This window comes from Anolis carolinensis, chromosome 1, assembly GCF_035594765.1.
Source record: "Anolis carolinensis isolate JA03-04 chromosome 1, rAnoCar3.1.pri, whole genome shotgun sequence".
Lineage (NCBI taxonomy): Eukaryota > Metazoa > Chordata > Lepidosauria > Squamata > Dactyloidae > Anolis > Anolis carolinensis.
In genome coordinates, this window is record NC_085841.1 from 83,992,024 (window position 1) to 84,064,112 (window position 72,089).

At 40.7% G+C, this 72,089-nt stretch overlaps 1 protein-coding gene and 1 long non-coding RNA gene across 2 annotated transcripts; both read right to left on the minus strand.

Moving 5' to 3' along the window:
* Positions 1-1,693: 1,693 nt before the first annotated feature.
* LOC134298367 (uncharacterized) lies at positions 1,694-6,991 on the minus strand. Its single transcript, XM_062978282.1, has 2 exons — positions 5,228-6,991; positions 1,694-1,999 (listed from the first exon to the last, which is right to left on the minus strand). Exons 1-2 carry the CDS (start codon positions 6,773-6,775, stop codon positions 1,958-1,960), a joined length of 1,590 nt encoding a protein of 529 aa, XP_062834352.1. The 5' UTR covers positions 6,776-6,991; the 3' UTR covers positions 1,694-1,957.
* Positions 6,992-56,467: 49,476 nt separating this feature from the next.
* LOC107983079 (uncharacterized) lies at positions 56,468-62,752 on the minus strand. Its single transcript, XR_001730529.2, has 3 exons — positions 61,495-62,752; positions 58,671-58,723; positions 56,468-56,746 (listed from the first exon to the last, which is right to left on the minus strand). It is a non-coding gene; the product is annotated as an uncharacterized LOC107983079 (long non-coding RNA).
* Between the last annotated feature and the right edge of the window lie 9,337 nt (positions 62,753-72,089).

Here is a 72,089-nt window from a genome sequence, read left to right on the forward strand (position 1 = left end):
GAATCTTTCTTTGATACCAGCAATAGGAAAAAGCATTCTGTATTATAAATAAGAGCAACTGCCTTGCTTTGTAGGGAAAGGACTTATTGTGGATCTACAGTCTGCTCTGTGCCTTTTGAATCTGCTGCCTGAAGCAGACTAATGGTAGGATAGGTGCTGCTCATTCTTGGCATGACCAGTCGAGCCTCCATGATGCTCAAATTTTAATTAGCACTGACCTGAAGCCTGAAGTGAGTATCAAGGCCACCTAACCACTGCTAGAACATAAAACTCATGGTTTGGACCATCACTATGGTAAGGAAGCAGACAGGGCTAGTGAGAAGGGTGGGGAAGCTTGGGAAATGCAAGATGTATGTATATTGCAAAAGCCATTTTCAGTGCAGGCACTGACAGCAAGGAGAAAGTCCACTTCTGCTTTGCTTCAGGCAGCAAAATGTTTTGCTTCAACAAAATGTTTTGGTTTGGCACTGTGAAGCCTCCCATCCCTAGGCATTGTCTATTCTTCCAGTTGTACTCTCAGGACCCTGCTTTCACGTCTTCTATTTCTAGAGGTGTGCATTTTTTTGTTTGCCTCGTAATTTGGATCAAATTTGTTAAATTTTGTTCTTACGAGGTGATATCCGGGACGAAGACATGGATCATGCCAAAATTTTAAGAATAGACACTTACCCCACACTTTTTTGTTTTAGTTTTGTACATTTTGGAAGGCTTTCAAAGTCAATTTCCTCTTTAGTGCAAGGAAGCAAAGCAAAGTCAAAAAGGCTGCCTTAGTGCCTTGCCTTGCCTTTCCTCTAAATCAATGAAGTCTCAGCATTAGGATTGGGGGGGGGGGGGAGAGCAGTGTTTGCTGGGAACAGCACAGAACTCTGGAAAATGTAGTTTGGGAAGGGAGGAGCTCTATGCCAGAGAATTCAAAAGGCCCTGCCCTAAACTACATTTCCCAGAATTCATCAGCATCAGAATAGCGGAGAGAGAGATTTGTCCTTCCCTAACAGCAGCCAGTGAGAGTTCCAATGACTGGTTGAACCTGCAAAGAGGAGGATTGTTATCTTCTGTCATTGTATAGAAAATAGCTGAATACAGATACGGCTTACTTGGAATAAAATTGAAAGGAGAGAGAGTTGAACCTGAAAAAAATATATGAATGACATCTCCTGGTGGTTTCATGTAAATATCAAACAACATAGAAAATCCAAATTGAGCCCTGAGATGTCACCAGGGCATCTAACAGACATCCCCTCAGCACCACATTTTGAAACTGTGTCCCTGAATTCCATGGCAGAGAGTGGCAACCTAGAAGGATACCATAGTCAATGGTATTGAAAGTCACTGACAGCTCCAGCAGAACCAACAGGGACACACTCCCCCGTCTAAGTGAACAGCCACAGTGTACTGCGGCAATCCCTATTCTATCCCAGCCAGCCACTTTACATGCACACATTGAAACAAGAGATGAAATGGGCCATTTGGTGAGGGAAATTGACTCCTGATAGACCACTGCTGTTCTACCTCCCTGCCCTGCAGGGCTAACATTTTACTCCATGGAAAACCCAGAAGGGCACTGGCCACTCCAGCTTCATCCAGCCAGGTCCCTATAATACTCATCCAGTGGACTTGCTCTTTAATGCCAGGTCCATAATGCCAGGTCCACTGGATGAGTATTATAGGGATGACTGTCAGCTCACCACAGCCGCTCCTGAATGAACACACGAGACTCTCTGTGGTATCACCAGGAACTTTTACTGTAGGAAACATGAACATCAGAAAAGCCAAGAATGGGAGGCTCCGGCCAACCCTCCTTTATATACCCTCCCCCTCATTTGAACAGTCTCTTCCCGCTCAGTAAAACCCCGCGCAAATTCCCCGCCAAGTCCATCAGCCGTTTCTCCTCCGAGTCCTGGGACGCAGGTGTCTTATCAATGTCAGTGACCCTGAAACTCAGAGCCACATCCAGGCTCTAGTAGCAGGGTTCTGACATGGCGTCCTCCTCCCCTTCGTCCTGGAAGGAAAAGATTAAACACAACTATTGTTCTCCGCTGTCCAGAGTTCCTTTATACTTTTTTAACAGGCTGCAATGGAATACCGGGTGTACCTTTCCTAGGTCCTTTGGTAGCCTCAGCTCATAGGTCACTTCGTTTATTCTTTTTGCTACCCTGAATGGCCCTATATAGCGTGGAGCCAATTTCTTGGATGGGAACCCCAATTTCAGGTTTTTTGTGCTCAGCCAAACCAGATCTCCTTCGCCCAATTTGTCCCCCTCTCGGCGCCTACGATCCGCAAAGAGCTTGTACTTCTTTTGTGTTTCCCGCAATGCCTCTACCACGGTTTGCCACCCTTGCTTGATTTTGGCCGGCCATTCCTCGTCGGTCTGGCCCTCCCCTTCCTTCCACTCGGGTAGCCTGGGGAAAGGTGCCACCTCCTGTCCGTATACTATTTCGAATGGGGCACGACCTGTGGCCGAATGTACGGCCCCGTTAAAAGCCATCTCAGCAAACGGAAGAAGGTCCGCCCAATCATCCTGTCTATAATTGGTGTACATCCTTAAGAATTGGCACAGTGTCTGTTGGGTACGTTCGACCCCCCCGTTGGTCGCGGGATGAAAGGCCGAGCTCAGGTTCCTTTCTGCTCCTAACAGCTGTAAGAATTTTCCCCAAAATTTTGCGGTAAATTGGACTCCCCGGTCACTAATTATCTTGTCGGGACACCCATGTAGGCGATATACATGCTTCACATACAAATCAGCAAGTTTTTCAGCTGAAGGGAGTTTTGGCAGAGCCACAAAGTGTGCCTGTTTTGAGAATAGGTCCAATATTGTCCAAATGTATCTGTGGCCTCTGCTGGGGGGTAGTTCGCCTACAAAATCCATGGCTACGCATTCCCATGGCCTCATGGGCTCCACCACCTTCTGCAATAGCCCCTGGGGCTTCCCCGGTGGTGTTTTTCCCTCTGCACATAATTCACACTGCGTGACGTATCCCCTGGCGTCTTTCCTCATTCCGGGCCACCAGCATTGTTTGGCCAACAGTTTAATAGTCCTGGTGGGGCCTAGATGACCCGCACCCTTGTTATCATGGTACTTCCTTAACATTTCTCGTCTTAAACATTCAGGAATATACAATTTCTTATTTACAAACACCAAATCCCCACACAATTCTCCCTTTTCTTTGTTTGTTTGTAACCATTTGTCCATTCCATACGCTCGCTTCAACTCTTCCTCCCATATTTCTCCTCCCCCCGTGGAAATGGCAGTACGTTTGTTTTCTTTGGCCGCTTGTGCTCGAGTTAGTACTGCCAGGCCCCATTGCTTATCAAGAAAAATACTCCCTTCAGATTCCTGAATTCCTCCCCCGTGCTGAGGCATCCGAGAGAGAGCGTCAGCGAGTATATTATGTTTCCCCTGGAAGAATCTGAGTCTGAAATCAAAACGGCTGAAATATTGGGCCCATCTAATTTGCTTCGCTGATAGTTTACGAGGGGATCTTAGATACTGTAAATTTCTATGGTCAGTCCACACCTCAAACGGTGTTCCACTTCCTTCCAGAAAGTGTCTCCAGCACTCTAGTGCTTTTAGAATCGCTAAGGCTTCTCTCTCCCAAATCGGCCAGTTTTTTTCTGTATCGCTAAACTTTTTTGACAGATAGCCACATGGCTTCAGGTTCCCCCCCTCGTCTTTCTGTAGCAGAACTGCCCCATATGCCCGGTCTGACGCATCGCAATGTAATACAAAGGCTTTAGACATATCAGGGTGCTGTAGGACAGGCTCCTCAGTAAAACGCTTTTTAAGGGCTTCGAAAGCTTCCTGGCATTCTATTGTCCAGGTCAGTTTGGCCCCTGGGGCCTTCACTTTGGCTGTTTCTCCCCTACCTTTAGTCTTTAACAAATCCGTTAATGGCAAAGTGAGGCGCGCAAAGTCCTTGATAAATGTTCTATAGAAGTTTGCGAACCCTAGGAAGGATTGCAGCTGCTTCCGTGTTTTGGGGGCTTCCCACCCCCTCACGTCTTCTACCTTCGCAGGGTCCATCGCCACTCCCTGGGAGGAAATCCTATACCCCAGAAAGTCTATCTGGTCTTTATTGAACTCGCACTTGGCAAGCTTCGCATACAGTTTTGCTTCTCTCAACTTTTGCAGGACTTCCCTGACTAGTTCTATGTGTTGCTCCTTAGTCCGAGATACTAACAATATGTCATCTAAAAAAACAAAGACTCCCTTGTACAACAATGGATGCAACACTTCGTTGATTAATTGCATGAACGCGGCGCCTCCGCCGCACAAACCGAAAGGGAGCACACGATAGTTGAATAATCCGAATGCACAGGAGAAGGCCGTCTTCCACCTGTCCTCTGGTTTAATCTGCAATTTATGGTACGCTTCAATTAAGTCCAATTTAGTGAATATCTGTCCCTCCGATAACTGGGCGATCAAGTCCTTCACTAAAGGTAGGGGGTATTTATTTCCAGAACTGATTGCATTCAGGCCCCTGTAGTCAATGCAGAGCCTCAGCGTTTGGTCCTTTTTGCGCCTGAACAACACAGGCGCCCCTAGAGGGGAATTTGAAGGCTCTATGAAACCCCTCGCTAGGTTTTTATCAATGTATTTTCTCAGTTCCTCCTTTTCCCTAGCCGACATTGGGTATATTTTTGCCTTAGGAAGCTCTGCTCCTGGGACTAGCTCTATCTTCACTTCAACTCTCCGCTTCGGTGGGAAACTGTCTGCTTCCTTCTCATCAAATACGTCCACAAAATCCCGATACTCTGGGGGTAATTTATCTGCCAGTTCTGCTATCCTGATAGAGTCTTCCTCCCCCCTTTTCCCCGGCTCCCTTTCCACTTCCTGGCTCCCTCCTTCCAACTTCATCCTGAAGATCATGCTCTTATCCTCCCAGTTGATTTGCGGGTTGGCCTGCCCCAGCCATGGCATGCCTAGTATAACATTATAGCTGGCTATTTGTGATATCACAAATGACACCTTTCCTTCCCAACTCCCTATCTTACACTTTACATCTTCGGCACTGTACTTAGCTAATGATCCCGATGCTGTGGATCCGTCCAACTGCGAAAAAGCTATTGGGGATTCTAGGTTCGTTCTTTCGCATCCCAATCCCTCGGCTAATTCAGGGGAGATGATGTTCCTGGAACATCCACAATCCACAAATGCTTTGCAGGTTGCTTGTTTGCTGCCACTTTCCAGCTGAATGGGGACCACTATCATGGCTTTGTCCTGACTTACCAACCCCCCCGAGTGGTGCCTCATCGGTGGTTCTTCCTCGGCGCGTTTCCCTGCCACGGCTCTTGGTTTGGGCGGGCCTCCGCCTTCCCCTTTTCTCTGCCAGCACTCGGCAGCCCTGTGGCCCAAACGGCCGCACACGAAGCAGCCCCTCCTGCTGGTGCTCACGTTCCCTGTCGGCTCCGTTCTCCTCCCGGCTGGGGTTGATCCCTCCTTCCGGCTCCCCTCTTTCATCTGCGGCCGCTGCTGTAGCCCTCCTCGGTGCCTCCTCGCCTGGGCCAGCGATGTCTCGATGCGCCCCGCCAGCTGAATCCATCCGCGCAGTGTGTCAGGCTCATCACGATGCACCGCCCAGGAGAGGATCTCCCGCCTGAGCCCCTCTTTGAAGAGTTCTATCTTTGTCACTGCAGACCATTCCGGCACCTTTTCAGCGAGGCATTGGAACTCCTCCGCATACTCAGATACCGACCTCTGCCCCTGGGAGACGGTCTTCAACTCCTCCCTCGCCCGGATCTGCTCCAGTGGATCTCGGAAACGGGTCTCCAGGGCCCCCATAAAGCGTCGGAGTGACCCCAGACATGGGTCGCGCCGCGCGTGTAGTTGAACGTACCAGCTGGCCGCTCCCCTCTTCAACACTGCACCAATGGCCCGTACCCGGCTGGATTCCGTTCTAAAAGTGTGGGCATTGTCCTCCATATAGCCCCTCACCGTGGTCAGGAAAAAATCCAGTTCAGAGGACTCTCCCCCAAACTCGATCCTTAGTTCCTCTCGTCTCGGTAGGGGTCCCTGTGGTGGCAATCTCCAATTCTCCGCCCGTCGCAAGCCCCCTTGCGGGCCAGTGGGCCCCGCTGCTGCTTCCCTTTGTCCTGTGCCACGCCCGGCATTCGCCAGGGGCACCAGGGTCTCAGTTGGGAGCGTAGCCGGGATTCTCGGAGGCTTTTCCCCTTCGTCGTCACTCTCCTCCACCCGCGTCAGGCTCGTTTGGATCTTGGGCCGGGCACCGGGCTCCTTTCGCATTTCCCTTCCCTTCGGTGCTGGGAGGTCTGCAAAGCCCTGGCTGCTTCCCATGCTCACGTCCCACATTGAGCTAGCCCGGAGTTCCCTTCCTCGCTCCGGCTCCGCCAAAACCGCCAGGCGCTCCATCGCCCTCGACATCACTGCCAGGGTGGTCTCCATCGCCGACATCCTCTCCTCCAGAAACACCATCTTTTGCGGGCCTGGGGAAGGTGAACCTTCCTCTCCTCCGGTGCTATCTCCCCGCACCACTCCGCGCCTCTGGGTTACCCCATTTGGCTGGGCATAAGCGGTGGATGACGCCAGGGCCGCCAGCTGGTGGAACTCAGCGTCCGTCTCGGGAGTGGCCCTTTCCGACCTTCCTCCTCCGGCGCCCAAGAGCTCTTCATCCTCCACTTGCATGTTACACCTCACCGCTACAGCGGGATGGTGTCCATATTCTTGGCTTAGTGTCAGCTCACCACAGCCGCTCCTGAATGAACACACGAGACTCTCTGTGGTATCACCAGGAACTTTTACTGTAGGAAACATGAACATCAGAAAAGCCAAGAATGGGAGGCTCCGGCCAACCCTCCTTTATATACCCTCCCCCTCATTTGAACAGTCTCTTCCCGCTCAGTAAAACCCCGCGCAAATTCCCCGCCAAGTCCATCAGCCGTTTCTCCTCCGAGTCCTGGGACGCAGGTGTCTTATCAATGTCAGTGACCCTGAAACTCAGAGCCACATCCAGGCTCTAGTAGCAGGGTTCTGACAGATGACATTGTGCAGATGCAATGGTGGTATTGTGCAGATGCAAAGTATTATTTGTGATAGGTGACAGTTTAGGGGCAACCAAAACCCTGTGGCTCTTCCCTGTCTCATGTTGATAGCTCTGAATCCTTATTCTCTCTACTGATTAATGAGGTAATGTTTTCTCCCTTGGCTGCTCCCTCTCCCATGCTCTCTGAATACTCCATAGTAAAGGTAAAGGTTTCCCCTGACGTTCAGTCCAGTCATAACCGACTCTGGGGGTTGGTGCTCATCTCCATTTCTAAGCTGAAGAGCCGGCGTTGTCCATAGACACCTCCAAGGTCATGTGGCCAGCATGACTGCATGGAGCGCCGTTACCTTCCCGCCGTTGATCTACTCACATTCGCATGTTTTCGAACTGCTAGGTTGGTAGGAGCTGGGGCTAACAGCAGTTGCTCATTCCGCTCCCGGGATTTGAATCTTTTGGTCTGCAAGTTCAGCAGCTCAGTGCTTTAACACACTGTGCCACCAGCCCCCCCTCCATACTTACTATTTAATTGGCAGCTGGGCAGTTCAAAGAAAAAGACCAGTTTAAAAGGAGAGAGGAACCTCTCCTCTTTACCCCCAACCAGGGTAAGTGGTTGTTGCCTGCATTTCACCCCAAAGCAGCTCGTACTTTCCTGTCACCCAGGCAGCCCCTTTCAGGCAAAGCTGGGGAGTCTGGAGCAGACAGCACAGTTCTTGAAAAAGAGAGGCCACAGCGAGTGGATAAAAACAGCTACAAATTTCTCTTTTCTAGTTCGGCTCACTGGTGTGCTAAATCCGTCAGCAAATCTGGTGATGTATCCTAAGACTTGTAACTTTTCCAGCTCTGATCTGGAAGGCCACATATTCTTCATCCCTGCCTTGAAAGTAGTGGTGACTAGTGGTATTCATGCCAGTAGGATGAGTGAGTCAGGGTTTTAGTCTGAACTTTAGAGAAGTTTTCCATACTGTCAAAGCTATTCTGGGTATTTTGTATATTGAATAGAAAACGTTAAAGTTCAGAATAAAATGAGCCATCTCTACTTTGCTTTTGAAGAGAAGTGAGAGCTACGACCTCAAAAATTGGCAGCATACACAGGGGCGTTAGGCGAACTACGCCGTTGCAGAAAGCGCCATCCTGTGGGGGGCGCCGTTGAGGAGCCTCTCGAGGCGCCCCAGCTTCTTTTTTTCTTTTTCCCCGCTGGAAGGGGGCACGCCGAGGCCTCGCGCCGCCCTCCGAGGCCTTGCACCGCCCTCCGAGGCCTCGCGCCACCCTCCGCAGCCTCTGGCCGGCCTCCGAGGCCTCTGGCCTCCCTCCACGGCCTGGCACCGCCCTCCTCGCTGGCCTTCTCACTGGCCTCCCACTGGCCTCCGTGGCCTAGCCTGCCTTTGCCTTCTCGAGGCCAGGTCTCCAGGCTGCCTGGACATGTTCCAGAAGCCCACCTATGGCAGGCATCCTCAGAGGTTGTGAGGTCTGTTGAAATCGAGGTAAGTGAGGTTACATATCCGGACCTCAATATATGCTTATTATGTTGTTATGTAATGTTATTTTTAGGATTGGAAACTGCCCTGAGTCCCTTTTGGGAGATAGGGCGGTATATAAATAAATTATTATTATTATTATTATTATTATTATTATTATTATTATTATTATTATTATTACGTCCAGGGTGGGAGAAAGGATGTTTTGGTGCTTAATTTGTAAAATCATAATGTAATTTGATGTTTAATAGGCTTTTCCTTAATCCCTCCTTATTATCAAACATTTTCGCTTATCGAACGCTTTTATTTTTCAGTGATTGGTTTGGGGGGGGGGGCACCAAAATTCTGTTAGCTTACACTTGAAAATTACCTTGGGCTGGCCCTGAGCATACGCCAGTTCCTCTTCAGTTTTGCAATAGAGCCTGCTGACACCCATCTCACAACGTGCATCTACTTCCGATGGGGCTCCACCACAAAAGTGAAGAGGAACTGGTGTATGCCACTGCGGCAGCAACATGGGAGGCTTCCTGTGTTGCATTGGGATTAAAGGGGGAAGCTGGGCAATGGGTTCTCTCTCCCCCCCCCCCCCACTGGGTACTGCCAGATTCGCCATGATCCATTGCAATTCTGTAGCATCTATGATGAGGTCTGTAGTGAGGTTTCAATGGTGGGCTGTGATTCTGGAGACCTGAGTTTATATCTGCACTCAGCCATGGAAACCAACTGTGTGGCTTTGGGCAAGTTACATTCTTAATCTCAGGGGAAGAAAAAGGCAAACCTTTTCTTGCCAAGAAAACTCAGTGATTTTATGTTGGGATCTCTACAAATAAGAAATGACTTGAAGGCACACAACAACATTTATGTTTTTGTTTTAATATAAATCATGAATAAAGCTCTATGGACCGAATTCTTCTGCTTCACTGTTTATGAGTCCTTACAAACTTTGTTGATTGGAAGGAAATGATTTGTTTAAAAGTCATATATGTTTATGACTCTATATATATATATATATATATATATATATATATATATATATATGAGCTTCAGATAGGTGTAGAATCAGACCCTGAATATCTTCCTAAATGTATCCATCTTTCTTTGCTTATCACTGACAGTTGCATGGCAGAGTGTGCCTTGCTAGCTGTTGGGTGGCTATCTGCAATTATTTCTTATAGTGAGTATGCATAAAACTTTCCAATTGCGTTTAATTCAACACAAAACATTTTCTATATTTCATGTCATGGGCTCGAATGAAATGGAGATAGTTCATCAACATTGATATGTGGTATTAAAAGAGCCAAACAGCTCAGGGGTATGAGAGTGCATAAAAATGTTTTGTGTCCTGGCCGGTATATTGCTTTAAATTTTTTTACAATCAGCCCCAATTGTTCATTCTTCCCATGCAGAAGATACTCACATATTCATTTTTAAAAGGGCAAATCAACCATAATTCAGTTTATAAACTGTGGAGCTGGTTGTGAATGTCTGGATGAATATTCATTAGAATCTCTTAATCTGCCATCGACGGTGATTCATTAGGCATATGTAAATATCATTCACTTTAATTGCCCCTAAACTGACTTAACATAATATTGCCATTAGCAAATTATTAGTTATTTGTGTAACTAATGGTACATTATGGTGCACACGTTAAATGGTCAAATATATGATTACAATTATGAAGATGTTTTATGCTAGGTTCTTTCTAAACCGTTTGATGAAATATAAAGGAGCTGAACGGAATGTGGTATGTTAATAGGACAGTTGTTGAACTTTATTATTACTGTTATTCTGCACCTTTGTGCAGGCTGGAAGAGACAGGCCATTTATTGTGGCCAAGTCTTTGATGGGTTACAGATTGCTGTCCCCTTTCTTCCTTTATCAAAGGCTCTGGTGATTTTCGCATGCGTGCTAACTCAGTTTTAACTAATGAACTCAGTCCTCAGTTAATTATTGGTGGAAATAACCTAGGTTTCTGGAATATGACCTTTTAACTGGGTGACCTGAGTGGAAGGTTGGGGCATTGGGGCTAATAGTAGTCATCAACAGCACTTACACCCCAGTCCAAAACATATGGCTTGCATTGATTTCATCCTAATTTTACTTGTAACTGGAATGTTATATGTATATGTAAGTAAATTCTGCATAGAAATAACAGCATTAGGGTTGAATTTAGCCTGCAGTTCCAAAAACTGAAGAAATCAAATCACATGGAAGACAATGTAACCTTCTGATTAATTTTTAAACACTATCCAACACAGGCCCCATCTACACTGACCATAATGCAGTTTCAAACTGGTAATGGAAGAAAGTGATTTTACTGTGCAGATCACTACATAGGAAATTTTGTAACCAGTTTGAGGCTTGGATGGTGATTGCAGAAACCATTGAGCACTGGTATGTATTAAGGGCTTTCTTTCACACATTTTTGTTGGTGTTTATTGTCTGGCATTTGGAAGCTAGCTTTGAACTGCATTAAATGGTTAGTGTAGATGGGGCCACAGTTTTAAAGAGTATGTGGTGTTAACACAGATTAAATAGAAATAGCTCTACAGCCTTAAAAGTGAATTTCCAAAACTACCGACAGTCCCCAAGTTACAAACAAGATAGGTTCTGTAGGTTTGTTCTTAAGTTGAATTTGTATATAAGTTGGAACAGGTGTATTTTTAAATGTAACTCCAACAATATATATAGATATAGATATATGAGCTTTGGATAGCATAAGAAAAGTTAAACACTCCTGTGGTGTTTGTTTTGCTGTCTGTGCCCCTGTTCAGAAGATTTCCCCTCAATTTCTGTCCCTATGATAATTGGATTTTGAAAACTTTTGCTTGTTATGGAAATAAAGATTGGTGATAAAGCTTCAACTGAGAAACCTTTTCCCCATGATAACTCTTTCAGGGGTGTATTTCCCTTCCTGGGGGTAGATTTCTCTCACTTCCTGTGGTCTCACCCCCATTCTTAATTATGAGTCATTGATAAGTCAAATATTTGTTACTCTAGGACTGACCCCTCTTTTCTAATGACAACACCTTTTATTTGCCTCATCCTATTTTGGGCTAATAATCTGGCCAATATGTGTATGGATCTCTTTCTGTACTAAACGGGTTTTCTTGGCAAGATTTGGGGGAGTAGCTTGAGAGTCTCGGAGTCTGAGAAAGTATGACTTTCCGAAGGTCGCCCAGTGGGTTTCCATGGCTGATTGAGGATTTGAACTCTGATTTCCAGAGCTATATACGTTCACCCTACCAATTCAACATGTATGCAGAACACATCATGCGATGTGCAGGGCTTGATGAATCCAAGGCTGGAGTTAAAATTGCTGAAAGAAACATTAACAACCTTAGATGATACTACTTTGATGGCTGAAGGAGGAGGATCTGAGGAGTCTTATCACCAAGGTGAAAGAAGAAAGTGCAAAAGCTGGATTGCAGTTAAACATCAAGAAAACCAAGATTAAGGCAACCAGACTGATTGATAACTGGCGAATAGAGGGAGAAAATGTGGAAACAGTGACAGACCTTATATTTCTAAGTGTGAAGATTACTGCAGACACAGACTGCAGCCAGGAAATCAGAAGAAATTTATTTCTTTGGAGCAGAGCAATGATCAACCTTGATAAAATAGTGAAGAGTAGAGACATCACACTGGTAATGAAGATCCACATACGTAGTTAAAGCAATGGTATTCCCAGTAGTAACCTATGGATGCGAGAGCTGGACCATAAGGAAGGCTGAGCGAAGGAAGATAGATGCTTTTGAAATGGGAGGAAAATTCTGAGAGTGCCTTGGACTGCAAGAAGATCCAGCCAGTGCATACTCCAGGAAATAATGCCCGGCTGCTCACTGGAGGGAAGGATATTAGAGGTAAAGATGAAGTACTTTGGCCACATCATGAGAAGACAGGAAAGTTTGGAGAAGAGAATGATGCTGGGGAAAATGGAAGGAAAAAGGAAGAGGGACTGATTAGGGGCAAGATGGATGGCTGGTATTCTTGAAGTGACTGGCTTGACCTTGAAGGAGCTGGGGGTGGCGATGGCCGACAGGGAGCTCTGGCGTGGGCTGGTCCAGGAGGTCATAAAGAGTCGGAAGTGACTGAACTAATAAACAACAACAAAGTCCAACACTCAAACTACTATACCATACCTGATTTCATAAGATATAATTGTGCCTTTTTTGTGCCTCCACAACGCACACTTTAAAGCAGGCAATTCCCAGAAATCTCAGGCACAGAATCATAGAATCATAGAATAGTAGAGTTGGAAGAGACCTCATGGGCCATCCAGTCCAACCCCCTGCAAGAAGCAGGAAATCGCATTCAAAGCACCCCCGACAAATGGCCACCCAGCCTCTGCTTAAAAACCTCCAAAGAAGGGGCCTCCACCACAGTCCGGGGCAGAGAGTTCCACTGCCGAACAGCTCTCACAGTGAGGAAGTTCTTCCTGATGTTCAGGTGGAATCTCCTTTCCTGTAGTTTGAAGCCATTGTTCTGCAGGGCAGCAGAAAACAAGCTTGCTCCCTCCTCCCTATGACTTCCCCTCACATATTTGTACATGACTATCATGTCTCCTCTCAGCTTTCTCTTCTGCAGGCTAACCATGCCCAGTTCTTTAAGCCGCTTCTCATAGGGCTTGTTCTCCAGACCTTTGATCATTTTAGTTGCCCTCCTCTGGACGCTTTCCAGCTTTTCAACATCTCCCTTCAATTGCGGTGCCCAGAATTGGACAAAGTATTCCAGGTGTGGTCTGACCAAAGCAGAATAAAGGGGTAGCATGACTTCCCTGAATCTAGATGCTATACCCCTATTTATGCAGGCCAGAATCCTGTTGGCTTTTCTAGCAGCCGCATGACATTGTTGGCTCATGCTTAACTTGTTGTCCACGAGGACTCCAAGATCTTTTTCACACGTACTGCTGTGGAGCCAGACGTCCCCCATTCTGTATCTTTGATTTCCATTTTTTCTGCCGAAGTGAAGTATCTTGCATTTGTCCCTGTTGAACTTCGTTTTGTTAGTTTTGGCCATCTCTCTAGTCTGTCAAGATCATTTTGAATTCTGCTCCTGTCTTCTGGAGTGTTGGCTATCCTTCCCAGTTTGGTGTCATCTGCAAACTTGATGATTGTGCCTTCTAACCCTTTGTCTAAGTCGTTAATAAAGATGTTGAACTGGGCCCAGGACGGAACCCTGCAGCACTTCACTCATGACTTCTTTCCAAGATGAAGAAGATGCATTGGTGAGCACCCTTTGGATTTGTCCGCTTAGCCAATTACAGATCCAGCTAACTGTAGTTTTGCCTAGCCCACATTTTACTAGTTTGTTTGCCAGAAGGTCGTGGGGGACTTTGTCGAAGGCCTTACTGAAATCCAGGTATGATACATCAACAGCATTCCGTGTTTCAACCCAACTTGTACCTCTATTAAAAAAGAGATCAGATTAGTCTAGCATGACTTGTTTTTGGTAAATCCGTGTTGGCTATTAGCAATGGCCGCATTTGTTTCTAAATGTTCACAGACCACTTCCTTAATTATCTTTTCAAGAATCTTGCCTGGTATCGACGTGAGGCTGACCGGACAGTAATTGTTTGAGTCGTTCTTTTTTCCCTTCTTGAAGATAGGGACCACATTCGCCCTCCTCCAATCTGCTGGGACTTCTCCTGTTCTCCAAGAACTCTCGAAGATAATTGCCAGTGGTTCTGAAATAACCTCAGCTAGTTCCTTCAATACTCTTGGATGTAACTGATCTGGCCCTGAGGACTTGAATTTGTTTAGAGAGACCAGGTGTTCCTGGACAACTTGTTTCCCTATTTGGGGTTGGATTTCCCCTAATCCTTCATCCATTCCATGTTGCTGAGGTTGAAGACAGCTTTCTTTTTGTGAGAAGACCGAGGCAAAGAAGGCATTAAGTAGTTCTGCCTTTTCCCTGTCCCTTGTCACCATCACCCCATCTTCTCCTCGCAGAGGCCCTATTGCCTCCTTGTTCTTCCTTTTTCTACCAACGTAAGCAAAAAAGCCCTTTTTGTTGTTTTTAATATCCCTGGCAAGCCTGAGCTCATTTTACGCTTTAGCCTTGCAAACCTTTTCCCTACAGGAGTTGGCTATACGTTTGAATTCTTCTTTGGTGATTTCTCCCGTTTTCCACTTCTTGTGCATGTCTCTTTTGAGTCTTAGCCCAGTTAGAAGTTCTTTGGACAAAACCCCGTTATGGATTTCTCCTATAGAGGCAAGACACAAAAGAGAATTGGCCATGGAAAATTGGCTTACTTACCAACAATTACTTTAAAAAAAAAACGATAATCAAGAATTAGTAATCAAATCACAAGAAGAAATGATGTAGGAATTTAAAAAATTAACATGGTTCCAATACTTCCAAATAAAACAATGTTATAAAGAAGATGCAAAAACAGGCTTTAAACAAGAACAAAGTCTATGGGAACTAGTAATGAAGAAGGAGAAAAAAGTTATAAGAACAATATACCAACAACTACTTCAGTGGAACACAGAGAATGGACAGATCAAAAACTGTCAAATAAAATAGGCACAGGATTTTGGACACAATATTAGAATAAATCAGTGGGAAGAAATCTGGAACAAAAAACTAAAATTCTCCACAGCAATTGACATACATGAAAATTGGTACAAAATGCAATTTCGGTGGTACCATGCACCTGTCAAGATTGCAAAATTTAACAAAAGAATGTCCAATAAATGTTAGAAATGCAAAAAGGAAATTGGCACTTTCTTCCATTAATGGTGCACATGTAAAAAAGTTAAAAAGTTCTGGAAAGACATACACAAGATGTCACAAAAAATATTAAAAATCAATTTCGCCTTAACACCAGACATGTACCTGCTTGGCTTAACAAATGTAAAACTAAATGTAAATCAAGACAAAATGTTTTTCCTTATGTGCATGGCGGCAAGACTCGTCTTAGCCAAAGTGTGGAAACTGGAGAAAATACCATCCCCAGATGTTTGGACCTTGAAAATGTTTGACTTAATACAGATGGACTGTTTGACACAGAAACTAAGAAATGCAACAAAAAAAACAGACTGGTCGGGCTTTAAAGAATTTATTCAGAGTAGAGGAACACCACTCATTATAAATCTATCTGATGTATAAACGGTAATAATGGAATAAAAACTGGAACAAACAACAGTTGAAAAATGCAAGGAAAAACAATTACCCTAAAGAGGACAATGGGAAGTCATAGTTTTAACTCACGGGATGTATGTGGGTTCCTTTTTTTGTAACCTATTTTTTTCCTACTTACCTATACCTTCACAACCAATATTTTCCCCCACTTTCGCTGTAATTATCAAAATAATCACAATAAAAACTATTTACAAAAAAGAAAAGGAAAAGAAGTTCTTTGGACATCCATTCTGGCTTCTTCGCACTTGTCTTATTTTTTTTCTTTGTTGGCACTGTTTGCATTTGTGCCTTGAGTATTTCACTTTTTAAAAATCCCATCCATCCTTAACTCCCTTGTCTTTTAATATTGGCGTCCATGGAATGCTGCTCAGTATTTCCTTCATTTTTTGGAAGTCAGCTCTCTTAAAGTCCAGAATGCGTGTTTGACTTGTCTTCGTTTCAGCCTTCCTTCGTATCGCGAACTGCAGGAGCATGGTCACTTGCCCCTAAGGATCCGACCACTTCGACTGTATTGATCAGGTCTTCCACATTTGTTAAGATTAGATCAAGAGTAGCCAATCCCCTTGTTGCCTCTTCTATCTTCTGGACCATAAAATTGTCTGCAAGGCAAGTGAGGAATTTGTTGGACTTTGTACTCTTGGCTGAGTACAAAGCAGATATTGGAATAGTTGAAATCACCCATGACTACTATATCTTTTCTTTGTGTCTGTTTGATCAGCTGTTGACAGAGGCTTCATCAAGTCCTTCATCCTGACTCAGAGTTCTGTAGTAGACACCCACGATGAGATCTTTTTGAGTCCCGGATGTTAGGAATTGTGTGAGTTGAAGTCCAAAACGCCTAGCTAGCCGAAGTTTGCCCATGCCTGTATACGAGTGTCCTTGCTCTAGCTTGTTCATTTGCTATTCTTCTAAATCAGATGTTGAAAATGTTTTAGACTCTGCCTACCAGAGCTCAGCACACTGACTGGGGGTTCTGGGAGTTGTAATCCAAAATTTAGCTTTTCCAGACTGTTGAAAATGATTCTCTTTGCTCATAAATGTGTTTAATTTTGGAGTTTAGATGTAGGCATGCTAAAGGCCAGATGCCGAAGAAATATATGTGATAAAGTAAATAGGGAGGGGAGGAGAAAACAGGAACATATGGCATCCATGATCTAAAGGTGTGTGTGTTGGGGGGTGGGGGGTGGGGGGGTGGAATACTAATATTTTTCTGTGCTAGGAACCAGAAGTCTGTATTAGGTAAACTGGGAGCAGCTGGAGTGTGTTGTTATTTACCTTCAAGTTGATTGCAGTGTGTGGTGCCTCTATTCTAGGGTTTTCTTGACAAGATTGAGTCAGAGGTGGTTTGCCACTGACTTCCTCTTATTGCGATTTTCCCAGACATTGGGCTTCCATGTCTAAGTGAAGCCCAGAAAAGACCTCAAGAGCCATCTAGTCCTACCTACTGTCATGTATGAATAGACTGCTCCAAAGGATGATGGCCTCTCCTTCTTCAGACAGTTTTAAATAGAGGTTGAATGGTTATCTCTCACTAATTCTTGGCACTAACATATGGCACGGGATTGTGCTAAGTGGCCCTTGCAGTCTGTTCTGCCCCTAAGATTGTATGATTCTACTTTTGAGGCACCCTATTCTTTCAAGCAACTTTTATTGTCATGAAGTTCTTTTGCTTCTGGGCCATGATCCTTGAATTGAAATATCCCACCTGAAACGATACTCTGTGAAGCAGCATTGCTCAACAATACTCATTCAACACCTGTTGAATCAGTTTTGACATGGCACTGTGTACTTTTTTCCTCTCAAGTGTGAGTCAGTATCTTGTCCTATCCCCATCGGAGGTGTATTGCAAGAAATTAGTGTGATTTGACCTTAGATCCCAAGCTGATCACATACATCATCAAAATGCAGGAATAGCTATATTGATCCATTGGAGCTGTGTAAAATCCTGACTTACCAGACAGGCAGTACTATTACTGTTGTTGTCCTTGCATGTCCTTGAGTTGTTTCTGATCTACAGTGACCCTAAGGAGAACCTATCACAGGGTTGTTCAGAAAAGGTCTGCAATTGCCTTTTTGAAAGGCTAAGGAAGTATGACTTATCCAAGGTTACCTTGTGTTAGGTCCAGCTAAAATGCCACAAAAGTGAGCAAATTTTTTTGACTTATACAATCAACTTATGAGTGGCAGAAGGAACTCTAAATTATGGTTAGTGCAATTTTGGGTAGTCCCTTTGATGGGTAGGATAGAAATATTTTAAGAAATTAAATAAATAATCAGGGCAAAATGGGTCTTTAATCGATCTCTGTGTTTTTCAGAGTTTGGAGACAGCCTTGGAATGGCTAAAAAAGCTAAATGAAAAATAGATCAGTAAAAGGTACCATTTCCTTCCTATGTCTTTCTATCAATGGCGGGAAGCTTAAAATGGACAGGTACAAAAGGAAGAATGTGAAAAAAAATGTCCCAGACTTTTTTTAGCCAGTTCATCACTTTTCCTGGTAGCAGAGTTGCCAACCCTGACAAATTTACCAAGGAAGGAGATAAAACAATATCCTGCCCCTCTCCAAAAATCCCAGAGGGAATCTGTGTGCTCATGGATAGTAAATCAGAGAAAATCAGCCAAGGCTGAACTGCAATAGTATTCAAAACCCATAATTGCTGTTGATTAGAATTCAGTCAAGAACCGTGCATAATGCCAATAGGTGACCCCCTTTTCCCTGGGTTGCTCTGGCTGTGATTGCGGAGGCCTTGTAACAAATGCCTAATGCCATTTAACGATGGAATGACATATCTCTGATATGCAAATTTTTACAGCACAGCAATTAAGCAGTTTAGGTTTTTACGACAGTGTTTGGGCTCTATACAACAACAAGGGGGGAAAAGGAGGCCAATAAAGGGCCGGTGATGAATGGGCCAATCCCCACTGGAAATATACCATGTAATCTTGCAGTGACAATGCATTATGGATAGCATTGTGATTATTGGTTGTTAATCTCCTTCTTTCCCTCCCTCCCTGCCAGGCTTTCTTCTAGTAACCTTCCCTCCCTTAACTGCCCCCCTCCCACACTCTCCAGCTATAGTTCCACGGATGAAAACGACATGGCTGCCACATTGTTGGGGGCATGAGCCTTGGATACAGATGGGAAAGTTGGGCCATTGCAATCTGCTGCGCACAAGGGCGGCAGTGAAAAGGGGCCTTGCAGCTCTGCAGCGTGTCAGCAGGGGACAGAACCGGGGGCCATATGCCTCTCTTCTTCTCCCTTCTGTCGCCAAGTCTGCTGCCTCGTCCTTCTGTCAGGGGACACTTTAATGATGAACATGTTTTAAACAGTTTTGTTTACCTAGCAGCAGCCTTAATTAGACACCTTAAACCATTTTTTTTAAAAAAAATGTTGGAGTTGTGCCTCTGTGGGTGAAAATCACTGGGGCAGATAATTCCCTTACTTCCAAAGTTGCAGGAGACTCTTTGGTTTCTTTTAATTGTGGAGGAAACTCTTTATTGTCTAAAGAATTCCTTTTGGATTGTACATAAAGAGAGAGATGTTCCGTTCCCCATCCCTCCCCTTTCATTATGCAAGGAATAGTCAAAAGAAGAAGGACAGAAGAATTTCTTTTCAGTCCAGCATGATGAACTGTGTGTTCACTGAATAATATATTCCCACATTTACAGTATGACTATAATTACAAGGTGATTCTGTATTCAGGGTCGTTGGGATGGGGTGTTTCAAGAGCTAGAAACAGCCATTGTTCCACATTTTTTTCTGCTCATTTTTGTCTTGGGTGAATAGAAATTTTTAAATAAAACTTTCGCATTTCTGAATAGATCCTCTTATTTACATCTGCTGTAAGATATAATCAGAAAACAGAAGAAGTTGTCTTATGAACTAGTGTTTATGTGAAATAAAACTTTTTGTTTTTATGATGGCAAAATGCCATTGTTTTTGTTGCCATAAACTAACAGTAACACTCTCCTCCATTTATTGTTTTGTGTATATCAATATTTTTTTCATATTAATTAATATTTGTAAACACTTATAAACATGATGACATAGTTTGCTTCTTTTCCCTTAAACTACATATGACAAATCTATCTAAACAAAGGAAATCCCATAAGCAAACAGGCAAACACTTAGTTTGTGTAATTTCATTGTAGGCTTGAAAAAAAATTATCCTTATATCCCAAGATTATCTGGCTGCCTTTTAAAGATATCACAGCCAAGCAGTGTCAGGAAACTGTAATTTTGTTCATCAAAGAAGCAGACTGTACATTTCGACAGAGAATTATTCCGTCTGTTAAATTACACAACAGACTGTAGTGCAATCACTGAAAGTCTTTAGTTTGCTTTTCATTATTTAGGCCGTTTGTTCACCACTTTAAAATATCAAAACAAAACAATTCAATTTTGGTCTTTCTTCTGGTTAATATTTTGGCTCTCGTCTGCTAGTGCAGGGCCAGTGTGGATATGTATCAGCTGGGATGGGAGAATGTTTGTTAAGTGTGTTTGCTTAATTGCAAAGACATAAAAGGGACAACACACCATTGCATAACTATTCCTGAAAAGAAAGAAAGGGGAGCAAGGCAAGGTGGTAATTCAGGGCTTTAATCGGATGATGTGTGATGGGAAATTTTCCATGACTATATTGTTCCCAGAGAAAACTATCCACTTTTAGAAATGCAATGTTCCAAAAAATGAATTAGTAGCATAATAAATTCATTTCATAAAAGTCAATTTTGAGTTATGGCATTCAATATATTTATAATCAAGTTAGAGTTAATTGTCTGAGCTAACCAAGAATTACACAGATCTAGGCAAACAACTCTTCAGCCATACTAAGATTTGTAAATGAATGATCTTCAGTGTCTTCATTTTTATTTCTTAAAATTAAAATAATGTGAGGGAAGTGTATCAAGTAGACATGGGCAACTGTGGAAGATTAGTGGGTTGAATTACCCCCGTCCAAGTGACCTTGGAGAGCCATATATCTTGCACCTGGTCTTACCAATCCCCCACTCTATGTTTTGGCCCCAAATGTCCTCTAGGTCAGTGGTTCTCAACCTGTGGGTCCCCAGCTGTTTTGGCCTGCACTCCCAGAAATCCGAGCCTTCATCTCCCAGTTAGGATTTCTGGGAAATGAAGGCCAAAACATCTGGGGACCCACATGTTGATAACCACTGCTTTAGAGACATGGGGGCATCACTGGGTCTTCCTTGGTCTTAGAGGGCATTTTAGAGCATTTGGGGACAAATTCTTTTTTTGTCAGATTTTTCAGATTAGGAGGTCTAACAGAGTACCAAATATGATAGAAATGGTACCATGCCTTTGAAGAACATTTTGGAAGCATTTTGGGGTAAAAATAAATGACACCCACCCCCAGGGAGACCTATAACCTATAGGGCTGCATATGCCCCACAGGCTGCTTTTTGCCAACTTTTGCCTTAAAACATTATAAAGTAAAACTCTAAAATCATTTTCAAGTACAGCACTGAATCTATATAATTTTAAAAATTAAACTGTAGTTTAATGAATTTTGCTTCTGTCTTTATGGAGCTTGTGGCATTAACAAGACATAGTACTTTAACTGAAAGCAGAGCTGATTCAAAACGTTTTACTGCCTGAAAAAAGATTACCCCTCCCTTCTTACTCCACTTAGGTATGTGTGTGTCCTCACAATGTTAATTAGCAGGAGCTCAACTTGGTTGGGAAAACACCACTGAGACTGCTAAAATTTAGGAGAGGTCACACCAACATTTTCATGATTAGTGGTGCAGCCCACAAGCACACTGAACAAATACCTCATGGAGTCCACAACCTGGCTTGGCCTAGCTTCCGTTTTGTTTTGTTTTGCAGTACCACCATCCTGTTCTTCTGAAAGCAATTGCTGAGGAGCCAACCAGACAGGACAGTGAGAAACATGGTCAAATTCCAAACTAGTCACAGAGCAAGGTTTGGTTAGGGTAGACTGATGACTCCAATGTCTGTGGTTCAGGAAATCCACTCTGGGATCTAGTTCCTCTCACATAGGCTTTGCTGGGGTCAGCCACAGTCTCCTTGCTGGACAGGGTTGCTATGATTATGAAATAATGGGAAGAGCAGGATATTAATTCCAATTAATGAATAAAAAAAGTAGGGGAAATTGCATTCCAATTTTTATCTTCAAAACAATCCAGTCCAACATTTTTCTTTCTGTGGACTAAATATTAAGCAAGGAGGACAAGCAAAGTTCTAATTGAGGAGCTGGATAGGAGACGCTTGCTACTACATATATTAGAAAAACCAATATTCTCAATGAGCGTTTTGAACCCTGGGAAACTAATTTACTGCTTTCACACATCAGAATTAACTAAACTGTAAACATTTTAAAGACACCTATCAATGCATGCGGTTCGTTCTAATTTTAAAGCAAGAGGCATGATTTGCATCTTTTAGGATGCAATTACATTCTATTCTGCTCCCATGGCTGTATAAATATGCTTTTTTTAAACTTGAGATTCTAGTATAATCTGGCGCTCTGATGAGGCTTTGAGGTACTGTTTTACAATGCCCCATTCCTTCCTAGAGAGGCAAACCCAGAATGTGGTCCTGGGGGACTCCTGTTCAACTCTTTGCTCTTTGTCCTGAGGGATCTACTTTGTCTCCCATTCTATTTATTATATAAATAAAACTGTTGAGAGAGATCATCCAGGTGACACCAAATTCTGCTACACCTTTCTACTCCAATCCAAGGAAAATGTCTTGGATTTAAACTGGTGCTTGTCGTTGGTTTAAATCCATGAAATGAGGGCAAAGAATTGAAATGTAACTCAGAGTGTTGTGAATAACTAGGACTGCAAATAAAAGAATCCATGCCTGGAAAGCACAAGATAAATTGAATGGGACAGGATATAGAAACAATTCACCAGGTTGAAGACAACCCACAGAGGTTTATTCACAAGTACAAGTGGCTGCTTCAAAACATACAAGCATTAAACATACCGAGAAAGCAAGGTGTCATAGAATTTAACAGCTTTTCAAAACTCTCGCTCCCCTTCCTGATTGGCTGAGAGTGGTCTAGTCTGGATCTATGCCCTGAATGGCTGATGTCGCTGACATTGCCGCCTTCAGGCAGGGATTCCCTCAGCCAATCATCTGATGGGACATGCCCTGGAAGGGGACATCCTTTGTGAAGACAAAGTTAAAGAAATGATCATGAGCCTTTGATTAGCTCATAGTCCAGTTCTGTATAAACAATGGTGTAAGTCTCTTGAGACAAAAGGTGATGATCTTGGTACTCAAGAGTTGGGCCATCAACGAAGAAGTTGAACAAATGTACATAGTCTGAGCCCCTGATTCTGGAGTCAGCAATCTCTCAGCTTCAAGTGGGTCATTTAACTAGGCAAGTATTTTCTGACTGATCTGACCCAGCACAGGAAACTATCTCTGCATATACAAACAATGGATTATGGTCACTGTCTGGGAAACAGCCAGAGGGATTTGCCCAACCTTCCTGCTTAGAAAATGTTGCAGTAGAGCCTGTGAGTAACGTTAAAAACAGTAGTATGGGTGCCAGAAGGGGAAAAAGGGTTACTCGGGAGCAGGAATCTGATGATGAGCAACAGAGAAAGAGAATTCGGGACATACTTACAGCACCTACAGATGAAGAGTCGTTTGAGGGATTCTCTGGGGATGATGGGTCAATGAGTGAAGGAGAAGGAGGAGACATCATGGACTGGACTAAGATAAGAGAAGTGCAAGCTATTTGTGAGAAATCAACAACTAGTGATACCTTTATGGGGTTCTCTGGGAGTGAAGACTGGCAATCAGGGGATCCAACTGATTCTTGGGGGGATCTAAGTCTTGACAGGAGGTGGAGGAATTGGAGGGAGATTCAAAGGAATTCACAGCTGGGAGCAGCTGTGGGGGATGGTGATGGGGCGGTGGTCAGTTCATCCTCTGATGATGGTTTGTAGATAAAAGTGGGTTCGGGGTGAGGGTCTTTGCAGAAGGCAAGGTGTTGATGTGCGTTCGTGTGCTGGGTATTGGGAAAGTTTCTTGTAGTCTTGCTGCTGCCTGTTTCATGTTCAGTGTTGGACTCGGATCTGCAGTTTGGACCTGAACCGGTTTGGCTGGAGACGCTGCTTCTGCAGACACTGGAGCAACGCTGCTTTGGATTCCTCCTGCCTCGACCTTGGACTTCGGCTGATGACACTTCTCTTCTTGCAACTCCCTCTGTTAATCATTTGTGTACTGTGCCTTTTTGTTTTGCCTTAGAGCACTTTGTTTGACTTGTTGCTTTTTGCATCCAGTTGATCTGGATTACATTTCTGTTTACCCTTTTGAACCAGGTCTGATTTGGGTTTTTGAGTTTTTGACCAGTGGAACTGCATTTAAGTATCCCTGCATCATTTTCCTTTTGTTTCAATAAACTCTGTTTTGAAGACACTTTTAAGTCTGGCCCTTTAAGGCGTCTGTGATTCCAATAGAAAATTTCTTAGTAGGGTTAGAAAAAGGTGAATGTCTCTGGGCTACATCTTGCTACTGTTTATAAGGACGTTTATACATTTTATATAAAGGAAATAAATACAGTATGCAAAAAGATACAGGTTAGGCAGAAAATCATGAAAATAGATACATTTTATTAAAGGGTTAAAACTATAATGTCTTTGTGGAGAGGGAGCTGCCGCTGGTCCATTCTCAATCCTCAATGCTTCAAAATAGCAAAAGTTCAAAAAAAAAGTATTTTAAAATAATAAAAATTAATATATTTCTTGCAAAGCCCTTGGTGGACTATAGATCTTTTTTGGGGATCATCATGGCTCGACAACATGAGACGATAGAAGTGCTCCTGGTCAATCAAAAGGCAGACCAGGGAATAGGTACTTTGTGCTGAGCAGGGTTACATTCTCCCTGAAGATACAGATTTCCCATTTGGCGGGTTCCTGGACTCAGGCTTCAGTGGTGACCAGGAGTGCTTTTGTACATTTAAAACATGTGCACCAACTATGCCTGTTCCTTAGAGTCTGGATCTGGCCATGGTTGTACATGCCTTTGAAAAGTGGTTGGAAATTTTAGTTAGTACAAAGAACTGGAACTAGTATATGAATGGAGGAAGGTTACAGGGATCATAATGCTCCCCCATTAAAACATCTCCATTGGATGCCAGTTTGTTTCCCTGGCCCAATTGAAAGTACTGATTGAGCTATACAGTCTTATAAGGGTCAGATCCAGGCAATTTGACAGACCAGATCTCCCTACATGTGCTAACCCTTGCCCTGGGATCACCAGGAGGGGCCCTTTTCTCAGTCCCACCACCATCTCAAGCATGACTGGTGGAGTTCTGAGAGATAGTATTTTATATTTTTTTGCTATAATTTCAATCATTTTAATATTGTCAAAGGTTTGATTCTATTTGGACGTTCACTTTTTTGAACTTTTTTTAGTCATGTTGTATTTTTAGATTGTAATTTGCCTTGAGTTCGAATTTGGGAAGAAAGGCAACAAAATAAAGAGGAGGATCACCTCACATTATAGGTGGATGGATTCAATAGAGGAGGCCATCACTTTTAGTTTGGAAGACCTAGTCAGGGCAATTGATGACCAGCTCATAATGTCTTAAGTTGAAATATTTTAATTTTAGTATTACTTTATAAGAGTATTTTATTTTCTTTATTAACCTCTTAACCTTTAGAAAGAAATTATAAATCTGGTGGTGGGACCAAGCCTTTGGAGAGTAATCAGTACAATAGGTGGATATGAAATAAGTGCAACTCGACTGGAATGGCTCTTGGACTATAATTTTGGATCTGTGTGATTTAAATACGCGATTTAATGTATTGATGATAATTTTTAATGGATTTTAAGGTATGTGTTTATTGTATTGATATGTTTGTTTGTATGGCATTTAATTGTTGCCAATTTGGAAACCGTTCTGAGTCCCCTTCAGGATGAGATGGAGCGGAGTATAAATGTAGCAAATAAATAAATAAATAAATAAATAAATAATATTATAAATGTACTAGCTGTGCCCTGCCATGCGTTGCTGTGGCCCGTTGGAATTGCACTGAATAGCTCCAGTTTTTGGGTTTTTTAGGCCCTGTGGAGGTTTGTGACGTGATATTTTGTGATTTCAACCTTGAGGTGTGGATGATGGATTGTGTTGTGAAATTTCGAGGTTGGGGGGTGTTTAGTTTTGTTGTTTTGCTCGATGCCAGGGTTCTATCACTCTTTTATATATATAGATTGTTATAGGCTTATTAATGTGACTTTACAATAATCACATCAACATTGCATACAACAGAGCTAACAAATAACAGCATACATGAGGGCAGACATGTTAAAAAGAACCTCTTCTTGTGTAATGTGTCCAATGGTCCACTAACATAATAATTGGAGTTAAGAAGAGGTTACATCGGGTCAATTGCAATCATCATTGGCTGCTAAATGAACTGTAAGGAGTGATCATATTGCAAAGTAAGTGAAGTTCTTTTATTGAGGTATACTTTATTTATTTTACATTTGCACAATCTGCTGGACTCTTAACTTAAAGTTTACATCTTTTCTTGCAAAAATTAATCTCTGTTTCACAAGTTCCACTCAGATTTTGTTGCTAATAAAATCAAGGATGTAAATACTATTAAGTACAAAACAGCCTGCTGCATAATTGTTTCCCAGCAATTACAGATTCTATCCAGCCATTCCTTGAGCAGAAACAGTTTTTTCCAAGACACCAGCTCCCTGTACCTTGAAATTTTATTAGACTAAGAATTTCATGCACCATATGTTGTAATACGAGACTAGCTGCACTAGAACAAACAACTTTCTGATATATAAGTGAATGATAACCTGATTTTAAATGTGTTTATCTAATGAGATACTAACTGTAATTTACAGCACATATAAAAACTCCCACTGTTACTCCTGGTGCACCTTTTGGCTAAAAAGGTTGATGTGCTGAGATATGCTAATGAATATGTCTTGGTTTTTACCAAGTCAGTAATAAAATTTGCATTTGATATTGTGCATAGTAAACTGGGTTATTAGCTTTGAAAATGAGTCTCATAAAATTTAAATATAGGCTTAAATCATATTAACTGTCCTGTAGATTTTCTGAGAGGCTTTAAAGCATTGTGTTTTGTTTCCATAACAGTGAGAATTGCAGATGTCATTTGCCCTAGTGGATGTCCCAAAATGATGCATCTTAGGAATCTCAAAAATAAACAGCAAACTCTTTGTTTGTTTTGCATTTGGAGACATGGCCTTAGCGCTGAAAAACTACGCTCAGTTACAGGCTAAAGCTATTGAATATAAGGCAAAACAATATTTGAATGATGCCTAATGGCTTATACCAATTGACATACCATGCTTGCTTTTTAGCCACAAAATCTAGGAAAACTGGGATACTGATGACTCATGGGACTTTCATGATACAATAGGCCATTGACTGGTTATGTCTTGTGTTTCAGTTGTGCTTCAGTTGTATGCAAAAAAAATATCTGTTTCATGTGATTTAAGTAACTTTACACCCAACTAAGACCGTTAGTTAAATCTCTTTAAATATACAGTATGAATTATCCTTTCAAATCAGACCATGCCTTATGATTTTTTTAAAAAAATTCTCTAAGAGGGAACAATGCAAAAAAAGAAAAGAAAAGAAAAGAAAAGACAGAAAGACAGAAAGACAGAAAGGAATAGATTTCCTCTTGTGGAGGAAGTACCCCTTTCTGGAAATGTAGCATTCACATTGTTCACTTTACACCTATTTCATGGTAAGAACAGCTCCCTCTGCTGTACTAGCTGCTCTGTTGGTGGGCCTTGGAAGTGAACTTAACCTTGGAGAATAGCAAAAGCCTTGGAATTACAGGATTACATAGGATAGAGCTCTGGCAGTTATAAAAAGGTAAAGGTTTCCCCTGACGTTAAGTCCAGTCATGTCTGACTCTGGGGGTTGATGCTCATCTCCATTTCCAAGCCGAAGAGCCAGCATTGTCCATAGGCACCTCCAAGGTCATGTGGCCAGCATGACTGCATGGAGCGCCGTTACCTTCCCACTGGAGCGGTACCTATTGATCTACTCACATTGGCATGTTTTCAAACTGCTAGGTTGGCAGAAGCTGGAGCTAACAGCAGTCACTCACTCTACTCCCGGGATTTGAACTTGTGACCTTTCGGTCTGCAAGTTCAGCAGCTCAGTGCTTTAACACACTTCGCTACCGGGGCTCCTCATGGCAGTTATAGTGGTGTCAAATTACTACAATTCTGCAGCGTGGGTGAGACTCCTTACATCTGGGCTGTCTGGTGCAGTATTAAAAGAGAATACAATTTTGGGTAAGGTGAGTGCTTGTTCTGGTGACTGTGCCTTTGTGAAAGGCAGCTAATAACAACAGGCAGACTTACTCTTGTCTCTTAAAGACCCACATGTAGAGTAATATGATCTTTCTGTTTCATCACTTTAGATGGGAAGTCAAACTGTTATTTATTCTGACCAGCAACAGGTTTTCAGTGCCTCAGGCTGCAATACAGAGGACAGACTAGTATTTGAAGGCATCACCTGCCTGAAGAGTATCAAACACTAGTCTAGATGCATGTGTATTACCTTTCAACGTATGGCAATCCCATGAATTTCATAGGGTGTAAAAGTGTGTGTGTGTGATAGAGAATAAGAATGCAAGTTACCAATTAACAGCACTTGATAGCATATTATGCAGGCACACAGATCACCTGGGGCCCATTCACAATATGTGGGGCAGAGTTATGACAGTTTAGGTGGAATAATCACACTATAATTCTACAATGTGAATGAGCCTGGGTAACGATAGTGAGATATATGGTAATTTTGTTAAATAATAGAAACCTGAATCTTCCCATAACAAAATTGTGTCCTCTATTGTCCTCTTTTTAAGAAGAGGAGTGAATTGATGGCTAAATGGACACATTTCCCATCATTGTCTATCTGAGTATTTGGATTTTCTTTAAAGCAGAGCTGCCTGAGACTCCCATGAACATAATGGAGTACAAACAGGGAAGCACCTAACATTAGGTAGCTGGAGCAGTTTTTTCAGACAGCAGATGCTGGAAGATACCAGAGGCATTTTTCCAGGTATTTTTCTTTATTGGAGATGTATGGGAGTTACAGCCTATCCTGAGCTCCTTAAACTCATTGCTTGTGCAAAAGTAAAATTCAGCTCCCCACCCAGTCATCTTCTCTACAAGACAGGAGGCTGTGTAATATTGTTCTTTGTTTCAGGTAGCAACATCTCTTTGGCTAATTCTGATATAAGCAAATGAATGAGATTAAGCTGAATTGATTTCTGCATGGAGGAGGTTGGACTCTATGGCCCTTGTGGTCTCTTCCAGCTCTATGATTCCATGAATCTGCATGAGTCAATGTTGACTTAAATAATGCAGTTCAATGCCGTTAAAATGCATTGCATGAGACACTGACCATATAATACAGTGCCATTATATGGCACTGTAGGTGAAGCCTGTGTTTCTTTGTAATTCTGCTGCATAAAACGATAGCTTTGAAGTATCCCAATAGTCTGTTACCTTCTGAAGTGACCAATACCAGCATCACTGGCAACTGAAAGCATCCCTCCCGTACCATTTTAAGAAGGGATATGTTTAGTTTCATGTTTAAGTACTACTGGGGAGCTAAAGTACAAAAGGATGCAGTCAGTAGAATACTGGGCCTTTTTAAAACAAAAGAAAATTTCAGAAGCTCACCCTTTTTGTATTTAGTACAATAAATGTCACACAGATGTAAAGAGAGAGACACTTGTCTCACTTCTTTTTGCATGCTGAGCAAACATAGTTAACATAAGCATCAGGGCCCAGGGATGCTTCATTTGCTTAGGCTGACTGCCAAGAGTAAACTGGATGAAAAGTAAAGGAATTATAAGAAAAGCAGGAGCCAGAAATACCTTCTATGAGCTTCCAAACATGGAGCCCCCTTGGCTGGTGCTGCTGGGAATCTCCCTGCCTAGACAGTACACCTTTAGGTTAATTTGTTTGATGTTTCTCTTTGAACGCAGGCATTCCTTTTCAAGCCCTTTCCTTTGGCAGCTACACTAAGATACCAATAATTACGCAGGAGACTGACATTTTGGCTCAACATTTTGCTATTCATCTGTTCCGGCTCCCCAAACCCGCCCCACCCCCACCCCCATTTTTGTTACATGTTTTAAAAAAAGAAAATGTACTTTAGAAATAACAAATAATGTATAAATTAAATGCACATTCACATGGAACAATAAAAAAGAAAGATAAACTTTAAAATGGTAGAAGCACAAAGTTGTGGCAAGGAAGCAAAAGTGAAGAGGTAGAAACATCTTTTTCTTCATACTGTACTCATTCCAGCCTCCTGCCCTCTCTTACTGTCTCCTCCTCTCTCTCTTCATGATGCCAAACATACCAGTAATAGAAACCATACAAAATCAACTAACCCAAAGTTCCTCAAAGTGGACAAAAGCAAAGCAGACAGCAATCTCCCTAAGTGGAAAAAAGCACAAGGCATGGGGCTCCTCCCTTGAAGCCCTAAAGCCCTGTTCCCTGGCACTAGCACTCCCTCTGGCACTAACTCTCAATTCAAAATGCTGCTCTTATGTCAAAGCAAAACTTGGGCTGAGCAGCTACTCTTAACTCAAAATACTTTTAAGTTGCTCTTAACCACCTGCATAGTACATTGCCTATTCACTTATACATTTATGTAAAAATAAAACAGCAAGATCCAGAACATATTCATCCTGCACATAATTTTGCTTTTAAAAAATCTAATAAAATGATGACTTTTCCCAGAGAATCATGGGAACTGCAGTTTAGGGCAGTACAGAAAATTCTCAGTTGCTGTTGATCACTGGCTGGTTTCCCCTAATTCCTTATAAAGGTATGAGCAGTATACAGAAACTGGGCAAAAGTTGCTATTTTTATCCTCCCCTTCTTTTTCTCAACACTTTCTCTCAACTGAGTGCCTTATGGATGTGTTAGACTTAAACTCCCATTATATCTCGATACTTGCTTGGGTTGATAGGAACTACAGCCAACTCATGAAGGGGCATGACTGGTGGGTCATACAGTTACAATAATGAGTAATAGATTACATTTAGGACAAATTATTTTTAAAAATCAATAAAAATGTCATTCACATAACATGGGAGAGTCATGATTTTTTTTTTATCTAGTCCCGTGTTGTCTACATCATAAGGTTGAAGAATTCACTTATCATTTTCTTATGCATTTCCTTCTGCTGTCCATGATGTACCCTTATCCCACTTTGCCTCCTTCTCCCTAACACAGCAACATCTTCATCTGTGTTTCCAGAAAGCACAGCAACTATAAATGCAAAAGCCGTCAATTCTTCCCACATACTGAGCAGAACTGTGGTTGGAGTTGGGACTACCAACTCCCAAGACTCTCCTGAACTGAGGGATTGTGGGGGCTGTAGTCCAGAAAAGAAAATTTGCCTGCTCTGTTACTGAGGAACTGGAAACCTAATTCAACACTGTTCGATTCTCTCTTACGAATGCAGGCTTAGTTTGCACGGAGCATTTTGTTTCCAGTTTCTTTTCTCTCCTTTCCTTTCTTCCCTTTTTTTTTGAAATCTACTTTTGGGGGGCATCAGTAGGGGGTTAATGCAAGCCCAGCTTGACACAATACTAGAGGCATTCACGGAAGAGACCTACAGTTGCTGTATAGGCACATTTGGCCCAGGCTTCCAAAGAGGCAGGAGCTGTTACTGCCGAGAAGTATGCTGCCTGCCACGGTTGGACCATTAGTATGGAAATGAGGCATGCGTGTGACAGGTGGCCTTACAACCAACACAATTAACTTTCTCCATTAGCTGATGCACCGACAAAACAGATGCAGCATCAATAAGCACCACCAAAAAAGCCCCCACAAACACTGAATAGGAATGACATCTTGTACAGCCCTTTTATTTATAAGGAATAACAGTCAGTACACATTATTTAGAGGGTGTTTTTAAAAAAAACAAAAACAAAAAAAAATTGTTTATTTGGGAGTGAAGAAGGGAAAGCTTATGTTTCCATATATTAATAATACTGCAGGGAATCTATGTTGCAACCAAGTAAGGTTTGTCCCCATTGTTTGGAAAATAAATATACATTGAGGCATTCTAAATACAGTAGAGTCTCACTTATCCAAGCTAAACGGTCCGGCAGAAGCTTGGATAAGCGAATATCTTGGATAATAAGGAGGGATTAAAGAAAAGCCTATTAAACATCAAATTAGGTTATGGTTTTACAAATTAAGCACCAAAACATCATGTTTTACAACCAATTTGACAGAAAAGGCAGTTCAATACGTAGTAATGTTATAATTACTGTATTTACAAATTTAGCACCAACATATCACGATATATTGAAAACATTGACTACAAAAATGGCTTGGATAATCCAGAAACTTGGATAAGCGAGGCTTGGATAAGTGACTCTACTGTATTTGGTTTCATCATCTTGGTCAGTTCAAGAACTGAAGAGCTTAAAAATAGAAATGTGTACCAGCTAACCCAGGCAATGTGTTCCACATGTTTAAAGTGGCATCAATGTATGCAGAATGACTGCCTTCATACAAGCATTTTTCACAATATCCTTGTATGAGAAAAAGCCAAAGAGTACACCCAAGGAATCTTGGGTACACCAACATAGAAAATTGCTTGATTGCTTGCTTGCTTGCTTGCTTGATTGAATTTATATTCCATCGTTGTCCCTAGGTGGGATCCAAGTTAGTAATTTAAAACAAGATTCAATTAACTTTCTATTTTACAAAAGCTTAAAAAAAATAACAATGTTATTTAAAATCATAGGTAAATGCACGTTTTAATTGTATGTACTAATAAAAGTTTTTAAGCAAGTAAAACAGCTCATCACTTCACACACATACAACTGCTAGTAAAACTAAAGGTTTTCCCCTGACATTAAGTCTTGTCATGTCCAACTTTGGGGTTCTGCAATTGGTCTACAACTGCTACTTAAATTAAAATTCAGAGTCCTGTCTGAATTAAAAGGTCTTCACCTGTTGGTGGCATGAGAGCAGGAAGGGGATAACTTGGCTTCATGGAAGCACCCAGTGCCCATGCTAGTTTGAGGATTCTGGGAAAAATAGCCCAAAAAGTCATTTTACCAAACTCCAACTCAATGTTGGCTAATATGGTATAGGTAAAGGTAAAGGTTTTCCCCTGACATTAAGTCTAGTCATAGAGCTGCCGTTGTCCGTAGACACCTCCAACATCATGTGGCTGGCATGACTGCATGGAGCACCATTACCTTCCCGCTGGAATGGTACCTATTGATCTACTGACATTTGCATGTTTTTGAACTTCTAGGTTGACAGAAGCTGGGGTTAATAGCAGGCACTCACTCCACTCCCCGGATTCAAACCTGCAACCTTTTGGTCCAGAAGTTCAGCAACTCAGCACTTTAATATGTTGCACCACCAGAGGGCCCTTGAATATTGTATACATATATAAAAAACAAGCAGCTTTCTGGGGCCTCAGTTGGGAACTAGCCCTCTTTCTAGACATATCAATGGCTGAACTTGGAATCTTCTCAGCATAAAAAGCATGTATTCTACCACTTAACTATGCCCTTGTTCTGCTTGCCATATGCACACTTTTTTTGTACAAGTTGTTTCTTCATACAGCCCCTGGCACACAGTTGCCCATGCAAGATCTCCTCCTTAGGTGCCCAGAGAACCGTGACTAGTTTGGTTGTTTTCTGGTTAGTGGACAGGTGCTTCGAGATGCTAGATGCCAACTTGAATGTGCTTTCATAGTTCCAGACAATTATGGTTTGTTGTTGCTAACTACAATCAAGTCAGCTTCTACTTATGGTGGCCCCATGAATGAAAGACCTCCAAGTCATCCTGTCATCAACAGGACTCAAGGCCATGGATTTCTTGTTTGAGTCTGTCCATCCAGAATGTTGTATTCACTTTTTACACAGTTACCCATCCTGATACAGGAGGCAAAAGGAGAACCTGGCAACACTTGACAAACTTTGTTGTGATTGCTGGTTTGATTGTGGGTTTTGGTCAGCGGGCCCTATTTCTTTGTTTTGTTAAGGCAGCTTAAACCATATAAAACGCACAAACTAATGTACACAAGGAAATTAATTTGATCCTGTCATGACACTTCACAAAGGTGACTAAGATACCAATTAAAAGGGAGATGTTAAGTTCTACCTACAAATATTACTCCACTATCTTTCATTTACCTAGGTGCAATGCTGGTCTCAGTTCCAATACAATTTCTCTGCCACATTTGGCATCCTTACAATTAGGGATGCCAAGGACTTAAAGGGCATGACAGCTGTGGTTTTCACATCCCTCTTGAGGTCTCACTTGATATACAGATTTAATGGGACGGACTAAGAAGCTTTTTCCACCAGTCCCTGCATTGTATGCCTGTTGTGTTTGATTAGAGGATTGGAGTCCCATGAGCTCTGAATTACATGCACCAAATTAATCTATGGATAGTCAGTAGAAAAAAGGAACAGAGAATAAGGCAGAAGAGAGGAGAACCATGCATGCAGCTTGGGGTTCATTTATGGAGAGGAAAATATATATAACTAATGCTACTAACTCTAAAATAAATTTGAGTTCTATACATACCAGAGTTTTCAAACATGAGGAAGTATACAGTAGTAGACATCTCAAAGGAAGATTCAGAAAAGAGAAGAATTGATAAAAGGAAAAAAGATGAAATTAAGTCAATATGGTAATTCTTTAACTGAAATGTTTTCATTTCATCTAGTAAATGTATCACAAGTATTTATGAGACAACATCAATGATCCTTGCTGAATCAAGGGTGAGTTCCATATGGCATGAAGTATTTTATTCTTATCTTAGCAAAATGTGTCTTTCTATTCACATCTGTAATACCTTCCCTGGTGCTGCCTAATGCATTTAATAAGAGCATATATGGCTGTTGATATCCAGTGAAGGGAAGGAAAAGATCTCATTTTAGTTATCATAATGCAAGCGATTTGGATTTCTAGCATTAGTTTAAAAAGTTTAAAAGTACCTCTTTCTTTGAAAGTATTTTTCTAAATAATAATAATAAAACTATATTTATATTCTGCCCTCTCTTGCAAGAAGGGATTCCGAAGAAGGGACTAAATATGCTAGATTGACCTATAATGACTGGGGTCCTGGTATTTTTACACCACTAGAAACAAGTTTTCTACTTGCTTATGTAGTCCTGAATCCTCCAGTGAAGGGGCTACTTTTTCTCAAATGGAAGTTGCTCCCACCCCTTGGTTGGCCATTATACACCTTTTCTGGCTGTCTCAATACCCTCTGAGTCATGATGACAAGTATTGTACAAGTATTCCAAGTCTACCTGCACTCGAGATTTGTATGAACACATTGCAATAGCAGCAAATTTATTTCAGTCTCTTTCCTAAGGCAAGTCATTCATTTTGCTGCTGACCACACTAAGTCAGAGCTTTCACTGAGCTTGTAGCATGTCGGATTTGTCTTTTGAACAAGCAGGGTTAGGTTGTACTTCCCTATATAAGTGGACAGGAATTTTTCTTGTAGATCAAAAATATATATATTCAGTTCCTAAGCCATAGGTAACTACAGAAAGGTTTTAAGAAGAGATGCAGCTTGTCTAATCCTACACTCAACAACTTGAGGGAGGAAGAAAAGAGAACGGAGGAGAGGGTGGCATCATTGTAGGTAAAGGTAAAGATTTTCCCTAGTTGTGTCTGACTCTGGGGTGTGGTGCTCATCTCCATTTCTAAACCAAAGAGCCAGCATTATCTGTAGACACCTCCAAGGTCATGTGGCCAGTGTGACTGTATGGAGCACTGCTACCTTCCTGCTGAAAGAATACCTACTGATCTACTTACATTTACATGTTTTTGAACTGCTAGGTTGGCATAAGCTGGGGCTAACAGTGGAAGCTCACCCTGCTCCCTGAATTTGAACCACCAACCTTTCAGTCAGCAAGTTCAGCAGCTCAGCGATTTAATCTGCTGCACCACTACATTATATGTGCTTGTAAACACTTGCTTAGGTGATCCCTCATAGTTCGAGGATAATTGTCTTCCATCTCTATTGTCTTGGGGGTGTGTTCGTAGGTCGCTGAAGAGACCTATTCTTGACCTGCATATTCTCCCGCAGTGAGGACATCGGTTTCCAGGTGGAAGGCGGTCCCGGTCAGGGTTGGCTTGACGCTTCTTCCTCTTGGGACGTTTCTCCCTTAAGCCCTCCATTCGTGTCTCTTCGAACTCCGAAGCACTGCTGGTCACAGCTGACCTCCAATTAGAGCTCTCAAGGGCCAGGGCTTCCCTGTTCTCAGTGTCTATGCCACAGTTTTTAAGGTTGGCTTTAAATCTATTTTCCTGCCCACCAGAATTACGTTTCCTGTTCTTGAGTTTGGAGTAGAGTAGCTGCTTTGGTGATCGGGCATTCGGACAACGTGGCCAGTCCAGCGGAGTTGATGGCGTAGGAGCATCGCTTCAATGCTGGTGGTCTTTGCTTCCTCAAGCACGCTGACATTTGTCCGCCTGTCTTCCCATGAGATTTGCAGGATTTTTCTGAGGCAACGCTGATGGAAATGCTCTAGCAGTTGAGTGTGATGTCTGTAGACATCCAATGCTAGTTAGGGTGATTAACTGAAACATTAATGCTGGCTTCCCAGTGACAAAGGACTCTTGCCACACCCTGGACTCTACACAGATATATATTCTTTCCTTTCCTTACTTAGTTTATCCATACCTCACAACCTCTGAGGATGCCTGCCATAGATGTGGGCGAAACGTCAGGAGAGAATACTTCTGGAACATGGCCACACAGCCCAAAAGACATACAACAACCCTATTTGAGGATCTCTCAGTAGATTTTGTTGTTATCAAATATGGTATCATTGGATTGGCTGGCAGGTGAAATAAGAAATAATTATCTTCTTAATAGTTGTGTAGAAGAGGGTGTTGTAGAGCAACACCCTACTCTACATCCTTTAAGGGTCAGGAACCATATTCCTTCTCTCTTCTGGAAACCATAAGTGGAAGCGATGGCATTATGGTGATTCCACTCAAACCTTCAAGATTAATTCCTGAGAGTAACACTTGCAGATTTCTGCTTGGTCCTAGTAAGCTGTGAGATGCTAGAGGATTTCATAAGCTCCTCAAGATTCTTGGATGTATTACATTGCTAAAGATCTCTGCAAGGTGGGGTTCCCCTCTGCAAGGACATCATTGAGGGCAATATTTTAAGTGGAATAGAATGAGAAAGAAAGTGCAATATTTTTTCTTCCTTGCCTATGTGCTTTCAAACTGCTGTTAATTCAGTTGTTTTTAATAAGATCACAGTGTTTTAATATTACAACACATTGCACTTTTAATTCTATTTCTTCTTTTAAAATGTTGTGGGCACTGTGAGTATAGGGAGAAAAGCAGGATACAAAATGCATTTAAAAATAAAACTTGGCACTTAAATTGCCAGCATTGGTAATTTTTGCATCTATATTTTCATATAAGTTTCATGGAACTGTATTTTATATAACTATTTTGTAATGCTTTAAAAAAAGATTTCATGTCAGGAACCACTTGAGAAACTGCAAGTCGCTTCTGGTGTGAGGGAATTGGCCATCAGGATGTTGCCCAGGGGATGCCTAGATGTTTTGATGTTTTTATCATTCTTGTAGAAGGCTTCTCTCGTGTCCACATAGAGCTGGAGCTGATAGAGGGAGCTCATCCACACTCTCCCCAGGTTGAATTCGAACTGGCAACCTTTAGGTCAGTAACCCAACTCCCAAGTCTTCAGTCCTACTGACACAAGGGTTTAACCCACTACACCACCGGGGACTCCTAATGCTTTAATTCACAATCATTCAGCAAAGGCCATAAGGGGCTTTGATTTGCAGGATCCTTTCTTCCAAGACCAGTGCAAAGAATTGGGGGAGCGGGAAGATTGGTCTTGATTTTACTACAAGCCTCCTCTTTTCACAGCTCAAGTGCCATTAGGCCATAAAACTATTTCCACAGTCAATTCTGAATCAGTCACCAGAAGTTGCCTTCACTGTAGGAACTCTTCTCATTGTGTGGCTTCTTGGTAAGAGATCATGCAGTACCAGTACCTGGATAAATGGTCGACTTCATGTCTGCTTTGTCTTTGTTGTGCGAGAGTTCATTGTGGAGAATATAAAGAAGTGAGATGGCAGATGTGTGGTGCTGAGGGCTCCCTACAAGCCTTCTTTCTATGAGGGGCTCTGTGCTTTCTCTCCCCCTACCGGCCTAGGCCTATTTGTAACCAGGAGAGATATGGGGAGAATGAAAATGGTCCTTTGAGCGTTGTTTAGTCAACACATTATTTCAAATAAGAGAAGCACAGAAAACTACTATCATCATCCCCACCATCATCCAAATGGATTTGTGAGAACATGTCATAGCTAGGATCACAATAGCTCAACTTCAAAAAATGGCTCTACTATGAACAAATATATTATCAAAGGATACCTCTTTGATTCTTGGGCCCCTTCCACACAGCACATTCTCTGCTTTGAACTGGAATATATCGCAGTGCAGACTCAGACAACCCAGTTCAAAGCAGATATTGTGGGATTTTCTGCCTTGGTCTTCTGGGATATATGGCTGTGTGGAAGATTGTTGGATGTCCTTGTTGCCCTTAGGTTGTTGGATGTTATCTGAATGATTAATAGTCATTACTAATTGTCTAGCCAGTAACACCTGATAGATTGTGAAACCAAGATCATTTACCTCGATGCTTGCTTCAGAAGACAGTGCAGAACAGCGGGTTAAATACAAAATAAAGACAACCTATGCTAGGTAGCTTTTAGCAAAGTTTAACTATGGTTTGAGAAAGAGGGATCCTAGCTTGAAAAATAGGATTGCATTGATTATAACAAGAAATTCCTAATTTCATCTGTAAAATGTGCCACTATAGAAATCAGAAATAGGGTAAATGGTAGCAGTGCCCATCAGATCTAGACTTTGCACTTCTCTGGGCCTGAGTCCCCAGTTTTCATGGTTCATCTTTTGCGGGTGATTATAAATTCTCCAGATTTTGTGGGCTCATTTCTAAGAACAGCACCCCTGCTTAGTAAATAGTAGGCTTGAGCAAATTTTTCGTTAGTTTGTTAAATTTGTTTAAAATTCGTTTCGTAATTACTTTTGAATTGATATTGAACCATCTGCTCACTGCCTTACAAATATTACGATTTTGAATAATAAAAGTACCTTTTTTTCGTTTGTTTCTGATGTCTTTGGATGTAGCTGTAGCCCCTCTTGAGATTGTCTCAGCCAATCAGAGCGGAAGAGGGAGGGAGGGAGAGGCATGGCCATCGATCTGCTAGCATTTTAAAAATGCCATTGAGACGCCCCCCCCCCCCCCCCGCGGGGACCACACCGGCTCAGTAGAAGCCTTTCGCGAAGCAGGGAGGGAGCGAAGAGAAGAGACATGCCTGCCTGCGCTTGGCCTTCTCCTCGCCCTGCCTCGCCCTGGAGCCACCGTTTGGTTTTGCTTCTTCAGCCAGGCTTAAAGGGGAATACCAAAACCAGGCTTGCCTGCCTTCCTAAACGGAATCCTTAGAGCCAGAGGATATCCCTTTAAGAGATATCTCCACTGAGGAGATCTCCCGGAAAGGATTCTGGCACCAGCTCAATTGCAACAGATTCAGTGCCATGTCATGTGAGCTGTAGTTTTACAAAGTCCCTAGCCTTCCCTGCAGAAGAGAGCCAGTACCATGCCAAACTACAACTCCCAGTTTTCTGTCAAATTGTTTTGGATTTCAACTCCTACAATTCCTAACTCCAGACATGGGCAAAGTTTGCCCTTGCCTGGTATAGAAGCATTCTATTCTTCTCCAGACATGCCAACAGTATTAAGTGATAAAATCTTGGGCATTTTTTCCTTTAATGCTAAAAGTTCATAGGTTGTTCAGCAACAGCCTACTGGCTGGGTTGCTATGAGTTTTCCGGGCTCTATGGCCATGTGCCAGAAGCATTCTCTCCTGACGTTTCACCCACATCTGTGGCAGACATACTCAGAGGTTTTGACGTCTGTGTGAAGCTAGGCAAGTGGGGTTTATATCTGTGGAAGGTCCAGGGTGGGAGAAAGAACTCTTGTCTATGGGAGGCAAGTGTGAGTGTTGCAATTGGTCACCTTGATTAGCATTGAATAGCCTTGCAGCTTCAAAGCCTGGCTGCTTCCTACCTGGGGGAATCCTTTGTTGGGAGGTATTAGCTGGCCCTGATTGTTTCCTGTCTGGAATTCCCATTTTCTGGGTGTTGTTCTTTTACTGTCCTGATTTTAGCTTTTCTGTAGCTAAAAATGCATATAAAATTGATTCTATAGGGAGGATAAATGATTGGATTTCAACTCCTACAGCTTAGCTTTCTCTGCCAATAATGGTACCATACCAAACTAAAGCTCCCAAGATTCTGTAGCAGTGAGCCATCTTGGATATTGTAAGGGATTTATTATTATTATTATTATTATTATTGACACAACGACGTTGTATGACACAGCAAACAAGATAGATATGCTGGATTTCGTTTCACAAAATCACAAGTCGAACACTTCCCAAGTGTCTAGGACTGTGTGATGTATTTTCGGATGATGCGTGCAGATCCCAGTAAGGTGGCCTTTTGCAGTTGGCAGATTATTATTATTATTATTATTATTATTATTATTATTATTATTATTATTATTATTATTATTACCAGACCTTGCTCCCAGGAAGGTGCCTTCACTGTGGCTCCCAACTTATCTATCTACCTTTCCACATATTCTCCACATTGTGTGTATGTGTATGTATATTATATATACAGGAGCCCCGATGGTGAAGTGTGTTAAAGCACTGAGCTGCTGAACTTGCAGACCGAAAGGTCCCAGGTTCAAATCCCGGGAGCAGAGTGAGTGCCCACTGTTAGCTCCAGCTTCTGCCAACCTAGCAGCTTGAAAACATGCCAATGTGAGTAGATCAATAGGTACCGCTCTGGCGGGAAGGTAATGGCACTCCATGTAGTCATGCCGGCCACATGACCTTGGAGGTGTCTATGGACAACACTGGCTCTTGGGCTTAGAAATGGAGATGAGCACCAACCCCCAGAGTCAGACATGACTGAACTTAACGTCAAGGGATACCTTTACCTTTACCTATATACACACACACACACATGCAGGGACTCTATATATATATATATATATATATATATATATATATATATATATATATATATACAGTATATCTCACACACACACCAATTTAACAAAGTTTCAGCCACAAAAACAAAGTTTCTGAAGTAGAACAATGACTTTCACAGTAAAGACAACCCAATTTAACAGGAAATAAGACTTTCAAACCAGGAACAGATTTCTGCAATTATTAAAAAATGGTTTATTATAAAAGCTATGAAAATTCGCCAAAAATCAGAGGATAAGGGAAACGTTCCAAATTTTGGTGAGCTATCAGTGTTAAATGTGTTCTACCACTGTACCAAGTTTGAAGAAGATCACTCAAAAAATGAGGGCGGGAGAGTCCTGTAAAATCTCCCCTCGTGCTGGTTTTTTTGGCCACTGCGCATGCGCGTCCGCCATTAACGAATTACTTTTGAAACTAACCAATTTTCGTTAATTTCGAATTTTTGGGGGAGCAAAATTCGGAAATGACATCAGAAACGAAACGCTGGCGCCCCCTACTTTTGAAACGAGTTTAGAATCAATTTTTTCATGGATCGCTCAAGCCTAGTAAATAGCCAAAAACTGTATCATTTGGAATTGGGAAATGACCAACTGGCCATTAATAGGCTACTCAGGAAGAGAAATTTTAAAGCAGTGGCTGCTGTAATTTTAAAAATAGATGTACAGTAGTTTAAAACTGCTTTGAAATCAATTGTATTTTAATATTATTACTCATTTAATTATGTTTCAATATTCCATTTTTAATGTTTGTTGCTTTTTCCAATCTAGTTGTGAGCTCACTTGACACCCAGTTTGTTGGAAAGAGCAAGTTGAATCAAAGAAACAGATACAACGTTTATGTCTACTTCCTGAGTTTTATATAATTTTGCAAAGAGAGATTCTTCCCGGTAACCCATTCCCTCTTCTCATCATAAATGAAAAGTAAAGGCTGATGAATCTTAAAGAACCATCACTTCTTCCTTACAGGAGAGAAATCCTAAAAATCCTGGGAGGTTCCCTGGTGTATTGAAATGACCCAGCTCTGCTGTCTTAACACGTCTAAAAATGCATGACTCAATTACACAAGAGTTAGCTAATGAGGGCTGAGGAAGACGTTATAGATTAAAACAAATGGCAATTCAGTGAATCAGTGCTGCTTTTCAAACTGTTGCTGTTCAACAAAACCTTGGCAAGACTTTTTCTTCACAGGATATGAATCACCAAAACTCAAAACAGCGAGACCAGGGCCACCTACAAGCTGAGTTTGTACAGTATGACCTCCAGGCCCAACATCCACCAGAAGTTGAGTAGAGAAAGGCCAAGCTTGGAATAATAAAAGGGTTTACATCAGTATTAAATAATTCTTTCTTAGATATGCAAATTTCTAATTAGTTACTGTGGAAACTGTAGGGGCCTGGAAGTAAGCCTTGCACAATGAGGATGAGAGTTTACTTTTTTGATTTACCACAGGGCTGAAGCCATAGAAGGGGGAGAGACGGAGAGAGGGGGAAATAAATTCATTGGGTTTAACATGACAACAGAATAAAGTGCAGCGAATGAAGTGACTTTGTTTTGTGTGTGCCTGTTGTTGCAGACACACAAAACTTCATGTGACACAGCCTCATTTGTAATGTCTCACTGGAATTGTAGATTACTCGTTTACAACTCAGTCAAAATGAATACTCTCACCAGATTTTGTACTGATAGTGGTTTCATAAAAATCACAGGGTGTGAATGAACTGAAATGCCACTGGATCCTCCTATATATGAACTGTGCACCTGAAACTTTCCCTTTTTAAAAAATCCTTATTTTTCAATTAGTGACTTGCAATTTTTATTTATTTAATTTGTAAATCCTGACTTCCTATTCCTGCATTTTATATTATGGAGGAATTTACCACAAAGTGCCTGGAAATGACATAAAACCAACATCTATGAAGTTGGAAGACCACAACTTTCAAATCTGTTGGTAAACACAAACAGCTATAAATCTATCCAACATTATTCTCTGTCCCTCTATCTAAAACATTGTATCCAATAATGTATGCATGCTTTTTTCTATACTTTCTTAAAAAGTGAAATAGAGATGCCAAAGTTTAAGTCAGTCTTCTCATGGAACAGACATTGTGGCGTTTTAACTTAAGATGACCAGCTGTTTAATGTAAATGCATTAAACTGATGCCACTATATTGAATCAAGCGCTTTGCTTTTGAATTGTTTAGATTAAATTCTGTTAAGAATATCAGTGCTTTCATGTAAATAGCTTTCTGATACATTGTATTTTGCACAAGAAAATACAAGAAAGTGAACATTCTTTAAGGTTTTCTGTTCTCCAGACAATTATGCTACTGGAGACATAACCTGACTGCCTAAAAAATAATTGCACAATAAATTATTTATTTGTGTGCTAGATTTAAGAGCTTGGTAATCTACAAAAGGACTATTAGTCCATCTATTGTCAAATTGTCTACATGGGGAATAAGCAACCTGATGACCTCAAAATGTTTTGGACCACAACCCTTCACAATCCATTAGATATACAAGCTAAGACATATGGGAGTTGTAATCCAAAATGTCTTGGATGGATACACTGACTAGCACCAGCTCCTCAGCATTTAAATTAGAAGCTATCCTCCTCATAACTGAAAATGTGAGAAATTAAGACTAGCTACTTCATCACACTAGAGCATGAATCCACTTTAAATCTGGTTTCTGCCTCCTTCAGAATTCTGGGATTTGTAGTTTAGTGAGACCCAGGACCTGTCTGGCTGAGCTGTTTAAAGCCCCCTCCCTAAAGTGGATTTAAAGTAGATACAAACTCTAGTGTGATGAGATCCTAGGATCATCTACATCAGTGGTTCTCAACCTGTGGGTTTCCAGATGTTTTGGCCTTCAACTCCCAGAAATCCTAATAGCTGGCAAACTAACTAGGATTTCTGGGAGTTGTAAGCCAAGACATTTGAGGACCCATAAGTTGAGAACCACTGGTCCACATGTTAAGCATGTATTGAGGTCTTTCTCAAGTGCAACACTTTAAGACATTAAAAACCTATATTCAGGAATGAGAGACCCTAATATCTGAAAGCCTCTGTGTTCAAGTAATTTCATTATGCTGAAGCACCAACAAGATTATAATGCAAGTGGGGTTCTGCTAGAGGGTTCTGTGATGTTTGGTAATCCATTGTAAATTAATGTTGATACTACACATTAAGGAATTATATTAGCAGAGCTAGATTATGAATGGTGAGATTTGAACAAATGCTCTGAGGCCCTCATTGGTTAGGGGCTTCTCACTGCTGCTGATACTATATATACAGTGCTCCCTCACTTATCATGAGGGTTACATTCTGGGACCACCCGCAATAAGTTAAAATCCTTGAAGTAGGGATGCTATGTTTATTTTAATATTTATATATTATTTTAGTAGATATACACTATTTTTTAAGTCTTTATCAACCAATCGTGTGTTGATAAATCACCTCCTTCTCCTCCCATTGCTGCTTAGGCTCCTTTTCTCCCCCTTTGACTTTTCCTTCCTCCCTTCGTTAGGCTGTAAATTGTAATTTTTTATGATTTATAATATTCTTTTAAAGTTTATTGAAAAACTGCGAAACAGCGAATCCGCAAAAAGTGAACCGCGAAGTAGTGAGGGAACCTGTATATGAATGTACACATACACATGTGCATATCACATCATTGTGATGCTATCAAGAAAAAGTGCTTGTGAGGAGATGATGAATCAAGAACTCTACCCCGCTATTTCCCTCAAAGAGTTTATAGTGTTTCCTGCCATCTCTGATCCTATTTTCCAACAACAGAGTAAGTCAATAAGTCATGGGTGTATTGCTGTTAGTATCTTTGTGGCTTTGGCTATAATCACAGTAAATGCCACTTTGTTTTTTAAGTTTTTTACTTAAGTCTGAGAAAATAGCACAAATATGCAATATGTTTAGTTTGATGCAGCACCTGTTTTATCTTCACATCTGTATATAATTAACAGTCTCACATTAATTAATTTCTCAAAGACATGGGGAAATGCCAATCAGAAGCAGCATGCAACTTACAGAAAACATAATATTTATGAAGTTTGTATATGACAGTTCTCTGTTGAATACTGATTACAAGATTATCACAACTGTTTTAAAGCTGGTATGAATATATAATGAGTAGAAATATCAGCAAAACAGGTTTGATGAAAGAACAAATATTTATTAGTTGTGTGATTTAACTAATTAATGTTACGACAAATTCTAATTCTTCAAATAATTGCAGTTGTAATACTATTTCTTGACATTTAGAAAGCATGTAATTGGTTGGAGTGGATCTTTTAAAAGCAAATCATAGAGGGAAAATAAAACTTTAAGTAGCGATGATGTGATAAACAAATTTTAATATTTATATATCCAAACTCATACAGTCTTACATACAGGTCTTGCATTATATCCTCTTTCACCTAATTATTTTGGGAAAAAATCAGTTAATTTTACCACTTCAAAAAGGGAAAAATACATTATCTAACTTCATTGCTTCAATTGGGAGCATTGGATTCAATTAATCTAATTGAACAGGTTATAGCAACTGGATTTAGATCATAGTGTTACGGTCTAACAAGTTTAGGAAAGCAATGCATCTTCAAAGTGTGCTCTTTCTTACCATAGCTGGGTAGAAAGACATCTTCTAAGCACTGTTAGGAATGGCATTGTTGTAACTCTATAAAATGATTAACAATAGTAGGACAGTGCTCTACGTTTTTTAAAAAAAGAGTCTTAACTGAAAGGACTAAATTAAACACACATTGAAGCACTCATATAAAAACAAAAGAAAGGATCTTCTCAGCCTATAAATGTTAATGCTTGGTACAGATGGTGTGTGCCCATTTTGTATGAGAGGACTGGAAGAGAGAGTCATTTGAGCAAATGAACCTGCAGAGCTTCTTATCATTCACTGCCGTTGTTACCTTTTGAATTCCAGCAGTTGGGCTGCTTGTGTCCTGTTTTTTAGTGCCCTTCGTAAACCATATTTCCTTTTTACCAGGCCTGATGGCTTCAATGGAGTGGCCATGACAATGGATGTTCATTTTACCGCTATAAAAGAGCTTAATGATTAAAAGACTGCATCATTGCACTTTGCCACAGAACTCATTCTTTCACTACTGTGAAGTCCCTTTGATTCAAAATGTTCTTTTGACAGGATCAAGAGTGGCTTCCAACAGAAACATCTGCATTTTCTATCTTCTACCTCCTACCCAGTGCACATAGTTAATGTGTAATTAATGAAACATCCCTTCATGGAGTGGCACACAATTGCCATAGGTCTCCCACCAACCTCGCTTCAGCTCCAATAAAGCAGGTCTGCTTTTATATCCTTGTACTCTCATTCAGCAATAGTAATAAACCTAGTTCCAAGCTTATCTAGCCAGCTTACATCTTAATCTCCCCCTTCCCAATTCTTCTTTCTCCTCAAAGGGGATGTGTGTAAAAAAAAAACCTATTCAATTTCCTTTGGGTTAGTCAAGCACATTGGAAGTGGGTGAACCAAACACATAGCAACATTCACAGTGGAATATAGAGGACAAGGTTGAAAAGAGTCTATGGAAAGGGCCATGAGTTGAAGAAGGACCTAGAAAATTAATCTCACGAGGAGAAAAGACATTAAAGTTCTTTAAAGATCCATTGTTTTAAAAAGTACCCCCAGGGTTCATTACTATGACACAAATGAAGCTCTCTCGCAGTTCTGCTATCTGTTTCTGTAGAGTTTTGTATAATTATGCATCCCTTTAAATTCCATTGTATTAGGGCAAATTCAATCTGATGGTGATGTAATGACCCTGGGCTTGGCATAAGGGAATGTGTTACTCGTCCATGGAGGGATGAGGCAGAAGACAGAAAACTGTGGCTCAGTAGCAGGGTGCCTATTTTGCACCCTGAAGGCCCCACCTAGATTTATTCTCTGGAAATCACCAGGCAGAACAAGATTGGGAACCCTGTGATCAAAAACCTGTCATCCTAAGCTCTATTCACATTGGAGTAGTGGAATACTATTGGACAAATAGATGGGCTAGAGATCTTTTAGGTGGCACTGCGGGTTAAACTGTTGAGGTGCTGAATTTGCTGACTGAAAGGTTGGTGGTTCAAATCTGGGGAACAAGGTGAACTCCTGCTGTTAGCCCCAGCTTCTGCCAAACTAACATGCAAATGTGAGTAGATCAATAAGTATTGCTTCGGCAGGAAGGTAATGGTGCTCCCGGCAGTCATGTTGGCCACATGACCTTGGACAAGCATCATTGTAACATTCGGCTTAGAAATGGAGATGAGCACCACCCTCCAGAGTCAGGCACGACTAGACTTAATGTCAGGGGAAAACGCTACCTTTACCGAGATGTCTTTTACAGTGTGGATTCCTGTGTTCTCAGAACAGTGTGTAGAACTGGTGGCTATCTGGTTGTTGTTGGACTGCAATTCCCATTAGAAATCAATATATCCAGTGATGAGGAATAATGAGAGCTGCAGTCCAACATCATCAGTGTTGTCACTAGGAAGTGCAGGGGGTGCAAACCATACTGTGTGACACCATCTGAAGAGGTGACATCAAAATAACTATCCATAACATTTTGGTGCAGTGTTTCAGGATATGTTTTACCTCCTTTTACCTCCACCTATACCCAACTACTTTATTACTGGTCCATCTTATTAGTGACCTTGCAATATATTGCACAGGTATAATTTATTGCATTGCCTCCAATTTTTGAAAATGCCCATTGTGCTCGGCTGTTGGTTATTGGTGGTTGTTGAGTTTATGCTTTTATGATTTTTATATGCTTTTATGTATTAATTTATTGTAATTGAATGTATCTTACATTGTTGTATTTTATTGTTGCATTATTGGACTTGGTCCCCATGTAAGCTACCCCAACTCCCTTCGGGAGTTGGGGCGGGATATAAGAATAAAGTTACTATGTTCTTTATATATTTAATTTTTTTTAATCCTGTTGTTTGTTATAACTACAAAAATATTTTGTAAACCCAGCTTATGTATTGTATTAATATACTTACAAAGCCAAAACTCTACGCTAGTTCCTTTTTGAACTTGACAACTGGTCAGAGCTATCATTATTACTCTTTTACAATGATGCTTGGAATCATTTCAAATCAATCTGGATTTACTGTAACCAGGAGCCTAAACCCAATTGCTAATCCAACTAGAGTAGACTCACTGCTAGATGCTAAGTCAAGAAATATGTAAACTGAACTAATCTAGGAAACTAACAATTTCATTTAAGACACTTTCTTCAGAGCGTCATAGTGTAGGAGAAGCAAAGCAAATTTAGGAATGAGAACAGTAACACGGCAGAAAGCAAACAAAGCAGATTCAAATACAATATTAACAAACAGCTTTGCAAACATTCCAGGCTATAGAAAGTAATATTTAATTAGAATAATTTAGAATATGGAGAGTAATATTTAATTACATATGTGGCCAATCCTTATATTGTAGTAGTATGCACAAAGGTTCTTAGAAGCTGTTGTCGGCAGCAGACACCAGAAAAAGCAAGACACAAATTTTCCAGGGGGAAAATCCCCGGAAAAAAAAACTATGGGAAATCCCTGATAGATTTAGTATTTAGACCAGACATGGTCAAACTCTAGCCCTCCAGGTTTTTTGGACTTCAACTTCCACAATGGAAACCCACTGGATGAATTTGGGCAAAACACAGCCTCAGAACAACACAAAGGCAACCCCCTCTGAACAAATCTTACCAAGAAACTCTTGTGATAAGTTTGCCTTAGTGTCACCATAAGTCAGAAATAATGTTAAGGTACACATCACCACCACCATCAACAACAAAACATTCATGGAAAGAATTACTTCATGTCTGGTAAATGGTGGTTGTGTATAGTTGTGTAGAAGTTTAAAAAAAGTGTCTAAGGTTTGATTCCTGGGTTTAAAGATGAATTGGATGAAGAGTCAGACTATAGCCAGTGATCAGGGTCTGACACAGAGACACTATATGGAAAATAAATCCTATGATCCTTCCAAGCTGCTAGCTTATACCAGTATAACATGAAATTAATTTAGAAAAGCCAAGAGGAAAACTAGTCCCAAGTAGAGTGTAACCATTGAATCAATGGGATTTACATAGTTGTTGCTTCATCATTCTTCAGTTGAGACAAAGTGTCTAATCTAATTGTGGGTAACCAGCAGAAAAGAAGGCACAGACTGCACTGAAATGAATCTTCCATGAGGTATAATATCTAGAACCCTACTTTCAGACCATCTACTATGGTAGGTCATTTTAATGTGCCATGGATCAGTACCATGTTTGTGCCCAAGGACTACACTTGCTACTTTCTGAACACTGACCAGCAACCAATAATCACAGAATGACAGTGGTCCAAGAAATCACAGCTTTGAATGGCACTTATCTATTTTATCTGAAAGACTGTCACCCTTCTGCACTGCCATATAAAATCCAGATTATCTGCCCCCGATGGTGCAATGGGTTAAACCCTTTGTCAGCAGAACTGCTGACTTGAAAATTGGGTTGCTGACCTGAAGGTTGCCAGTTCGAATCTGGGGAGAGTGCAGGTGAGCTCCCTCTGTCAGCTCCAGCTCCCCATGTGGCAACATGAGAGAAGCTTCCCACAAGGATGGTAAAAACATCAAACATCCAGGCATCTCCTGAGCAATGTCCTTGGGGACAGCCAATTCTCTCACACCAGAAGTGACTTGCAGTTTCTGAAGTTGCTCCTTACATGAAAAAATCTGCTTTGAACTGGATTATATGGCAGTCAAGACTCATAATCCAGTTCAAAGAAAATAATGTGGATTATCTGCTTTGCTAATCTGGATTATATGGCATCATAGAAGGGAACTCCCTGTTTGAACTCAGTGAATTTTAAGATCATTTCCATTCCACCAACTTCACAGATATGTTTAATGGGGACATGGGAGAGAGCGTTCTTGGTGGCTGATCTCAGACTGTCCAACTCCAACCCATCTACACTGCCATGTAATGCAGTTTCATAATGTAATTTAACTTCATTGAACTGCATTATTTTGCAGTGTAGATAGGGCCTCTTTGTCAGATATTACTAAATTCTTAGCAAAAGACTCATCCTCAAAATTAAATTGCAAACATGCACACACTTGTTGCATCCTTTCATTTTTAAAATCAAGCAGCCATACCTAATACTTCCAGGTGCACTGATACCATGAACATGTGTATGTCTGCTCAGAAGTAAGTCCCATTGACACCTACCCACTACTAAATACATTGAGAATTACAGCCTTTGTTGTTGGATAAAACATAGGATCTGTGAATGGGACAGAAACAGATATGATCCTGAGGAATAATTGCATATCATGTGAAAAGCCATATATGGATAGCATCCTTGTTGTTCTAGCGGTATAGTTATTGCTATATGTTATTTGCTACACAGGGAAAAAATTCAGAAGGGGAAAATATAACAATTTGCATTATTTCTAGAACAGCTTTCTATAACAAAATCTTGTGCAGAATCTGCAAGGAAGCAAAGGAAAGAGAGATGTACAGAGACAATGTTTACTAGGGATGGTGTAATTATGCATTATCCAATACATTCACATTCAGATGATATTATTATATGTTATCCAACACATTCACAGTGGGACAAATCTGGATTAAGACATATCAGTGCAAAGCCTCAAAGCATTTCAAAAATCTTGTTTTCTTGGGTGGAGTTTGTTTTTCTCAGCATGACCAAAGAATGACAACATAGTGTCCCTGCACATGTACAGAAAGCCTTTTTCTTAATTACTGAGTAATCTCCATAGTGTGTGGGATTATGACAGACAAACTTTTGTTCAGACCTCAACCCCATTCTCCCCCCCCCCCTCACTTTTCCCCCCCTTAAAATAAATTCAGTGTTGCCTACTTCACATAAAGGCGACTGTCACGTAATTGTATTTCATTTATTTTGAAGTCTGGCTCAAGATGGCAAGCTCACACCAGCTTGCCAACATATCCTTAGTGTATGTGTGTGTGAAGGGAGGAGGAAAAGAGCTTCAAAGAGACATCTCCCCACCCGCCTTGATTCCAAAGTATAAGCAAGTCAGGAAAAGGATATAATGTTTGTCATGGGGATTAGCCCCCTACTGTGTCTGTTACATATGAGCACATTGAAAATGGCTAGATTTCAGCAGAAACTATTCTGTATCTCTGCAACTGAACTGCATTCCAGGCATCAATGGCTCACTCAAACACATACTCTTTCACACAGATACACAGGCCTCTTATCACAGCAAAAGATATCTGCAACAAGGGTCTTAGCACAAACCTTCTCTAAAATCAGAAGCCCAATAAAGCTAAGCCCTGCTGCAAAGACTGCAGATATATACAACAGTGAGAGCTCATAATCATTTGCCAGGAGGTTTGTTGCTATCTGGAGAGTGCTCAAAATACTCACTATGCCGAGTGGAATCCTATTTGTTTCCGCTCAAAGCAAATGGAACAACAACAAAAAAACAAACTCTGAACCCATTGATTAATGTCATCTGTTGCACAAAACACTACATTTCTTTAAGGACAGTTCCCTGACCAGGTAAGAACATGGAGACTGCTGTCTTCTGCTTAAATTCTCTAGAACGAATGTAGACTTTTTGAAACTAATAGGATATACATTTATTGTTGACTAACAGCTCAATCCATTTCAAAGCATGAACTCTAGTTCAAAATTAAATCCTACTGTTAGAGTAAAGCCACGGAATGAGATGGATTTAGCTATGTGTTCACTCACCATTTGACAAGGAAAATTGAATGGATCTACACTAGTTGAAACTAACCAGCAGGCTAAAAGTCCCTATTTACTTTTGGGGACATAAATAAACTAGCTGACGTTACATTACCAGCACTCTTTAGGATTACCACAGAGATGACAGTGACAGATGAACACACACATTCCCTCGATAAACTTTCTTCGGACCTTCTTGGGAAAATCAATTGCACGAAAAATCAATTCAAGTACACATTTGCTTTTTTCAGCTATTACTGGCTTTGCTACCCAAACTAGCATTTCAGTTTGTTGTATCCAAGTTCTTTGACCATGAATTGCTTACCTTATTATTCATTCTTGTTGAGACTCAGAAGCAAACTAGTTGCTTGGTACTTAGAATTGATGATGGGGTCTTTTCTTACCCATCATGCCTGAGTATTCCCATTAATCAACAGATGTAAAATGATTACCCATAATATGATATTGATGTCTTAGATGCAAATAACTGCTGTGTACAAAAAATATCTGCATTAATAGAAATGTACATGAAAACTTGGATAGGTAAAGGTTTTCCCTGACATTAAGTCTAGTCGTGTCCGACTCTGGGGGTTGGTACTCATCTCCATTTCTAAGCCGAAGAGCCGGCGCTGTCCATAGATACCTCCTAAGTCATGTGGCCAGCATGACTGCATGGAGTGTCATTACCTTCCGGCAGAAGTGATACCTATTGATTTTGCATGCACTTTTGCATGTTTTCGAACTGCTAGGTTGGCAGAAGCTGGAGCTAATACTGGGAGATCAATCTGCTCCCTGGTTTTGAACCTCTGACTTTTCAGTCAGCAAGTTCAGCAGCTCAGCAGTTTAATTTGCTGCACCACTGTGGGCTCCAAAAAAACTTGGATACTCAGAGAATAATTCATAAAAGAGGAAGCCCTCTGAATTTAAGTCTGATTTGTGTGGTGTTTCCACATTATTAACATATAGGTTTGTGCTATTTTTCCACATTAACTTTATGTAGTTTATATGAGACACCCTTCCATAATATATTTAGAAAGAAGGAATGCAAACTATCAACCATTATAGCAACGAAATCAAGATTGTATGTAGTTTTGAGATGCTTTGAAACAAGTAATTACTAACTTAACTGAGCCTGTGAACTTGTCCTCATTAACTTAATAATTAGCAAGATCTTGTTTGATCTTGGAGTTCATTAGACATTGCAGCTGGAAGATTGTTTCCATTTCAACACATCAAAATAGGCAATTAAAGCAATAATAAAGAATCAATATCATTTTCCTGCTTTTTAGATTTCCTGGGGTCGCTATGTGCCTAATTAAACAGCAAGGCAATTTTTAAAAGCTATTTTGTCCGCTTTATTTTTGGATTAACACAAGGAAACCTTGGGATTTTCAAAAGGCTATTTGAAATGAAGCTATGGCTGCACAGCAAACCTCAATAGCATGTAATTGGATGGGGTGTCTGTAATCATGGAGCCCAAATTAGCTGTGGGAGAGATGGAGCTGAAGATGTGATCCAAAATTGATTTTAGCTGACACCCCTGCACTTAAACCGATGGGATGAAACCATTCAGATTTAAATTGAAGTTTCCTCAGTTTCAAATATAGTGAACATGTGCAAACAGCTGCTAGGAATAAAGCTGACTCCCTGATTGTCATCCAGATATCAGTTTCCACAGATACATCTGGGATTCAGCCAAACCAGAAAGTTGTGTTAGGTTCAAACACCAAGTTTGCCATCTTTAGGAAATTGTTACTACAGTAGATTTTGTATAGAAAGGATTGGAAACTTGTCCTCCTATAGATTTTAATGGACAGTAATTCCCATCCACTTTAGCAATCATCACCAATAATGAGGGGTCCTGAGAATCTTTCAACATCTGGGGGGCACACAGCCCACCCCAAAATGTGTTGTACAGTACAGCATAGACTTACTTTACTTTATATAAACTTAACTTACAACTTCAAACAGTATATTTCTGGCAACTAAAATTAGTCTAATGTGACTTGTGCAGAAAAGAACACACATATAGGTGTGCCGCAAATTTATTTATTTATTTATTTATTTATTTATTTATTTATTTATGGCTCTTTTATCCCTCCTTTCTCAATCCTGGAGGGGTCTCAAGGAGGCTTCACAACATAGGCAGTGCATTCAAAAACATAGCAGAAGAAAAATAACTGTACCATTAAAACAAGTAAAGCATTTAAATCCCTACAGCAAGTTAAAATCACAAGATCCATAGCTGTAGTCCGGGGCCATTCCATAGGTCAGTTACACATCTTTCATATCTTTCATTCATGTGGTAAGAGACTAACATAGGCCACCTCCACACAGCTGTATAAAATCCACATTGAACTGGATTATATGGCAGTGTGGACTCAGATAATCCAGTTCAAAGCAGATATTGTGGATTATCTGCTTTGATATTCTGGGTGATATAGCTGTGTGGAAGGGCCCATAGTTACTTCTTTGAAAACTAGGAGGGAAGAAGTTATACAAAAAATAAATTGATGACATCTACATTAACACATATCAAGTTTTTTAAAAAAAAAAACAAAACAGCAATTTCTACTTTCCATCTTATAACTGTTACTTAAACCATACTGAAGCATTGTGGACTTGGGTGATATCTTCTGATTGTGTCTTAAGCTGCTTTAAGGCGGCAGTGATGTTGGTCACCTATAGACTTGAGCTTAAAATAAGAATAAAGAAATCTGGCATGCACTGGGCCTCATTTGCACCCCTCACGCCACAAAAAATCATTAGATCTATGCAAAAAATGAAAATGTCTGTCACAGACAGCATTCTTCAGCCGGTGAGAGAGCCATGTTTCTCTTCTTCAGCAAAAATCACAGTCTTGGGACATCTTAAAGACTAGTATCCACACTGTTAGACTAAACAGCATAAAGGGTCCCTTCTGGCTTGCCTTGTGCCTGTTTGTGGAGAGAGAAGGAAGAAGGGGAAATGCCCTGAACTGATTTGCTGCCATTCAGAGGAGGAGGTTGGCGGCTGGGGAGACGGGCTGGTGGGGGATAGGAATAATGAAAGCAGCACATTAGCGCCTGGCCTGCTGGGATCACACAGCTGAAAGCAGCCAGTGGGTGAATTTCCCAGCATCCAAGAACTTTGTCTCAGTTCTGTGGGTTTGCTCAAGTGTGCGATGGCTGTTTGCAAGGGAGCTTTCCCGCTGGGTGGGTTTGCCTTTCTCCCAGCAGCTCAGAAAAGGTGAGAGTGCTCCTCCATGTCATGCCTGGCTCCCTCCCCCCCTCCTCCTCCTCCTTCCCCCTGCCTTGGCCAAGACAATGGCTTCTCCAACAGGTCCCCCCTCTCTTGGGGAGCCCCTACCCTCTCTCCGCTCTCACACTGGGACATTTTTCCACATTTCCAGGATTAGGACCACTTTAACTTAGATCTATGTGTGTTGCCTCCACATACAAAGAAGCACTTGGGGACAGGATTAGTAGGATTAGAGGAGATTCACATATGTCCAGTTCAAGCAATTGGTATTCAAAGCTTTACACTTTCAAATGCCACCAAGAGAGAGAAAAGGAGCGCAGAGCTTGCGTTGCCTTTCAGCACCTCCATGAGGCGGACAGTGCTTTCATTTTCTCTTGCCTTTTTCTTTCCTTTTCAAAAACTTTTTTTCTACACTAAGTCTTTAAAGCTGCAGTTGCTGAGGGAAAGCAATCCCTCTCCCCTTCTTTCTCTGCCTTTAATTAGATGCAGCAGCAGATCTGTGAGACTGTTTCCAGGACTGCTAAGCAAGCCTGTTATGCCTGGAAAGCAGAAATCCTGGACTCTCTAGAACTGGCCTCCTTGATCACACCAGGAGGGGCCAAACAGCTCTTGGGACTGGTTAGAAAATGCGAAGCCAGTTCCTCTGACTCTTGGTTTGTGATGCAGGGGGAATAGAAGATTAAATGAAATATAAAATGCCAGAAAATATTGTAGGGACCCAAACGCTTAGACCCCTGCACTCTTCTAGCAAATCAGTTGGGAGTCATTAGAAGGTCTTCTGTGAGGAATATTTTGGTGGAGAAGCCTTTGAGACTTAAACTCTAAAAAATGATTCTAGATTCAAAAAGTACTTCCAGGTCTATTTTTCTCAGGCATCATAAGGCTTTTTTTTCCTGTCAAGAGTGACTTGAGAAACTGCAAGTCGCTTCTGGTGTGAGAGAATTAGCCATCTGCAAGGACTTTGCCCAGGGGACTCCAGAATGTTTGATGTTTTACCATCCTTGTGGGAGGCTTTTCTCATGTCCCCGCATGAGGAGCTTGAGCTGACAGAGGGAGTTCACCTGCTCTCCCTAGATTCAAACCACTGACCTTTCATTCAGCAGTCCTGCCACCACAAGGGTTTAACCCATTGTGCCATCAGGGGCTCCTTCGTAAGGCAATGAAATATTATAATAATCCACCACAAAAATTAATAAGTAATGGTCCAGCCTGCCCACTGTGTTGGAGTTTCTATTGTATCCCCATTCAGGAGCAATTGTCCATGTGTGGGTGGCTTTTACCAAAATTAAAAGTGAAATATATATGAAGGGGAATAGTCATACAACATTCTGAGAGAGAGAAGGGCGGGGTAGAAATATCGGAAATAAATTCTGCAATCGTTTTTTTCCTTCTGAGGTCTCTGAGTCTAGTCTAGCATTAATAATGCTTGATTTTGCAGCCCCTCATTGTAAAAGAACAGGCACAACCCCCCTGTAATGGACTGCAGTGTTTTAGATAGTGTTGCCGTAAGGTTTTCATGTTTAGAAATGGACACCAGTAACCCTTTTTGTATTCCCCACACTCTCGGAGGCATCTTTGATGGGAACCCAAGAGAGGGATTTCTTAGTAGCTGCTCAGGGATCCCCCTTGAAGAGAGGCTAAGCTGGTCCTTTCCATATTCTCCTTCCTGCAGTAGGCCTTTGGATTCAAGTGGACTGGCTCCTGAGAAAAGAACTTTTAATGGATAGATGTGAGGCATTTTATTCACATCTGTTAAAGCTGCTTTAATTCAATTCTTTATTTACAAACAATTTTAATTCTTCAGAAAAGTCCATTTTTATTAGAAAGCATTGTATTTAACACTATAATGTAATGCTGTAATAGTGTGAAGGGTTGTAGCTCTTTTTAAAATTATCTCGTACAAACCAAGATTTGGGAGGAAGGTGGCACAGAAATCAATTTCATTTCTTTGGACTGCCTTTTCTTTTGTCTTTGGCTGAAAAAAAAAGATTAGAAAAAGAGAATTAGATGAAATTGTTACAAAATGTCTTGGAAATTTAGAATATTAATTTGAGTTAAATTTGTTGATAGTTAATTCTCAATGTTCCTTTTTTTAAAAAAAATGTTTTTATTGTAAACACAGGTAGAATAATATCAAAATCCATCACCGTTTCAATATACATTTTGAATGATATATTCTTAGTAACATTATCTTTGCTAATTCCACCTTTATCTCCCACTTATGTCTATTGGTTTTTCACCCCTCCCCCCACCCTCTGGGAACAGTATTTTCTATCATTCAGATATTATTTTAATTGATCAATCATAAAAAGAGAATGATGCAGTTCTTTATATTTTCTTTGTCCTTTGACTTTATCTATCAATCTTCTTAATTTCAGATCCCAGTTCTTTTTGATTCGGCCTGATGCATATTTGGTTCTCCTTTCAAGGATGTAATCCTGAAGCATAAAATCAGCTAGGTAGCTATACCATTTTAAAACTTTCTTTGCTCTTTCCAACCCAAGGCAACAATTGCTTGAACGGCAACTATTTATATAATTTTATATAAATTTTATATAAATAATATTTTATAATTTTCCCCCAATCCTTAGTGTTTTCGTTCTTGTCTAATTTTCGGATGAAGAATTATTTATTTTTCAATACCAATTTTTGACCTATTAAATCTTCCATTTCCTTCTTTACTCTGAATTCTCAGTGTTCCTTATTGTGTTGATTTTTATCATATTACTTTCAATGTCTTGTGCCCCTTGGCTAGCAAAATATTTACTGAGTTTTAATATGTTGTTAATGTATTGTAAGGTTTGATGTGTTGTCGAAGGCTTTCATGGCTGGAATCACTGGGTTGCTGTGAGTTTTCGTACTGTATGGCCATGTTCTAGAAGCATTCTCTCCTGATGTTTCAACCACATCTATGGCAGGCATCCTCAGAGGTTGTGAGGTGCTGGAAATTAGGCAAGTGGGGTTTATATATCTGTGAAATGTTCAGGGTGAACCAACCCAGACACAGCATATTATTTGAGAACACAGAAATGCTGGACCTTTCCAACCACTATCATGTCAGACTACACAGAGAAGCCACTGAAATCCACAAGCATGTGGACAATTTCAACAGAAAGGAGGAAGCCATGAAAATGAATAAAATCTGGTGACCAGTATTTAAACAAAATCAGAACAGTAAATAAAGAAAATAGGGGCTTTCCAGACAAGAAACAATCAGGGCCAGTTAACACCTTCTAACAAAGGATTCCCGCAGGCAGGAAACAGCCAGGCTTTGAAGCTGCCAGGTTATTCAATGCTAATCAAGGTGGCTAATTGCAACATTCACACTTGACTCAAACAGAGTCAAGTCTGTACATTCCACAGATATATAAACCCCACTTGCTTAGTTTCCAACAGACCTCACAACCCCTATGGATGCCTGCCATAGATGTGGGTGAAATGTCAGGAGAGAATGCTTCTGGAACATGGCCATATAGCCCAGAAAACTCACAGCAACCTATTATAAGGTTTATTTAAAACATATTCTTCTCACTTAAGGCTTACAGAATCAAACGGAAGAATTACTGAATTTTATAACTTTCAGAAGGGGAAGTCTTGCTTATGGGAGTACTAATAATATAACAGAGTTATATTGATAAATGAAATAGAAGAATTTAAATATTACTAAAATACTACTGTGCCCGGACTAGCTTTCTCCAGCCAGGTCACAGAACTGAAGAAATTGGTATGATTTAGCATCCTTCAATCACATAGGCATTCTTGTTTCATTCAACATTCATTAAAGTCAACTTAATGAAAATGAAGATTGTTGAAGAGTATTGTGTATATATTCCATTACCTATCAACTTTATTGACTGCATTCATCTTTATGACCCTGACTTCAGTAGCAAAATACTTACAATATTAGGAAGAAAAAGTATCCTTCCTCCCGTCTTTTCCTTCAGGTGCCTTCCTGTGAGAAAGATGAGAAAAATATAGTCATCACAATATAACAGGTCAATATCCTTTTCCAGAGTAGGCAATGTACAATAGCATAGATGTTTTACTAACTAAAAGTTGTTTCCTTTGCTACTAATTAGCCATCATGATTATTTATTTAAGTGCTGCCTTTGGAGTTAGTAATTTATTAGACAAATAAAAAACACCTGCCTCCAAATCATTTCAATAACTAATTCATTCCAGTGAATGTTGTCTTTTCCACTCTCTCTGGAGCCTTGAATTTCATTATTCCTCCAGTAATAGTGACAGAAGAGAATACTGCCATCATTTCAGTTTAGCTTCCCAGTTCTGCTGTTATACTTCCTTCCATTACAGTGCCTCCTCTTCCTCTTATCAAATATTTGGATTAATTCCCTTTGTGGGGAGGCTACTGTTGTTTTATTACAACCGCATTTTGAAATGTATAATACAAAATACCAGAGGAAAGGAACATGTGTGTTATGTATACACATTTGTTATTGCCTGCTTATAGGGCAACATCGATGGGTGAAAATTAAATACATGCATTGGGTTTGGATCAGGTCAAACAGGGTTACTTGGGATTAAAATGAATGCCATTCTGAGGAGATGGTAGCTGATAACTTCCAGGGTTTGCTCCAAACTTAAAGGAACTATCTAATCTTCTAGATCAGAAACCCAAAACAGTTTCAGCTACTTGGAGGCCTGAAGTAAAACTCAGAGAAGATTCATTTCCCCACTGAAATGTGGGCCATGATGTGCCACTGACTGGAAGCAACCAGACCAAATCTAGATGTGCTATAAGGCTTCATTTTGGATTCCTGGTAAAAAGGAAGGGCAAATATATATATGGAGTTTAAGGTTCTGTTCCCTGCTGTAAAATCATAGGACCAGGCAGAGGAGAGAGCAAATCAATCTAGTTGAGTGACTTCAAATATCAGGGCACATTTTATGTGGGATTTCCCAATCCTGTGGCATGATTAAAATATATGTTGTTTCCTGTTAGGAACAGAAGGAAACTGAGAGCAGGAGGGGAATTAGAATTTTTAAAGCTTCAAATTGTTTCCAAGTATCATAACTCTCTTGCCCTTACCCCTTCCAGCTACTGTGAAATTTAGCAGCTCTTGTGCACTGAGATACCACTGTAATAAGTGACTTTTCAGACAAACTTACCAAAAAAAGTCATGGAAAGGAGGAAAGGGGGAATGAATGTCATTCTCAAAAATTGTAAGAGTTTCCCTTTGCATCAGCTATGGCACCTACCCATGTGAACACCCTGCTGATTTCTTGCAGACACCGCTGTTTTGACTGTCATTGTGACAGATGTCTTTACACAGGCTGGCCTAAAAATTCCAGTCTCTGGGAATTCTGTCACTCACTTTGCCTTCATTCCCCCAATTATTCTCTTGCTGGATTGGGTTACTGAGCCTCAGAGTGATCCCTTTAAATATGGACCTGTGACTGTGTTGACATGTGAGTTCTTTAGCTTTTGGTATGTATTGCCTATTCAGGCTTGACAAACAATCAGAGACATGTTTAACCATATATTAAACTTTAAAAATCTATTCTTTAGATTCCACAATACTATAGGTAGTCTGTCTTTCTTCCTCAAACCCAAAGCTCTGTTTCTTTCAACTCAAAATCATGTTTGGGTCAGCCAGCTCAACACCCTGTCAGCTTTAACTTCAAACCCTGTCTGAGTCTTCTCAGGGGGAAGTCTTTGGATATACAGTAGAGACTCACTTATCCAACCTTCGCTCATCCAATGTTCTGTATTATCCAGTGCAGTCTGCCTCCTGCCTGGATCCACAGCTGTTTCTCTAGACAGCAATTCTATCTTTTTTTGTAGTCAATTTTTAGTAGTCAATGTTTTTGTAGTCAATGTTTTCAATACATTGTGATGTTTTGGTGCTAAATTCATAAATACGGTAATTACTACTTAATGTTACTGTGTATTGAACTGTTTTGTCTGTCGATTTGTTGTAAAACTTGATTTTGGTGCTTAATCTGTAAAATCATAGGCTTTTTCTTAATTCCTATTTATTATCCAACATTTTTGCTTATCCAACGTTCTGCTGGGCCGTTTTTGTTGGATAAGCGAGACTCTACTGTATTCTGTTCCTTCATGGCTCCCCTCCCTACTTTATACTCTCCCTGAGCATGGTTAGCAGATTTCATGGCAACTCTACCCAGAACCTCCTCCAGAATCATGGTCCCCTATGAGGTGTGGGGAGAGCATGTCCTTTTATTTTATATTTATATTTATTTTTTTTAGGAAAGAGGGGATGTCTCCAAAAAGGATATTTGCTGTTGCAGAGAACTCACTACATCTGTTTATATGCAACTTGGTAGCACTGATTCCTTCAGAAGAGGCAATTGTGTTAAAAGAAATAAAAACATTACCAGCAATTCCTTTTTAGAAAGTAAGTAATTCGTGTGTTAAGGATGCAAGGCACAAAACTATCTGTCCTATTTGTTTGTAATTTGGCAAGCATTTTCCCTTTAAGGCATTCTAACAATATGAGTAGGGGGTTGAATTTCTAATGATAATCAACTGATATTCAGATTCATGAAACGTATAATTGAATGCACCTAAACTGTTCCTGAATCAAAAGTGATTTTTTTTCTAAATGCAAAAACCCAGATCCAGACTGAATGATGTGATTACTGCACAATCCTGCTGAAAATTACAAAGAAGTAGATTTTATCTGAACATTAAGAGAGGTTTCCTAACAGCCAGAGCTATTTGATCTTGGAGCAACTTACCTCAGGACATTGTGGACTCCTCTTTAGGAGACTTGTTGAAGAAAAAGCTAAATAGCTTGTACAGATCCTGCAATTGTATCCTCCATTGCAGATTCTGTATTGAGTAAATGAATAAACATCTAATGGCTTCCATGTAAATGGAGCAATGAATCCACTCCAGGCTTTAATAGAACTAGCCAAAGTACTGAATCCTATACCCAGAGTAGGTTCAGCAACTTTGAAAGTTTTTCTTAAAGTGGAGCTGCAGACACTCCACTATGACCACCAATGAGATATGAGCCACCACTTGCCTCTAGAATAGACTAAATTATTGTCGAGGTGTCTTTCAGTTCTACTAAAATTATTATTGAGAGGCATAAGACAATAGTGCCAAGGATCATTATATATGGGAAACAACAAAACTTGGGAAAGTCACATTTTGGACTACAGCTCTCATAATTTCCAAACAATGTGGTTGTTGTCCATATTCTACCTGGGTGATACAGGAATTGTACCCAATAACAAGCTCCAGGAAGTGGATATCTCATTCAGGACACAGAATTATTAATGGTACCTGAGAGGGCTCAAAAAGGACATTAATAGCCAAGCTTTATCAAGATGCAATCAGCATAACTTATTTCTATTTAACTGTTTTATGGATTTCATTTTTACACTGCATAATTGGCCTAGACATTATTTATCCCCAGTGCATTGTTTGCCATTTGCCTAAACATATACAAATTAAATGACACAGAAAGTGCTGTATGTCTACTCTTTAGGTACCCTCTATATTTGTTTGAATGACGATTAAAAACAAAGTGTAAACCAGATAAAAATGAGGTTAAAGAGATGCAGTATTCAATAGCTCTCTTGCAATTCAGTTTTAAAAAACTAATTCCAGCCTTTTTTCTCAGGGAGAGAAAGAACTATGTGGAGTAAGCTAAGCCAAAATCATTCATTATGCTTAATACTAGATGGGAAATTCAGTTCAGGTCTCCTTGCTGCTGACCATTACATATCTTCTGACATGGTTATTTGTAAAATTTAAATTGAACCCTATATGAAGGTGAAATGGATACCTGCAACAAGATGTTTTAGTGAACATTCAGGACATGTGTTCTGTTCAGATTTCCAAAACAAGACAACAACAACACAGTATATAGTGGGGCTTATGTGAAACTTATGGGGGCAGAAATGGGGAGACAGAATTTAGCGAAGTTAATTGTTTTGGAACCACAACTCCTGTTTTGATTCTGCATTATCCTTCCCAAACCTTAACTATTATAGGGCATATATGTTTATATGAGCCTGTGTATATGAGCTTTTAAATGTATGTCCCTTTTATAGTGTAGAAGCAAACATGCTTCTAATCACTTGTTCTTCTGATTAAATGGACAAACCACAATTGATATATTCCTTTTTCTGTGGCACCATAGGTTTCCAAACTAATTCAACCAAGTATACTATCAGAGGAAATTCAGAAAGCAATGGGCTGCCATTCTGGTGCCATGGGATTGCCTTAGGACTATGTTTGTACTGGCTACACCCCATTGACTCTTGATTGCTGTTATAGGGACTTCAGGGACTATATGGAGTTTTATGACTTGAGAGTCCATCCTGAATGGCTTACTTCTGATGAAATGATTGGCCTGTGTGCCGAGTCTTTACAGGAGCTTGCTCACTCGAGAGTGCCATATGTGCGTGAGGGGATATATGATGCCCTGTGTTAGATACTCAGAATTTTACACCCAATATTAAGTACAGACAGGGCATTAAGCATACACAAAAGTACATCCCCTAAAAGAAAGCCAGAATCTCCATAAGCTATAAACAGGTGTCAGGGGAAAACATAAACCAAATATTAGCTAAATGTATTATCTGCTTAACTAATTCTCCATACTCTATGGATTCTGTGTCAAGTCTTTTATAGTTTGCATGACAAACAATAAAAGTGCATTACCAAACACTGAAATTACAGACTCCAGAGAAATAAAATTCCTAATCAATTGTATATAAAACAAACTGTATCTTCATTGAACCAAGAAGGGCCACCTTACTCCACTGCTAATTAATACTTCTGTGTATTTAACAGCCTTAAAAGGCTTGCAGGCTTATTTATTGTAATCCGTTCATTAAAAGTTAAATTTAATATTCAGGTACTGCCTTGTCTTTAGTAAAGCAAATCAAATGCACAATTTTGTTTGTTTACACAAACTAATTTCATGCTATTAGTAGCAAATGTCACAAAGGATTAGCAATTCATGAACAGAAAATAAAGCTAATTACTCTTCCGAATTTGTCTTCCAGAAAAATGCATCTGACTTTATGCCTAGTTGTGTCTTAAGAGTTTTTTTTCTTTTTCCTAAAGTTTTTCACTCTATCAAGAAAATAATGGTTTCTGTCCTTTTTTGTAGAAATCCAATAGACCACTAGAACTAACTCTAACATGGTAATAGGAATTCTAAAACTGTTTTGAAATTTAAACTTTACTTTACACCATTTACCTTGGACAGCTGCACTGATATGCCAGCTGCATATGACCATTACACATTATCTTCAAAAATCATTCTGTATATATACTGCAGCCTATGTCACTATCGGGATGTCAGCTGTGGTCTTAGTGTTCACTTCTCTCTTTCTGTGATGTGGGTTATTTTTGGTGATCCTGCCCACCACCCCTGTGCATCCTGGTGGGCATCAGCTGACACTTCAATGGCACAATGTCCCCATGTTACTCAGCCTGAGATGAAAAGGGAGGGAAAATGTAAGAACAGCATCTTCCACATGGAAGCACCCTGTTTATGCATTGCATTGTCATACAGTAAGTATATCATCTTAGGTGACAATAGCAGAAGATAAGATGCTGATGCAAAAGCCAGGAATGATGGAAGGCATTGAAGGAAATGGCTGCTTGGAACTATGAGGGTTTGTATGTCTTTCCTTGCTACTACTATGAGATTATGGAAAAAGTAGAATCACTACTCTTATCACCACCATTATCCAGCAATAGGAGTCCAGCCTTAACATTGAGTGCCCACCAAATAAATGAGTTTGCAGCTGCTATCATCCCCAGGCAGTATGATAATGGGCCAATTGTCTGGATGATGAGAATTATGCTATGATCCTATTCTGATTCTTCCAGATGTTTTGGGTTTCAGCTCCCAAAAGCCTTAGCATTGAGTCAGTGCCCACCAATTATATGAGTTTTCAGCTGCCATCATCTCCAGGCAGTATGATAATGGCCTGACTGTCTGGAATATGATGAGACTCATGTGATGATGATGATGGTGATGATGATGATGATGATGATGATGATGATGATGATGATGATGATGATGATGGTGGTGATGATGATGATGATTTTATTGTAAGCCGCCCTGAGTCCCCTGTTGGGTGAGAAGGGCGGGCTATAAATATTGTAATAAATAAATAAATAAATTTATATAGGTAAAGGAGAAGGTTTTCCTTTGACATTAAGTCTAGTCGTGTCCGACTCTGGGGGTTGGTACTCATCTCCATTTCTAAGACAAAGAGCCGGCATTGTCCATAGACACCTTCAAGGTCATGTGGCCGGCATGACTGTATGGAGCGCCATTTATTTCTATACTCCACCATAATCCTAAAGGAATTATTCTTATTCTTTCAGATGTTTTGGGCTTCAGTTCCCAGAATCCTTGTTCATTGGCCATGCTGGCTAGGGTTTTGAGGATCTTAATCCCAAAGCATCCTGAAAACCAAAATTCGGGAATCATTTGTCTCATGCACGTGAAGGACACAAGGTTAAGGAAAACGGAGTTAGGCCCTGAAGTATTGAAGGCTATATACATCATAAAGGAAAAACTGAGACTATTTTTATTGCCATATCATAAGAAGCAGATTCTGCATTTTCAGCTTGGTCCAGACTCCCTACTGATGTAAACTGCCTCCCTGTAAAGGACAGAAAGTTATTCATATTTCAGTGTATTGAAAATAACGAGACGGGAGTTCAACATTAGGTGTCTGTTGCCAACTGGAGCGTAATCCCTTAGTAAAAATCAAGTCAGCAATTACTGCTTATAGAAGTTCACGTGTTCCACTCTCAAAGTCCTTGCCAAAGCAGAACTGTATAATGAATCTTGCTGGTCCTAACCAGCCAGGCTGTTTATGCATCATTAAAATTAAAACTCCACTTCTGCCAACAAATTACATTTCCTATATATTCTCATAATTAGCACTTAAGCAGCTTCTGCTATTCTGAGACACTCTCACATCCTGCAGAAGCCTTGCATTCAAGGTGGTGAGGAAACGTTTTGAGCCTGGCCTCTCCTCATCAGATATGATTTTTGCTCTTCATCAAACTAGCATTCTTGTTTACTGAAAATGTGTGGCTCCAAAGAAGCAGCTGTGGGTTTTTAAAGGATAAACCTCTTTTCCCTTAATGTTTAACTGTTTCCAATCTCTACCACCTCCACCTATGTCATTTGGACCTGAACCTGCCTGTCAAAGGGATGAAATTTGCTTCAGATAATACCAGCAAATTCCGATCACTATCTGTCTATACAGGTTGAGTATCCCTTATCCAAAATGCTTGGGTCCAGAAATTTTTTGGATTACATTTGGGGGTGGGGAATTTGAAATACTTGTATTTGCATATACATAGATAATGAGATATCTTGGAGACCAAACCCAAGCTAAACACAAAATTCCATTTATGTTTATTTTGTGCACAAAACAGAGTTTGTTTACACTGAACCTTCAGAAAGGAAAACTATCACAACTCAGTCACCCACATCAATAATTTTGAATTTTGGAACTCTGGTAAAGGGATGTGGATGTATTACAATTTATTTAGATCAAATAAGGGATTTCTGATAGAATTTTCATTTGGGTTCAGTTCTCAGGTCACTAAATATGAAGAAACTTTTCTGACTCCCTAGTTTATGAGAGTTTCATAACCCTTCCCATTTAAAACATCCATATGATACACTTGAAAGATGCAGGCGTAACATTGTCAACGATTAAACAAAATATTCCTTTATAAGACCAGCTAGAAAGACAAAACATGATACCAGCCTTTGATGCTTCTTTATCACACAAAGATGGGTTGAAAAATCATACCAGGAAAACAACAGGATTATTGTTGCGGTCACACGCCTGCAGGTCTACAATTTGTTGGCTGCTGTTTATTTTTATCTCGTTTTAAATAAACTTAAGTAATTAATGACAGAATGATGTCATGGTTTGATTGTTGAATTATCACTCTGAATTCAAATCCTTGCTTAGGCATAAAAATCCACTAAGTGACCTTCAGCAAGTCAGCTTTCTCAGCCTCAGAAGAAGGCAAGAGGAAACCCATTCTGAATAAACTGGGTCAAGAAAATCCTTGGATAGGTTTGTCTTGTGGTCACCATAAGGTGGAAATGGCTAAAGACACACAATAACAACAAATTGATGTCCTCCTTATGACTTTAGATTCTCCTCTGCCCCCCCCCCCCCCAATATACATACTATGGTGAAGCCAGTATTGTAGGAGTTCTTCTACACCAGCGGTTCTCAACCTGGGGTTCCCAGATGTTTTTGGCCTACAAATTCCAGAAATCTCAGCAAGCATATCAGCTGTTAGGATTTCTGGGAGTTGAAGGCCAAAAAGCATCCGGGGACCCCAAGGTTGAGAACCACGTTTCTACACAGATCAGTGGAAGACACATTGAACCAAAATTATTATTGAGGAAATCCATAAATGCTGTGCCTTTGGGTCAAAGGGCAAAATGGAGCCTTGCCTTTTCTGCCGTCAACCCATCCCCACACCCCTGAATGCCTTATTTCTAACTACCAGAAGAGTGAAGTACCTCTCTTGGAAGAAACTAATAGCAGCCATTCACCTTTTAATCATAATCCTAGACTCCCATTAGGAGTCAAAAGTTTAAAATCTCATTTTCCAGATAGTAACAACAACCCAGAAGTGTCTCATTTTGTTTGTTTGTTTGACTTTGTTGAAAGTCTTGCAGAATGCAATCTTAACAGATCCCTCCTAAACATTAGGAATAACTTCTTTACTGTAATAACTGTTTTATCTCAGCAAGCGTGAGTCCAAAAGTGGCAGGCTAGAACCCAGAACCTCAAGCCATGGCTGATACCAAATGAGAGACTCCCCCCTGGGCACACAGAAGACTGGGCAACTTGGAAGGCGCTGAACAAACTGCGCTCTGGCACCATGAGATGCAGAGCAAACCTTAAGAAATGAGGCCACAAAATGGAGACCACGACATGCGAGTGTGGAGAAGAGCAAACCATACACCACCTATTACAATGCAGTCTGAGCCCTGCCACATACACAATGGAGGACCTTCTTATAGCAACACCAGAGGCACTCCAAGTGGCCAACTACTGGTCAAAGAACATTTAGTATAATGCCAAGTTTTTACGTTTGTTTGTGTTTTAAATACATTACAAATGTACCCTTGCTTCACTTCTGACACAATAAATAAATACTATTTACAATGGAATAATCTGCCTTGGAATTTGTTGAACTCTTCTTTAGGCAGAGGTTGGGTGGGCATCTTTTAGGAACACTTTGGTTATGTATTCCTACATGGGAGGGGGTTGGACTAAATAACCTTTATAGTCCTTTTTAACTCTATGATTCTGGGATTCCAATAGCAGAACACTGACCCTGAATCCACCACAGTTGTATGTCCTCTTTCCAAGTACATTTATAGTACAGCATTACTGGAATTAACAAAAAAAAACACTTGAAACAAATGTGTTTGTTAAACATTCCTTACCAAAAGATTTTTTTGCTACTATGAATTTGTCTAACTAGCATTGCAAGTATTAATTGATTTCCTGGTTCAGTCAATGGATTAATCTTTTCAGTTTTCTTTAAATGTATTAAGTCCTTGAACAAAAATAATTAATAGATCCACATTAGAGGAATGGATTAATAGATTAAATGTTTGCAAATTTAGACTTTAATCCTATATCCTATTGCTTCTATGTGTAAATAGGACTGATCAGATATCATATATTTCTAATTATTAACTGGATATTAACAAAACACCATTAGGAAAAAGTTTAAGACTGAAGTCTGTGAATACGATTTTTACAATAACACCTCAGGATTGTTCTGTGAAATGCTCATTCGCTCTTGTTCTGAGCTGTTTAGCTTCTTGCTATTCACATTTAAGTCTACATGAAATCAACATGTCCTTTTCCTTTAAAAATATATTTAAGTATAATATGTGCATTTATATATGTCGAAATGATTAAGTATACTATATGTGAGGGGCAGTGCAGTGCAGTAGTTTGACTATTGGATCATGTTTCTGGAGACCAGGGTTCAAATCCTTGCTTCCCCATAAAAGCACACTGAGTGACTTTGGGAAAGTAACACTCTCTCAACCTCAGGATTAAAAAAGCAACCTCAACATATCTTGCCAGGAAAACACCACCATCATCACCACCACATTAGTATATAATATATACCAAAATCTTCGAATTCTTAAACTGCTAAGACACTGTGTTCTCTTTAATTTACTTGAGATTGTATCACCTCTTTGAATTCTGGGGAAAATCCATTCAAAAACCATGCTTTCCTGTGACACAGTAGGTGGTGGGGGTTTTTCCACTTGATTTTCCCCCCTCTTCCCCAGATTACATTTCTTAAACCTTCAAGCCAAAAGCAAGGGTCTGTATGGGGCAAAATGAGGACATAGCTCCCAAATAATAATTGTCTGTCCCCCAAATTTTCCTTCAACCTGTTAAATTCCTAGCATTGCAAAGAGTGAGGCACTGAAAATCCTTTACACTTAGAACTGTTTTGTTTACTGTGTTTGCAGGCCTCTTTGTACTTTTGCCTGCCGTTTTCTTTTTGAATATCTGAACTGTGGCTCTAAATCCTCAACTAAAACTTTCCTGCAGTGTTTGAAAATGAGGGATTGGAGGAAAGATCCAGGTGTGGTGGGGACAAAATTCTCGATGAGGAAAATGCCTTTATTTTGTCTCAGATCCCTTTAGTCTTAGAGCTAAGCAAGGTAAACTCTGGTTAGTACCTGATTGGGAGACCAGGTGCTGCAGGCTATATATTTCAGCGAGAGGAGCAAGCAAACCCATCTTTGAATATCACTGTGTAACAAATTTTGGGGGGGAAATCTATTCCTGGTTTGAAAGTGTCGTTCCTGTTAAATTGTGTTGAAAGTAGTTGTTAAATTCCAGAAACTTTGTTTTTTGTTGAATGGGTTGAGAGTCAATGAGATATTTATTGAAAAATTATAGTAAAATGTGCTGCAGGATTGCTGTGAGTTTTCCAGGCTGTATGGCCATGTTCCAGAAGAATTATCTCCTGAGATTTCACCCATATCTATGGCAGGCATCCTGAGAGGTTGTGAAGTCTGTTGGAAACTAGGCAAGTGGGGTTTATATATCTGTGGAATGTTCAGGGTGGGAGGCAAGTGTGAATGTTGCAATTGGTCAGCTTGATTAGCATTGAATAGCAGCTTCAAAGCCTGGTTGCTTCCTGCCTGGGGGAATCCTTTGTTGGGAGGTGTTAACTAGCCCTGATTGATTCTTATCTGGAATTCATTTTTCTTCTGACTGTTCTTTATTTACTGTCCTGATTTTAGAGGTTTTTTTTTTTTAATACTGGTAGCCAGATAATACTGGTAGCCAGATTTTGTTCATTTTCATGGTGAGAGAACAGTGTGATTTGAGCATTGGACTATGGGTGCAGACCTTGTAAAATTGCCAGGGAAGTTAAAGTGATGCCAAACTGCATTAATTCTACAGTGTAGATTGTTTTCTGGGAGGAAAAATGAAATCGGCTGGGGGGAAAAATCCTGGAGAGCGGAGCAAAGTGCTCAAACCGTATCAAATGGTCTGATCTCACATAATCCGGGGCTAGATCCACCTTTCCCAAAGAGCTGCATGTCACTACTCTGCAGCAGCCACGAATTCGTTACATGTCTTGATGTGTACCCGCATTATTTTTCTATTAGTTTGTTCCTTTGGGGGAGGGGGGGGGGGCTGGAAATCGCAAGGAGGCGGGAACACCCTAAAACGTGGACAATTTCCTGTTAGGACTGCAGAGCCACGATGAAGAAGACAGCTTACTCAGAAAGGGGAAAAATTGTAGGTTCCTACGTTTCAAAACGTCTCCGCTTCATAAGCAGGCGAAGGCAACCCACTCTGAGCAAATCATGCTAACTTATTAATGACCATCCCTAAAGCAAATTGAAATAAACAACTGGCATTTCGTTGTCGAGGGCTTTCATGGCCGGAATCACTGGGTTGCTGTCAGTTTTCCGGGCTTGTATGGCCATGTTTCAGGAGCATTCTTTCCTGACGTTTCACCTGCATCTGTGGCAGGACTCCTCAGAGGTAATGAGGCCTGTTGGAAACTAGTCAAGTGGGGTTTATATATATGTGGAGTGTCCAGATTGGGAGATAGAACTCTTGTCTGTTAGAGGCAGGTGTGAATGTTTCAATTGGCCACCTTCATTAGCATTGAATAGTCTTTCAGCTTCAAAGCCTGACTGATTCCTGCCTGGGGGAATCCTTTGTTGAGAGGTGTTAGCTGGCACTGATAGATTCATGTCTGGAATTCCCCTGTTTTCTGAGTGTTGTTCTTTATATAATGCTCTGATTTTTAAGTTTTTTAAATATTGGTAGCCAGATTTTGTTCATTTTTGTGATGCCTCATGGGCCTTGTAGTCGCGCTCCTAGTGTCACTGTGGCAGATGAGGATGAAAACATGGGGTTTTCTCCGGATCAACAACAGCCGGAATCTTTCCAGATGCCTGATGTTGATGTTCTCGCCCCAGAGCCAATTAAGACAGACCTTGAATAGCTCTCACCTCCCTTTGCTAGGAGACAGTCCTTTGCTGCAGACAGGGGAGTCAAAGAGCGGGTTCGCAGGAGTTTAAGAATTGCAGCCAAACAAGACACTGATTAGCCATGTTTCCCCTGGGAAAATCCAGGGAGTCTCACATCTGGAGAAAGCTGGGTTTCGTTTCCCGTTCTCTAGGGAAAGAGAACGCTGGACACCTGTTTGGCGGGAAAAACGACCCAGATATAGGTGCCTGGCACGGTTGGTCCGGTGCAGAGTCAACTGAGCAGCTTCAGGAGTGAAATCGCGTTCCAGCCTTGTGTGGACTTCGCAAGTCCGCAAATCCAGTTTCCTTGCCTTGCTCATTCAAGTATTTCAAGAATTGCCTCGCTTTGCTTCTAGCCACGGATCTTGCTTCAAGAATCAAGTTTTGCCCTCGTACCTTGTTGTGGACTTTTACCTTGGACCCTGAGAGACCCTGGACGTTTCCCCACACTATTGCTTGGCAATAGTGTGTGTTTCGGTTTGGATTTAACTTTGAACTCTAATATCATTTATTGGACAAAACATTTCTGGACTATATTTGACCTCATTTGATAGGTCTGCTTCTGGACTATATTTTCTACTTGTTTTTATTACTTTTATATATTTCCTTAATAAAGATATTAGATAGTTATTGGCCTCCGTGTTTGGTTCTTGGTGCTCCGTAGCCTTGGGCCTGACAATTTTCATGGTTTCCTCCTTTCTGTTGAAATTGTCCACATGATTGTGGATTTCAATGGCTTCTCTGCGTAGTCTGACATGGTGGTTGTGA

Coding starts and splice junctions, on each gene's coding strand:
- LOC134298367 (XM_062978282.1), bottom strand. CDS start 6,775: ATGTTCATGTTTCCTACAGTAAAAGTTCCTGGTGATACCACAGAGAGT. Junction 2,000..5,227: donor GGCACCACTCGGGGGGGTTG/GTAAGTCAGGAC, acceptor TTTTCCTTCCAG/GACGAAGGGGAGGAGGACGC.